A 72,089-nucleotide genomic window follows, 5' to 3' on the forward strand; every position below is an offset into this window, starting at 1 on the left:
TATGCCTAGCCAGCCCGTCGTCATAAGCTTTATTCTTTATATTAGGGCGCTCGGGTACTGATCCGAAGTTCCCGGGTTTGAACCCGACCAGGGCGGCCACGTTTCAATGGCGGCAAAACGCCAAGGCGCCCGTGTGCTGTGCGATGCAAGTGCACGTTGAGGATCCCCAGGTGGTTGAAATTATTCCGGAGTTCTTCACTACGGCACCTCATTCTTCCTTTCTTCTTTCACTCCCTCCTTTATCCCTTCCCTTAAGGCGCGGTTCAAGTGTCCGCCGATATATGAGACAGATACTGCGTCATTTCCTTTCCCAAAAACCAGTTACTATTGTTATGAATATTTTAATAATAATTAATATTATTATTGTTATTATAATTATTACATTTATGAACTCTTTCGAAACTTGGGAACACTTAAGTTCACCTTGCAAATATGGCGCGATAATTTTAAAGTGTCTGTACGGTCGCTTGGGTATTCCTTGGGGCACCATTACGCAGATATCGGCAGCTTCTCACGTAACATCACATAGGTAGATGGATGGAAAAAAATTGGCAGTGCATTAGCTCGGCTGTGCCAGGATATAGAGAGCGAGAGCTACGTTTCCCTGGCTGAGCTTGTTGTGGTCACTGTTTGTTTAGCAATGAGAGGCTTTGGTATACACATCTTTTATTCATTTTGTTTGACAGAGAAAAACACTGCCCGATTGTTTTTGAAGTAGCATGCAGCGATCTAAATTTTTTGTTACAGTATGTGGATTTGGTAGGGCCTTTTTAGTATACAAGCTATATAGTAGTTCCCCATTGTGTAGTCTGGATGTGATGGTCCGAAGCTAAATTAAACTCAAAATTTTCTTTCATACACTGACTAAGTGTCTTCTTTGAGTTAAAATAACCCAAAGTAACACACAACTGTGAAACATTACCGTAGTCTGGTATACACGTGGCAACCACATCAATCATCTGCTTGACAGATGTTCCCGGTGCCACGTAGACTCCTTGGATAAATGCCGCTTTTCAGAAGCCAAACACAGATGGCTTCACCATTATTCACTGCGTTCGAAGGGAGATGTCTGACAGCGGTGATACATTGTTTAACGTACACCCAGATTCCAGCCTACATATTTGGTTCAAGCCAACTGCCAGGCAGCAACCTTTGTATAGAAAGAGTTAATCTTCTCTTATCTATACCACCGTTTAGCAGCGGCTGGACTCTCCTTCTCTGCATGCATGTCAAACGTTGTGATACGGACGCCCACTACGTCTCCGCCTTTTAAACGCAATGCTGTGTATGTGGGGCGGGGTTCGGGTGATAGAGAGGCGTGCGGCGAGGTGGCAACGAAGAACGCGGCGCATCTGTGGTGTCTCTGGTTACCATGGTATCAGCGCATGCGCTCAACTGCTCATCCATGTGACGTCACGTTCGGCTTGGACGCTGGAGCGGGCGCGTGGCCGCGGCGACGGCGAAGTGCACGGCGCACTTTGCTCCTCTTCGGTTCCCATGGTTAGGGCGCATGCGCACAACATGCCTATCCCATGAACCGCGAAATGCTCGACTGGTAACCCACTGTATATAGCTCTCACTACAAAACTTTATTGGCGAACGATTTAATGTGCTCTTGACCCTTACGGGTCACGGCGCCATGGTCGATATTCGGTCCAGGATTGCGCACTTGACAGCTGCCAGCGTGGCTCGGCGTACAAGAAATCATTGCGCTTCCTTGTCCTGGCTGGCCAGCAAGTGCTCCCACTGCAGCATGCGTCACACTCGGATGGTCTATTCTTGGCTCTAAGTCTGCCTTAGGGCAGGTGACTTGCTCTAGTGTAGCTTTACCCTGGCACCATGGACATTTGTCTGTATATTGTGTAGGAAAGATATTTTTTAGTTTGTGCAGGTGCTCGCAGGTACCGGTTTTTAGTCTGCGCCAGCGTGCGCCTCGTCTTTGGTTAGCATTTTGTGTAGGTTCGATAGCGTTTCCGCCGACCATTGTAATGATCGAGTATGTCCGAGTACGTGGGGTAACAGGGTCAAAGGTGCCCGTGGTGCAAAGTGTTTAGTCTGCTCGGTTGACGTACCCTCCATTTAACTCGTCTGCAGCCCCGTTGCCCCTCTTCCCCTCATGTCCTGGAACCCATACTATATTATTTTTAGTGTTTATGTGTCTTTTCGTCGTGTGAAGAATGTGATTGGCGATGCTGTCTATCCTGCCTCTTGTGTTGTTTCTGCATGCTTGTGTAGAGTCGGTCACTATAGTGATGTTTTGTCCTGTTCCGTTGGCGTGCAATATTCCTGGAGCAATGGCGGCCTCTTCAGCTGCCTCTATGTTTGGGTTGTTTATGGCAGCTCTGGTTATTTCTTTCCCTTCTTCGCCTCTTACTACGGCGATGGTTTTGCGTTTATATCGGTACTTTGCTGCGTCCGTGTAATCTACGCTGGGATTGTCGCTGAATTCTCTGCTCAGGGCTCGGGCTCTCGCTTGTCCTTTTTTATTATGCATATTGGGGTCCATGTGTCCATGCGTAATGGGTCCATGTGTAATACATTCTGTTGTATTACACGTCATCACACATAATAATCTATAGCGCTAATTAATGGCCCTTAAAACTCAGTTTTCCTTGAATGTCATCTGCGCACACTGCTGTGTGACGTGCTTGTACAAATCCTCTGTTTATCCTCCTGAACGAACATCCTGATTTGTGAAGAAGTAGAGGGCTCCTCTCCCGACCGAAAGAATTTCGGTTCACTTCCGCTTGACAACCTTTTAGAGCAAAAGCTTTACTAGCCTAGTGGTGCCCATTTCGCTGCGTCTGCACGAGTGACCTTGAAAAGGATTAGCGGAGTTACGTAGATAGATAGATTAAGAGGAGGAGTGAAAGGCAGGGATGTTAACCAGAAAGGGGTTCCGGTTGGCTACCCTGCACTAGGGAAGAGGGATTAGGGGACTAAAAAGAGGAAGAGAGAAGGGAAAAAAGGCATAACACACACACGTACAACGCTGTCACAATTTGTCGCTCAATCCAGTTGCTCTCAAGTAGGCAAAGAGGGCCTTGTATGCCTTGAGGGCAGTCGACTGCTGTGGCCACGGACCGAGGATCTTATGCTCTGTTAATGGGCGAGGATCGAGGCGGTCCAGGGCACAACAAAGTGTATTTCTTGCACTCGCAAATGCAGGGCACTCACAGAGAAGATGAGCGATGGTCTCCTCGCAACCACAGCTCTCACAGGCAAGGCTGTCGGCCATCCCCATCCGGAAAGCATAGTAATTGGTAAATGCAACACCGATCCATAAACGGCATAACAGTGTTGCGTCGCGACGTTCTAAGTTACGTGGAAGACGAAGGCGCAGTTCAGGGACCAGTGCCTTGAGGCGGAGGTTGCAAAACTCTCCCGTGTTCCACGCTGAAAGTGTGAGCTCGAGCGCCAAAGGGCGAAGCCCACACGCAGCGTCAGGTCTTGATATTGGGATCCTCACTGGAAGTCCATCGTTGTGAGGAGAACGGGCAGCCGCATCGGCCTGGCGATTACCGTTAATACCGTGTCCTGGCAGCCATTGAAAAATGATGTCATGACCTTTTGAAATGGTGCCGTGGTACAGTAGACGGATCTCAGCAACAAGTTGCTCCTGCGACCCGCGGCGTAGCGCAGCTTCCAGGGCTTGATGGGCTGCTTTAGAGTCGATGAAAACCGTCCAGTCATGTGGAGGTTCTTGACTGATGAACTCTACCGCAGCCCGTAAGGCTGCGAGTTCCGCACCAGTTGAGGATGTTGGATAGGTCGTCTTCACTTTCATGAAGATGGATCTGGCCGGTATCACCACCGACCCCGCAGAACTGGTCGAGTGAACTGATCCAGCTGTGTAAATATGTATGCGGTGATTGTGGTAAGAATGCAGGTGATTCAATGTCAGTTGTTTGAGAGCGGGCAAGTGATACACCAGCTTTTTTTGTAATGCCAGGAATATAGAGGTGAGCCCAAGGTTTATGAAGATTCCGTAGTCGAGAGCACGATCTTGACGCAGGGGTGAACTTCGATGGAAGATATGCGCGATGGGCTTCAATGACTTTGACGAATGTAGTACGCGGCCTAATTATTGGGAGTGTTGCGAAGTGATGACAGGAAACCCGTGTGAGGTGCCGAATATGCGGTCTCATGGTGTCAACAGCAATGTATGTAGTAACAGGATGTTCCCGGGCAACAAGAACAGTTGCTGCTGTTGATGCACATTTAGGCAGTCCAAGACAGATACGGAGAGCCTGTGCTTGCACACTTTGAAGAGTCTTGATATTTGTTTTTCTAATGGAACTGAATATCGGAAGACTGTACCGCATGTACCCAGAAATAGGGAACGGTATAGTTGTAGCATCGAGCGCACTGATGTGCCCCAGGACTTTCCCCCGAGGAAGGAGATGGCGTGGACAATCGAAATTAATCTCTTTCTCATGTCGTAGATATGTGGACTCCACGAGAGGTTCCTGTCGATGACAGCACCAATGAATCTGTGGCTTTTCTCATAGGGAATGGCTTCGCCATTGATGCGAGTGGTGTAACGTGACATTATTTTCCGTGTGAACGCCACAAGTGAACACTTTTCGGTCGAAATGTTCAGGCCCTGCAAGCGAAGATAAGATGTCAATATCGATGCCGCTTTTAGAAGTCTTGCACGAACTTTAGGACGGGTCACCCCTGATGCCCAAATACAGATGTCGTCTGCATATACCGAGGTCTGAGCAGATTGTGGCAATACGTCGACCATTCCGATAAGAGCAAGGTTGAAGAGAACTGGGCTCAGCACTCCACCCTGAGGAACTCCGCGCGAATTTCTGTGTAAGGACGTTGGCACGTCCGCAGTCAGGACAAAAAACTACCTCTCTGATAAATAGCTGCGTATCCAGGTGAACGTGCGGCCTCCGATCTCAGCAGCTTCCACTGCGCCGAAAATGGCCTGATGCGTTACGTTGTCGTACGCGCCCTTGATATCCAAAAACAATGCCACGGTCAATCTTTTCAAACTTTTGCTGTGGTGCACCGACGTTACAAGGTCAACCACGTTGTCGATAGAAGAGCGGCCCCGTCGGAACCCAGACATGATAGTTGGATAAATCTGATATCGCTCCAAGTACCATTCCACGCGTGTGAGCAGCATTCTTTCCATGACTTTGCCGACGAAGCTGGCGAGTGCAATTGGACGGTATGATGAAAGGTCAAGCGGTGATTTCCCCGGCTTAAGAAGTGGAACCATACGACTGGTTTTCCAATCATGAGGAACTATGCCAGCAGTCCATGACTTGTTATAAGCGTCCAAAAGAGCCCGTCGAGTTTCTTGGCCAAGGTTAGCAAGTGTGGAGTACGTCACACCATCGAGCCATGGTGATGATGACTTTCTACAACAAGCCAGCGCAGCATCAAAAGAGAGAGAGAGAATGAAAGGGAAACGCAGGGAGCTTAACCAGATGTGAGTCTCTGGTTTGCTACCCTACACTGGGGATGGGGGATAGGGTTAGAAAGATGACAGAGAGGAAAACGCAAAAAAAGGAACGTGCACACATGGAGACACACACACACACACAAGTTCGTGGTCAAGTTCGTGGCTAAGGCATGCCCTCTGTGGACTGTACTGCGGGCAGGAGCACAATATATGGCCAATTGATTCTTCATGGCCGCAGTGGTCACAGGTTGGGGTGTCGGTCATCCCTATGCGGAAGGCATAGGCTTTAGTAAAGGCAACACCCAACCAAAGTCGATATAAAAGTGTGGCGTCTCTACGGCGAAGCTGGGATGGCGCTCGAAGACTTAATGTTGGATCAGTCGCGTATTTCTTAAATGTGGCTCATTCCATTGCGACTCGGTGCACTGCCAAGCAAGTAGGCGGAGCTTCCGTGCCGCGTCATTTCTAGAAAGAGGAATTGGGACGTGGCGCTCATCAGTATGGGCTGAGCGGGCAGCGTGATCCGCCCGTTCATTGCCGATAATCCCCGCAGTGACTTGGAAGCCACTGGAACGTTATTTTATGCCCGGCATCACTTATATAGTGTAACGTCTCTGTAATATGGAAGATTAGTTGTTCGTGCGGTCCGCGTCGTAGAGGTGACAGTAGAGACTGCTGTGCCGCCTCCGAATCGCAGAATATTGTCATTTGTGTGGCGGTTCATCACCAATGTGATGAAGGGCCGCTAAGAGCGCTGCGAGCTCTGCTGCCGCCGATGTTGTCGCGTGGGTCGTCTTAAATTTGATTGTTGTAGCTTTCGCTGGAATGACGATTGCCGCCGCGGAGCTGCTTGAAAGGACAGATCCATCAGTGTAAATATGCGTTGAGTCACGGTAGTTCTCGTACAAATGTAGTAGCGTGAGCTGTCTAAGGGCTGGCGATGACAGATCAGATTTTTCGAGATACCAGGTATTGCGAGGTTGATTTTTGGCTGAGCGAGGCACCATGGAGGGATCGAAGGTCTCGCAGCCGGAGTGAAACAAGCTGGCAATGATTCATCATGTGCAGTTATCGTTTAGCTGAAAGATGTGTGTGGCCTGTCCGCTGGTAGAGAGGCTAATTGGTGACGAGGATTCCTGGCTAGATGCCTTATATGGGTCCTGAGTACCTCAATTTCAATGTGGGTCTTGACAAGGTGGTCTCTAGCGATTGCTATCGTAGCCACTGTTGAAGCACTCTGAGGCAGGCCTAGACAGATCCGGAGCACTTGACCCTGAAGACTTTGTATTGTGCGTAGATTCGTTTTGCCTTTGTTGTTTATTGCTGGCAAGCAGTATCGCAGAAATCCTAGAAAAAGCACCCTGTACAGTTGTAACAGGGCACTAGGCGACATTACCCACGTCTTGCCAGCGAAAAACTTGAACAGGTGGCAGATGCCTGTCAACCGTTTTTTCACGTATGATATGTGTGGGCTCTGTGACAAGTCCCTGTCGATTATGACACCTAGAAACTTGTACGATCGGACCCGTCGTATTATTTGGCCATTTATCATTACACTGTAGTTTGCCATGGGTTTGCGCGTAAATGGCACTAGTGCGCATTTCTAGGAAATTTCCAGGCCTCGATTACGGAGGTAGATAACAGTTTGTGTGGCGGCTCTCTGAATTCTCGCTCGCAACTGTAGGCGTCTTACTGCCGATGTCCATATGCAGATGTCATCCGCGTACATTGATAGCCTGACTGTGGTTGGCACGTGCTCAAGGAGAGCAATTAGTGTTAGATTAAATAACACGGGGCTAAGTACACCGCCCTGAGGGACGCCGCGGTAGCTATAGTGAAGAGAACTATGGCCTTCCTCAGTGCTTACAAAGAAGGATCGCATGGATAGATAGCTCCGTATTCATTGAAACATCTGACCACCCACTCCTACCTCTGCGAGACCAGAGAGGATGGCTTCATGCGTAACGTTGTCATACGCCCCTTTAACTTCGACGAATAAGGATGCGCAGAGACGCTTACGGCATTACTCATGTTGAATGTAGGTCACCAGGTCGACGACGTTATCGATCGATGATCGACCGCGTCGGAAGCCCGACATGGCATCTGGGTAGGTGTTGTGGTACGCAGCATCAAGTTCTTCAGTGGAGAATAGTACATCCATCCAAGAATCCCGTGAGGGTGGAACATTGTCGCAGTGCAGCGTTGCGCCTGGATTCGGAGGGCCTGTTATTCTTGCGCAAAAATCTTCCGCTACTTCAACCACACTGCGCCTTTGTTGGAGCGCTACGGATTTGAACGGGTAGCGCTGTTGAGGGTGCGTGTGAAGACCCCGAATTACACTCCAAACGCGTGACAAAGGCTTCCGTGGATCAAGTGTTTGGCAAAATGTCCTCCACCGTTGTGTTCGTAGTGCCTGAATTCTGCGCTGAATCTTCTTCTGTATGCGCCTAGCATCTCTTAGGTCTAGGCGCGACTTTGTGCGTCGGTATCTGCGCTCTACCATGCGCCGTTGTGATCGCAGTCGCTCCAATTCGAAGTCAAAATCGGTGTAGTTAGCGACAGGGTTAAAGGGGCAGGAGGCGTGTTCTATGGCCTCCTTAATTTTTTTGTTCAAGACCGGTAGAGAAGCCCTCTGCGCAAGAAGACTCCATAAGTAATTTAAAAACTGTCCAGTCAATGCGCTGCCTACACGTGGCTGGGGAAAATATGGAATGGCCGGTAATAATCAGATAGGTTGGGATATGGTCGCTGCCATGGGTTTCTACATCCGAAAACCACCGGACGCTTTTGTTAAGGCACTTTGAAACGAAAGTCAAGTCCAAGCAGCTGCTATAAGTAACCCCTCGTATATAGGCCGGGCTTCCGTCATTCAGGCACTGGAGGTCATGGTCAGAGGCGAAGGACAAAAGCTGTCTTCCCCTAACGTCCATCCTAACGCCTCCCCACATGTTGTGATGAGCATTGAAGTCACCCATAATAACCCACGGAGCAGGTGTAGCTGCCATCAAACCACTCAGCCTTCTGGCGTGGAAACGACTTGATGGCGCCAAGTACACCGCCAATAGCGTAAACGTCAGGTCTCGGCTCTGCACTGTGAGGTAAACGTACTGATTGTCTTCGTTCGGAGGAACTGAATGTTGCACATATGTAAGTTCACGTCGAATGTAGACGATGACTTTGCTGGATCTGTTGCACGTGGGTGATGAAAATGCCTCGTAACCGGATATTCGCAAAATTGCCGGGGTCTTCGGTTCACAAATCACAAGAATGGGGAAGTGATTCTCTTAGACGTAGTGCCGTAAATCGGAAATCCGGGACTGGAGTCCACGAGCATTCCATTGGAAAATGAAAGCTTGCTTGACTTTCTTTTGAAAAGACAGGGCCGAAGGAGCCATGATGCCGTCTACTGTAGAGCCGCAAGAACTGGATGTAGCGCGTCCAGCACTTGAAGTGCGCTATTTGCTGCTGGCGTGCGTAGGCTGGAAAGCAGAGCACGCATGGCATTCATTAGTGTCGTGAGCATTGCAATCACTTGCATATTTGTGCCATGGCCTTGATCGTGCCTGTTGGCTGGATCAGTCGTAGGCGCTGCACAATGCCCTGAGTGCGCCAACATCCCTGACGTAGTAGGCGTAGAAGGCTTTGGCAGTGGTGGCCAAGTTGCATCTGAGGCAGCAGGTCCAGCCTCACCAAGCGCCGGGCTCCCTTGAATTGGTACGGTTTTTGGTGGAGGCGGACAAGCTGCAGTTGGGTTTGGGGCATTATTGTCAAATGTGATTGCTTCCTTTTACGACTATCGGCGGCGCGAACGACGTCGTCCCACATTTTCGGTGGGTTGTTTGTGCGTAGAATGGTATCGCACCATTTGCTTCAGTACCGCCCGATCAGGAAGGGGGGGGGGGGGAGTGGTTACGCAACTCTGCTGCCATGACTCTTCCTCGAAAGACTGCGGAGTTGCGTAAGTAACCACGAGACGCACCTTGATTCGCAGCAGCTGCAGTCGCGCGCTCCGACGTCGTCGCGGCCTCTGCGCGCTGCCTATCCAGTGTCTCGCTGTGGACGAAGCAAGTGAGCCAGAGCCGACGTCCTCGAGAGTGGGTACCCGCAGACGTCTGGCCGAGTGTGATCATACGGTCGCCGTTGCTAACCGTGCTAGGGATTTAGCAGTCGATAGGGAGCATAAACGCGCGAAACGGCCAGCCGAAAGGAACGAAGGGCGGGAGCTTCGCCTGGCTCGCCGTCGAGCGAAAGTTTTCGAAGGAAGACAGCGACGAGCCTCGTTAGCAGCCGAGGCGGAGACTGGCGATCCGCTGGAAGTGAGTTCTCGCAGTGCGGAGTGCACGACGGCCACGTGGTCCGTCTGTCTGTCACACCGTGCTTCGGCTACGAAAACCTTGGGAAGGCACTTCTAATAGCCAATATAGCCGCTTGAGATGGGAAAATGGGGTACACCACAAGGCGCTGTGTTGTCCCCGCTTTTCGAACATTGCCATGGTGCACCTCCTTGCACAGCTGGCGGGTGTCGGCGGTGTTCAGCATGCACTGTACGCCGATAACATCACGTACCATCTCTGCTACTGCGAGAAACATAGAAGAGATGGAGGAATGCCTGCAAGCAGCGGCTAGCATAGTAGACCACTGTGCTACGCACTGCAGCCTCCAGTGCTCTCCGTCCAAGTCTGAATTTGTGCATATTTGACATTCTCCTAAATGCAAAATCTCCGTTGAGCTTTTTCTCGCCAGCGGCCCCATCCGTGAAGCGCCGGAGCTCCGAACGCTCGGTATCTTCGTTAATCAGCATCGCAAGACAGACACAACCCTTGCCAAAATCCGAAAAGTCGGCGACCAGGTGGGCCGAATGTTTCGCCGCGTTTCCAACAAGCGAGGAGGGTAGCGAGATAAGGATGAGGTGCGGCTCGCCCAATGCCTTCGTAACTAGATGAGTACTTTACTCGACATCTTACCTCCGCTTATGGAAACCTGACGAAGATTTCTTGGAGGTTGTACTCCGCAAAATTTTGAAGAGTCCTCGACCTCCCAATCTCTACTTCCAATTCGCGACTAATCGCGTTGGAGGTGGTGAACACCTATCGGTAACTTCGCGAGGCGCAACTCGTTAACCAATACACGCTTCTCGCTGAGACAGTATCCGGTCGCCGCCTCTTGGACCAGATACGTATCAAACATGACCATCATACGATGGAACGGGTTCTAGTGCCCGAACTGGGGAGACGCGCCCTCTATATTCGACCTTTGCCGACTAAGATGAACAAGGAGGACCATACTGGCCGGCCGCCACTATGGCTCAAAGAAACACGTCTTCTACGTCGACATTGCAGGCCCCTACCAATCGAGGGGGAAATGGTGCACGGCTGCAGTCATACATGAGGAAAAACAAGCAGACGGCCTCTCGTTCAGATCACCCAGCTCAACTCATGCGGAGAAGGTAGCGATCGAACTCGCAGATTTCCATGCCGACTCCAAATTCATCCTCAGAGACTTTCGCGGAGCATATCGAGTTCGGTTGGATCACTACACTTGCTCACCAAATTCTTCCTCAACTCATCGCTCAATCATATCAGTCCCGCCACCAAGGCATGCCAGGTAAGGAAGCCGCCCATGAGGCAGCCCGCGCACTCACTTTCCGGGCACCAGGCTCTTCTTGGGAGGGCCTTAACCCAGATCACAGCCCTCTTATTTCTTTTTAAGATTTTACAGAACACTATCGCGCCGAACACCGGCGCTACCCAGTTCCTATGAAGAGACTGGGTAAAGCTGGCGAACGAACACTCCTTCGGCTCTTTACAAACACCGTGCTGTATCCGGCGGTTCTCAAGCAATTTGACTCTTCTTTTGACTGCCGCTGGTTTTTCTCTGGGAAGGTGGCCAACACTTTCCAAATGGTTTGGTCATGCAAGCAAAATCCTATTCTCCCCCTCCCCCATCACCCGTTCCCCTACCCGAGAGGACTGGGAGGCGGCTCTGCTCGGCTGCCAGCAACTATCAGCCCAATAGGCCCTGGTTGGGCGGACCTGCGCAGCGGTCAGGACCAACGGGGTCCCGGAATGAGGGACTCCGCCTTCTATTGTATGGGGCGAGACCAACTAGGCGCCTCTCCCCAAGCACCTCTCTGTATATATAGATAAAGCAATGTTTATGCCGACATGACTTGGTACCCAGCGAGTTCTGTCCTTGAGCTACGGCTGTTATGTTCTGTATGAGGTGGCCAAGCAGGGGGTTACTGCATTTCAGGAATGAAGGGCTGTGAGCACATTCAGTGAGTCTGTGTAAATAATACTGTTTGCGAAGTTCTGGTTCGCTATTTTTTCTATGGCTGCCCGGATGACGTAACATTGCGCTGTGAAGACGGAAGCGCACCGCGTTAGTATTACTATTTTATTCCAATTTCCCTGTACAAACTTGCTTCCAACGTATGCATCTGTTTTTGAACCATCAGTATGAAAAGCTGCGACAGTACTGTACTTTTCCTCAAGTGTGAAGAATTCTTGTAGTTTATGTTGTTGCGGAATTTGTTTTGTTACGGAACTGTGTATGAGTGAAATCACAGATTTCAGGTAAATTTTTGCCATGGCGGCAGTGGATCTCGCCTTCGGGCAATGTTTGGCAATATGTCTAGTATACCGACGTTCCGCCACATCTCTTCAAATCGCAAGAGGAGTGGCCGAGTAGCTTGCTGCTTTTTGGTGCAGAGTTTTCTAGAAAGGCATTTTGTAGCGATAGGGTAACATAGATGCTTATGCAGTGAACGGATTTTGATAAAGTATGAGCATGTGAGCATGGCTCCTGTATCTGTAAGCTATGTTTAATTTGCTTCTACATTGAGACTATTTATGGGTGATCTCGTGTATGCACAACTGGAGAGACGCAAACTTAAATTATGTACTGGATGTAGCCGCTTAAGGTACAATGGTCTCGCTGACCCATGCACTATACATCCGTAATATAGGGTAGAGCGTACTACTGAGCGGAATATTTGTGATAGACATGTCCTACCGGCTACCCAGTGTTTTCTCGACAGCACTTTAAGTATGTTCAGGGATCAAGAAGCTTTCTTTTTGAACGCATTTATGTGAGGCAGGAAGGTGAGATTTCTGTCGCATGTAATAGCTATATATTTATGTTCTTTTATCACGGGTAAGTCTATTTCGTTCAGGTGTAGGGTGGGATCTATCTGCATGTTTTGTCTGAGTTAGAAAAGTTGGCCACCGGTTTCTGTGGAGAAAAACGGAAGCCATTTGGGTCTGCCCATATTGCCAGTTTATTTATTGTTAGTTGTATCTGTCGTTCGCATGTTGATGTATTCGAGGATGTGCAAGCTATCTGCAGGTGATCTACATAGAATACATAACGCACCTTGAGATGATTTTCTTCATAGAATTCATTTTTACAGTAAAAAGTGTTGTTCTCAAAATACATCCTTGAGGTACTCCGTTTTCTTGGACAAAATTCCTTGAAAAGGTTGAGCCTAGGCGGACATGAAATGTGCGTTTAGACAAAAAATATTTAAGGCAGTTCAACATACTGGCGTGGATGCCCAGTGCAGCCAGGTCCTGAATAACCCCAAACCTCCACGTTGTGTCATATGCCTTCTTAAAATCAAAGAAGACCACTAAACAGTGCTGTCTGTGTATAAAAGCCTCACGAACAGTGTTTTCAAGACAAACTAGGTGGTCGGGGGTGGAGGAAGCCCTTTTAAAACCGCATTGATGGAAATCCAGAAGCTCCCGGTCTTCTAACACGAATGTTAGTATGATATTCAATACACTTTCAAAGGATTTCGCTAGACAGCTAGTCAGAGCTATGGGCCTACAGCTGCAGGGATGGGTAGAGGGCTTTCCGGGTTTCAGTAATGGATCAATATTGACCATCTTCCAGGCTTCGGGAAGTCTCCCCGATACCCAAACTTCGTTAAAAAAAGTAAATGTGCCTCCACAGCAGGTTCAGAGAGAGGCGCTAACATTTGATAATGTATTCCATCTGTGCTAGGTGCAGTTTGCTTACCAGCGGACAGTAGTTTATTAATTTCTTGAATTGTAAATTATTACAGGGTTCATTTGTGCCGCCACTTGTCGGCAGTATTAGTCTTTAAGCTGTGTTTTTGTATTTGAGGAATGATTCTGTGAATTGAAATGAACTGGAAACTGCAGAAAAATGTTCGCCTAAAATATCTGCCTATTTTAAATTTGTCTGTATGCCAGGGTTTGATAGAAACGGAACTGTGATTGGGAAGTAGCTTCTATTTATCTTTTATACCATCTCCCACATTTGTTTTGACGTTATTGAGCTGTTTATTGAGGACACGTAACCTTGCCATGAAGTTTTTTCTGCATTACGGCGAATATATCGAGTATTTGATCTGACCTTTTTGAACTTAGTGAAATTCTCCTGCGTTGGGTACGTACGAAAAATTCCAAAACCTTTGTTTTGTTTCTTTTTTGCGTCTCGGCATTCTTGTGTATACCAAATTTTAAGATTCTGCTTTACTACTCCACATGACCGAGGAATTTCGAGGCATGCAGCGGTAAAAATACAGTTTGTGATATCTTTATTCAGTTCGGCTATGCTGAGATCATCTGAAACTACTATATATAAGCTGGCCCTTTCTCTAAAAAAGTACCCAGTCGGCCAAATGCAACTTCCACCGTCGTGGTGACTTGCGTTGGGTATGTTAGGCTTATTAATACAGAGAGGTGATCGCTGCCGCTTAGGTTATTACATCGCATTTAAAATTACAAAAGAGATAGTGAACTAAAAGACAAAACTATGGAACTCATTTTTCCCGTGCACAGAGAGCAGTATGTATCTTTGCCGGGGTTTAGGAGCAAACTTTATTACTTAAAATAAATCTAAAATACGACCTCTTGCATCAGTGCGTGCACTTCCCCAAAAACCAGAGTTGGCATTAAAATCACCAGCTAGCAGATATGGCTCTGGCAGCTGTTCTAAAAGGGATTGTAAATCATGAAGCGTTACTCTTAGTTTAGGAGGGTAGATGTGTAGGACAGTTGGTGAGACATAAAGGAACTAGACACCGCAGCGGACACGGGACACAGAAAGAAGACGACACAGGGCGGTACTTGCAACTAAAATTTTATTTGAAACTTTATGGCTTTATAAAGACAGAGGCACCTGTGATCCTACAATCGAGAAAAAAGGGGGAATGAAAAGCAACAGATAACAAGACCTAACTCACAACAATGCACATGAAAGATATGCGAGTCACAATGTACAGAAATCAGACTTTAAAACGTTATGCAATGCTCATCATGCGAGTCACAATCTACAGATATCAGAAGTGTTAAAAACCGTCGACCGCATGTGGAAGCATGAAAACCACAAGACAAAGGAAGAAAAAAACGTCAAAAGGAAGCAGCCCAACCTGTTACCTGTCAAGGAAACCTAGTTCTTTTTGGAGGATGGAAACCGGAGGCGAACTAACGCATTCATCATTGGCCAAAAACAGAATGCTGGAGGCAAGTGGGATTCTTCAACGCTTGGCTTCGAAATGTGTGCTTTGAAAGCTTTGGTCTTGGATCGTCTGGTTGGAGGCCATGGCAGGACTTTCGGCGCACAACGCAGCAGTCGACAGATTTCCTTTGGAACCGCTTGCGCCACCAGCTCCCAAGGAAAGGCAAAGGGATAGAAGTGGGCGTTGTTCCAGATACCTTCCTCGGCAACGTGAATGTTCCTGCAGAAGTGGAGGCCGTAATACAGCATGGCCCCAAGTACAGCTTGGAACCATCGGTGGACAAGTATGACCTTCTAGCGTCCGTGCAGAGTGGCCAACAAGGCTCTGGCTGAGGAGAGGACACCCTGCCTTTTAGAAAGCGTCGAAAGTTTGCGAAAGAATTTCACCAAGAAGTCTGGTAGCTCAAAAGTTCTACGTGAAGTTGCCTGCTACTTCCGGGAGAATGACCTCGCTCTTGTCCAGCCTGACAAGGAAGGTGGCTTCACCGTACTTCCGCAGCGCCCATTTCAAGAAAAAGCCATGAGTGCCGTCAGTAAGAACTTTAAGCCTGTTTCTCAAAAACCTTCCAAAGTTAAGAGCAGGGCTGTGGCTCTTTTAGATAAACTCAACCTACAGAAGCTTTCAAAACAGGTGCTGGGATGTGATTTGAACGTTCTGAGCATCTTCTTCACGGCAAAGACGCATAAAGATCTGTGCCCATTCAGGGCTATTGTTACAGAAAGAAGAAGCTGGCAGGCCCAAGGCAGCAAGTTCCTTAAAACACATTTGGGACAACTAAAGCCTGAAGATCCTTTCAAGATAGCTGGGTCTGACACCTTGGTTGCAGCATTGACTTCTGGTGTTCCAAGTGCCAACTGTGCGTTGTCCGTCGACGTGGAAGAGTTGTTTTACTTGATTCCGCACGATGAACTTTTCAGTGCAGTAAGAGAACTGATTGACGTTGCCGGCGTGGTTGGATTCCAGGATACCTGTGGTGTTTCGCCTGATTATTTTATGGAGCTGCTCGGTTTTTATCTTGATTCTACTTTTGTTCCCTTTGGCGAGAAATTCTATGTCAGAAAAAAGGAATTTGTATAGGTTCCAGTGTCGCGCCAGTGCTGTGTGAAATCTTTCTTGCGCGTCTAGGTCGAGTGCTCGAGCTCAAGCTAACCCAACCTTTCATAGCAAAGATCTTCAGATATGTAGACGACTTTTTAATTATTTTGAAACTTTCTTCTCATGACTCTTTGACAGAACTAGCTAGCAAGATCTTAAGTGTATTCTCAAACTGTTCACAATTTCTCAAATTCACTCTAGAACTTCCACAAAACGGATCCATTCAGTTCCTGGATTTAAAGTTATCTTTTAACAGAATTGATCATGTGTGCTGGGACTTCCAACCTAGGTCAAAGAAAGCATTGCTGCCTTTTGATTCCTCCCACTCCAAGGTGGTAAAGCGGGGTATTGCCTCCCCCTGTTTTAGATCCGGAGTTTTAAAATCATGCACTCATATGTTGAAGTCCAGTTTTTCCGTTCAAGTAGAGCGGCTGGAAAAGGCAGGGTACCCGAGGTTTTTGTTAACCACGGTGGCTGAAACAGTGGCCAATAAGCTCCGTAAAAAGAAAAAAAGGAGTTGCTTCCCAAGAACCAGCCGGCCAGAGAAAAGTGGAAGTCATTCCCTACCTGCACAGGGTTTCACATAATCTCAAAGATTTCAGGCAAATATGGCATCGACATTGTATTTTCGGCACTCTGTAAGCTCTCTAGATTATGCAATCTAGTTTGAAAGGGGGACTCGATTCGAGGAACTTGCGTCAAGAAACATTTGGAAGAAAATAAGCGTGTCGCATGTGTAAGAGGGGTAATCTACAAGATCCCCCTCAGTTGTGGGCGTTTTTGTATTCGACAAACCGGTAGGTGCTTAAATGATCGCTTGAGAGAACATGCGCGTTCATTGGGTGAGGCTGGGGGTTCGAATCTGCCTGTTCATTGCCGCAAGTGTCGGGGTTGTTGGCCTCAGTTTAGCCAGACCCCGATTGTTGGAAGAAGGAAAGGGCAGCTTGAGAGAGAGATTATGGAGGCCATTGCCATCTTGCGCTCGAAACCGGATGAATGCGTTAGTTCGCCTTCGGTTTCCATCCTCCAAAAAGAACTGGGTTTCCTTGACAGGTAACAGGTTGGGCTGCTTCCTTTTGACGTTCTCTTCTTCCTTTGTCTTGTGGTTTTCATGCTTCCACATGCGGTCGACGGTTTTGAACACTTCTGATATCTGTAGATTGTGACTCGCATGATGAGCATTGCATAACGTTTTAAACTTTGATTTCTGTAGATTGTGACTCGCATATCTTTCATGTGCATTGTTGTCAGTTAGGTCTTGTTATCTGTTGCTTTTTTTCCCCCTTTTTTCTTGATTGTAGGATTGTTCATAAAGCCATGAAGTTTCAAATAAAATTTTACTTGCAAGTACCGCCCTGTGTCGTCTTCTTTCTCTGTCCCATGTCCGCTGCGGTGTCTAGTTCCTTCGTTACTATTAGGTGTGGCTGAAGATATATGATACATATTGTGAGTATTTTAAAATGAAGGATGGTGACTGCGACGGCTTCGTATTTGGTTTTATGTTTGTTCTCGCGGGTTGCTACACAATTCTGGATGACAGTAGCAACATCTCCAGACAGCTAGCTTGCTTGCTTTCGGTCACACCGAAAGACATTATACTTGTTTAAAATATTTTTTTTTGTTTTGGACTTAAGTTGGTACCCTGTAAGCATAAAGCGAGCAGGGACATTGGGTTTAAAAGCTCTTTTATGTCACCGTAGTTATTCATTATTCCTCGGCAGTTCCACTGTATAAGGAACGGCATGTTTGACGGGCGTAGTTAAAACTTAGGATACCGGTTTTGGGGGTGCCATTACTGGGGTCTTTTTTCTTTTCCGCTCCAGGGAGCTGTGCCTCTGCTGCAGCAAAGGCGAGTTCTGAGTTATGTCCATCGCCTCACTAGAGGCTGTGGACTTCCGCGGTGAACCCGCGGGCGTACGGTTTGTGGACTTCTCCCGACTGGGGGAAGCCTTGCGGGCGGCCGACTGAGAGGCCGGCAGCCCCTTGTTCAGAGGTGGCAGGGCAGCCATCGCTGCGTCTGCCGGGGGCGGGGGTGGCCCTGCCTCAGGCTTTGCCTGGGCAGTGGCCGAAGCCTTGTGTGGTGTGCCGCCCCTGCGCACCACATCGGCGAAATTTGCTTTTTATTTTGCTGTGAACTTGAATGCTGAGGGGAGTATTTTTCGTGCTACTTCATAAGTTATGTTTTCCTTTGACTTTATTATTTTTCCTTCTCTCTCTTGCAGGTCGGACACGATCTCGGGTACGCGGGGTGATCTCCTTCGCAGTTCGCTCACAGTGGTGAGACATTGCAGTCTACAGATTCATGATTGTTTGACGAACATTTGGCACATTTTTGGCGGCCACGACAGGTCTGTGAGCCATGGCGAAATCTTTGACATTTGAAGCAGCGTCTGGGATTTTTGATGTATAGACTTATATTCTTTTTAAGATATCCTGCTTCTATGGTTTAGGGAAGTTGGCTGGAGGCAAAGGTCAGGACTATGTATTTTGTAGGTATTTCCTTGTCGTTTTTTCGGATTTTGATACGATGGAATTCGGTGGCGTTCTGGTCTTTCAGACCCTCCAACATCTCTTCTTCAGAAAGGTTCAGGAAATAATGCTCAGATATCACCCCTTTTACTCAGTTTGGTGATCGCTGGGTAGTTACGGTTACACGGATGTCTCCGAAGGACACTTAGGTTGGGAGTTTTGAGTAATGTGCTTTTTTCGGATTTGGAGCAGGAGGTCGCCACTGGCTAAATTCGTCACCTTGAAGCCAAGGCCCAGCACGTCTGTGAGTGATTTGGAAACAGCGAATGGAGACATTTTTCTGGCTGTTTACTCTGCATCTTCACTATGCACAACGTGATACATAGAGAAATGTTATTTTGTTTTTGGAAACACTAGGCAGTTATGTCTTCTGTACGCACTCTCTTCAGAATGCGATCATTTTGTGAGGAAGGTGGAGCCATAAAGTGCGTTTAATGTTCGGTCATGATGTCAGCCGCCCATGGAGCCCAACGAGGGGACGGGACAGGAACTTGCAAGCAAGTCCTGCTAACGCCAGCTGTGCACCTCAAGTATAACCAAATATGGCACAACTCAGGGTAGTTGGTACTTAATCCTTTCCACCAGGAAGAAGGAAAAAATAAATAAGAGAGGAGAAGACAGGCAAGTTTTGAGAAGGAAGATAGAAAAGTGAAAAATTAAGGGGAAGATAGGAAAAGGCGACTGCCGATTTCCCCCGGTCGGGTCAGCCGGAGGTGCTGTCTACAGGAAGCTGGGGCCAAAGTGGTGTGTTACCCCTCCGCCGAGGGGCCTTAAAGGTTCAAACGCTCGGCATCGGCTCAACCACCAGGAGCCCCTTTTACCTGGACAAGGCAATGCCACGCACGGCTAGGCGCAGGTGCTCGGTTCCGTGGTGATGCACTGTTCATCATCATCCCCTTGCGGGGATGTCCCTGGGGATGTTCGGGAAGCCGTGGTGTCGCCACTCACCAACACCTGCAAGCTGCAGACACCGCCCTGAGGGGAAATTTTGGCTTCGAGGAACTTCGCTTTTTTGGTCACGTTGTCAGCGCAAAACGTGTTCGTCCGGGTCCTGACAAGACTGCTGCCATCTCAGGTTTTTCACGCCCAACTGACAAGAAAGCCGTTCGGTGGTTTTTGGGTCTGTGCTCGTATTATCGGCGCTTTGTTCAAAATTTCTCACGAATCCCCGAGCCGTTAAACTCACTGACTCGCGACGTCAAGCCCTTTGTGTGGGGAAGCGACCAAGAGGCTGCATTTGTCGAGCTTCGCAGCCGTCTACAGCGTACTCCGATACTCGCCCATTTCGATGAGCACGCTGCCACGGACATCCACACTGATGCCAGCAATGTTGGCCTTGGTGCGGTATTGATCCATTGGCAAGATGGTGCCGAACGGGTCATCAATTATGCCAGCCGGACACTTACGCGCTCCGAGACCAAATATTCTACGACAGAGAAAGTGATATGGACCATCAGCAAGTTCCGACAGTACCTCTATGGGCGACCCTTTCGTGTGGTAAGCGACCGTCCCTCCTTATGCTGGCTGGCGAGCCTCAAAGACCCCTCAGAATGCTTGGCTAGATGGAGCTTACGCTTGAAAGAATACGACTTAACAGTAGTCTGCAAGTCGGGCCCTAAGCATCACGATGCGGACTGTTTGTCGTGCGCGCCTATCACAATCTGTCAAGAAGAACCCGCTGATGATTTTCTTTTCCTGGGCGCTGATAGTACCACCAATACGGCGTAGCTTCAGTGGACGGACTCGGAGTTCACGCCGCTCATCGGTTACCTCGAAGGCGTCGACGCTCGCATCCCACGTGTTTTTCGTCGTGGGCTCCACACCTTCACTTTACAATCTGGTATTATCTACAAGCGCAACTTCGTCAGCAATAAATAAGCGTTCCTACTTGTCGTACCATCGCAGTTGCGGCCAGAGATTTTGAGCGCCTGTCACGATGACCCTCCGCCGGCCATCGCGGAGTAAGTCGTACACTCATGTGGATTAAACAAAAGTATTATTGGCACAGGTTACTCCCATCTGTGCGGGCCTACGTAAAAACATGCCGTGCCTGCCATTGTCGGATGTCTCCTCCGTTGAATCTAGCTTAATTTCTTCACCCCCTCGATCCACCGAAGTCCCCTTTCACCAAGTGGGCATGGGGCTCCGTGGCCCTTTTCCAAAGTCTTCATCTGGAAAGCGTTGGATCGTCGTTGCCACCGACTCTCTGACACAGTACGCTGAGACCACGTCCCTTGTCAAAGGCACTGCTGCTGAAGTGGCGCAGTTCTTCGTTCACAATATTGTCCTACGTCATGGGGCCCCCGTCGTTGTCGTTATTGACCAGGGAACTGCTTTCGCTGCACGCTTAACCGAGTCCGTGATGACTCTAACGCAAACCAGCCATCGACGTGCTACGGCCTATCACACACAGACAAACGGGTTGGTGTAGAGCGACTCAACCGCACACTAGCCGACATGCTTTCTATGTATGTTGACGTCAAGCATCGAACTGGGGGCACCATTCTGCCGTACGTAACGTTTGCGTACAACACCGCCCTACGGGAGACAACGCGCCTGACCTCCTTTCAGCTTCTCATCGGTCGGCAAGTGACCACTCTGTTGGATGCTATGTTGCCCGATGACGCCCACTGCGACTCTAACGCTGACATCGACGTAGATACCTTCATTTCGCTTGCTAAGGAAGGGCGGCAATTGGCACGCCTGCGAATTAACCGTCAACAGGAGACTGATATTTTCCTTTCCAGTGCGCTGTTAGTACCACCCAAATAGCGCAGCTTCAGCGGGCGGACTCCGAGTTCGCGCGGCTCATCGATTACCTCGAAGGCGTCGACGCTCGCATCCCGCGTGCTTTTCGTCGTGGGCTCCACACCTTCACTATACAATCTGGTGTTCTCTAGAAGCGCAACTTTGCCAGCAACAAAGAACCGTTCCTGCTTGTCGTACCATCGCAGTTGTGGCCAGAGTTTGAGTGCCTGTCGTGATGCACCCTCCGCCGGCCATCTCGGAGTAAGTCGGCCCAGGTTACCCGATTGGTGTGGGCCTACAGAAAAACATGCCGTGACTGCTAACGTCGGAAGTCAACTCCGTCGAAACCAGCCGAATTTCTTCACGTCCTCGATACACCGAAGATTCCTTTTCACCAAGTGGGCATGGTCCTCCTTGGCCCTTTTCTGAAATCTTCGTCTGGAAAGCATTGGCTCGTCGTTGCCACTGACAGCCTGTGTTCTGGCTTTTTCTATGTTGTGTAATATGTTTCTCAGTAACGGTTCGCTTGCATATCTGCAATGTATTGCCGTGGTCACGTTAAGCGAATCTGTGTAGATTATGCTGTTTTGAAGGTTATTATTTACTATTCTGCCTACAGCTAGAGAGTTGTGTTGTGTTGGGTTTTATGGCGCATAGGCAACTAAGGCCATCATGCGCCAAGCTGGAGGCATAGGAGAAATCTCTGGATAATTTTATAGAAATGTGAAATTTGTCGGTGGTGCAGAGTGCTTAAATATTTAAAATTACGTCATGATGATGATACTCCCAAAGGCATCTTCTACCTTACCACACTTTCGGTCTAGACGACGTTGTTGTTGTTACCCTCATAGAATGGCACATGCCCACAAAGAGGGATTGGCCAAGAATTGGGGGCTACGTTGTTGGCCCTTGCGGTTTGCATCTCTGGCCTCCTTCTCTGCGGCTGGCACGCAGTTGGCGCCAGCAGCGCGCGCCGTTGATATGACGACCTCGGGTGTAACGCCACCCTCTCCCGTCGCTATATCGACGTCCGGGCTATATCGACGCATTTGATCGTTTTCTGTTTTATAATTGGCTATAATTAATTATCTAATCATTCTACAGTCTTCAAACTTGGCGTGTCCCCTCTATCTGATGCTACCATTGGCGTTATTCGTGGAAGATAGCGTTACACCGGACGCGCGAGTTTAAGCCATTAAAGGTTTTCGCCTTAAAATCCTCTTCAGTGCACATTTAACGCTGTGCCTCACGTCGGGCGGCCAAAATATATCTGAATGTGGCTTCGGATGCGAGCTGGTTTGTGGGCAAGGCTGAATAACGTCACGGCTTTTATTCGCATTTTGTCGAGAGCTCCTTTGTCTGAAGCTTTTGAAAGATGAAAACTTAAAGGGGCAATGAAACGTAGTATTCCAGCATGAACTGTTCACCCCGGTAAATTACCCATATCTGATAACCAAAAATGAACCTCCGTTAAATATAAACTGATACTGTGGGACAACTATTTATTACATGATTTTTTCCCCTTTCAAACAACAGCACTGTGTTCTGGCAACATTTCTGGACGCCCTTATCACAGTTTCGTGAACCAAAGTTTATTTTCGTGAAGATGTGTTTTTTATTAGTCTTTAACGCGATAGCATTAAAGGCCCCATTTCGAAGAAAATCTTGAGTCGGCATTGTCGGCGTTGTGAGCGAAAAATCATGGGCATGGCTCGGGAAGGTTGTCCTCAGAGAGCATCCTTGGAGGCAGATGGGCCGCCTATCTAGGTCACGTAACCTTGCGGCGTCATTAAAACTTGCCCACGGGGTAGGGAGCAAACTGCCCACTGTGTACGTGGAGGTTAATGATTGGTCGTTCGGGAAGAGCAACCTAGGTCGCAGAAGGACCACCGCTGGGAGCACCTGTCATCGCAGGGCAATGGCGCATCACTTAACCGCTGCACCACTGAGCTAGGAGGGGGGTGAGGATTTCCAGGGATTTATGAATGTAAAGTAGAGAATGACTTTCTGCATATATGGAAATTAACCCACGAGGCTATCGCGTCATACCCTTAAGGTGGAGCTTAAGTGCCCCCTCCACTTTTGCTGTGTGCACCTTGTCTTCGTAGCAGCGGCGACCCGGCGCAAAAGGAAGTCCGACATCGATTCGATAAGCTTGCACCCGCTATGCATTGTCTGCAACATGCTGCTGTTTGCTGCGCGTTTATGGCGGCATGTCGTAAAATTCAGCCGCTTCCCAAACCACATTAGTAGCAAAAGAAAAAATTATCTTTGTTCAAAAGCTTTTGCAGCACTGCGTCATATTAAAGATCCCTGGAGACGCGAGGATGTCTCAAAGGGGTGTGTAATGTTTTCGGCGAAGCACAAATCGCTGGCAACATATGTTGCTGGATTATACATTACCTGGCGCACTGTGAGGGTTGTAGGAGAGTGGCCATTTTTCAACCGCGATGTTATCGCGCACGTGTGTTGCAGCGCGTCCCATGCTTGCCAAAGGCAATGTGTGCCGCGAAGATTGCGACGAGGCGCTGAGCTGTGGAAAGACAAGTCCCCACAACTGCGCCATAGGCTCAATATTTTAATTTCAAATTTGCAGTGAGGCGGCACACATGCCAAGGAAACGTGGAAAAATGCCTCTAGTTTGCGCGGCTTCCACAACGCTCTGCGTGGTGCTTAACGCTCATAATCACCGCGGGAATTTCGAGCGTTTGGTACATTCCATTCGTTTCCTACGGCTTTTGGAAGCAGGTGACCTGTACGCAGAGAGAAGCAGAGAGAATTTTAGAAGTCAGCTTTTGCAGCGCCGCAGAAGATGGGGACAAGACAATCACAGCTTTCGCGCAGAATCTCGCCGAAGTATTTAGCTACATGAAAATTACTTGTATGAATGCTTCCTTTCAGTTACGTGTTGATTACCGCCTCTACCAACAGAGGACCCTAGTTACTGATGTGCATCCAAGCTGGGCATACGTGAGTCGCCCTCACAGCATGAAATAAGCTGCGAATAGTAACGGGCGGGGCAAAGTCGTCACTCTATGCATGCTTCCGAAGCCATTAAATGCTTTGATTGAAGGCGCGCAACGCAGATATGTACACGTAAACATGTCTGCCGACTCTCACACTATGCAGCGCGCTACCAAAAAAACCGATTACGTGCGCTAAACGCGTGCGATTCCTCACGTCGGGTTTCTAGTTAGTTCGTAACACTAGTGCGAGCAAACATATGTGTACAGGGAGGACGCCAGGATTACAGTCGGCAGTCGACACTTGCGACTTCACGCCGCCTGTGAATGGCTGCCACTGCTTTTCCGTCTGCCATGACCTTTTTATGCGCAGTAGGTGAGAGTAATTGACGTGAGGCGCCGCGAGAGAGACAAGTATAGTGGGACAAACACGAATGCATATCATTCCTATCTTATAAGCCAATCCCACAACCTTTAACAGTTGTCTCCCCAAAAAGCCGACCGTTGAACGATTGAACCCAAATTGTTGCACAAATAAACAAGAACCTCACAAGGTGTGCACTTTTCCCTAACATATTTTCAGGTGTCGCAGAATGATTCTTCCTTTAGATGTCGCTTTAATGTCACAATGCGAATTTAACGATAACATATAATAAAAAAATAGATATTTTTTTTCTAATATATTGCCTTCGTGCCACTTTGCGTCACCCCGTAGTGACATTGAACCCTGCCGGAAGGCTATCGTTCTTGGCAACGCCAACAGTTGGCCTCGAGGCCTCCACTGTCGGCTGCGGCTGCTCAGACGTGGCAGTCTCTTCTACATCGGGTGGCGCCACGGTGAACTCGTCCGTGTAGCTCGTCACCAAATCGGGATTCCCCGGTGAAAGGTAGAACTGGTCGTCGTCAACGGCCGTGCTCTCTTCGCCTGCGACAGCTGGCACGGGTGGCGGTTCGTGCGCTGGCAGACCCGCGACCACCGCTGCATCCTCGTCCACCGACTGGCCCTGAGCGGGAGCTGTCCTCAAGGCTGGCAGCACGGGAGGAGAGGGTATAGAATCTGTCATTAGCGAAAGCAATAGACGCAGCTATGTTTACATTCATATGATTATGACGATGAATTTTTGCGGCGCAAGGGCATCTCAGGCCAAAAAGCGCCATGCACAAGGTATTCTTCTTTTATACTGAAGGTGGGGTCCAAGACCAATTTCCCTAGCATTACACCCTAAAGAAGCCGAGCACCAGGCAGAAGGAAGCTTGTACCCTTTGTATCACCGGTGGGTGCCCGGGCACGGCTACGACCGCCGCAGAACAAAGGTCTGTACGAATGACGGCCAACTTTAGTTGTATGCGACCTCCGGCCACTCTGCCTTGTCAGAAAGTCCAAGTAATCTACTAACCTTACTATCTTCCGGCCTCTGATGCATTTCAGTCATGTAAGAGTACATAGTGTCAACCTCTCTCAGGCTATCATCATCAGCCTTACTACGCTCACTGCAGGGCAAAAGCCTCTCCCGTGTCTCTACAATCAACCCTGTCCTTTGCCAGCTGCACCCACCCTATGCCTGCAAACTTAATTTGATCCGCCCACCTAACCTTCTGCCACTCCCTGCTTCGCTTGCCTTCTCTTGGAATCCACTCCGTTACCCTTAAGGAGAAGCGATTATCTTGCCTTCCCATTACATGCCCTGCCCAAGCCCATTTCTTCCTCTTAGGATGGTGTATTGACTACTATTCTCCTTAATTATAACAACCTCTGTGCGTGTAAGTTTCTTCGCATATAATACACTCCACGGCCATCAATCGCAGCTGACGCTTTAGAACATATACTTCAACCTAGCAGCAAACGATTCATTTTTCGCTATCAATGTTTTCATGATTTGTTGACTTTCTTAAATTCAACAAGTACCAGAAGGCTTTAATACCCGTGCTATACGGGCGCTTCGAATGCCTTCCAACTGAATGTGATTCGGCTCGACTCCCGAACTTAAGCTGCTACACGAAATTTTTCGACGGCATTCCGCTCAAATGCCATTCGAGTCGACGGAGCTCCGCGGAGATATTCCAGATTTTGGAATGCCTTCAAAATGCGAACACAGCCCGGACCGACCAATAGGCGTTGCTGCCGCCATCGCTTCACCCCGCCCACAGCCGCGTGACGGTTTTCGGCTCTCTGGCTGCTCATTTTGATACCCGCTGCTCGCTTTTTCCGGCTCTTTGCTTAGCAAATAGCTCGTGTTCTGTCTAAGTAAGTTCTTGAAGGTAATAGTACACCAATGAACATTTACCACATGGGCATGAAATTTCTCCAGCAGTGCGCCGAGGAGGACGGCTGCACTCATACTGTTGTTTACATCTCTGCGTACGAACAGCCAGCGCTAGTTTTCATTACATAAAACGCATTGTGATCTTTAGTTCTATTAAATAAGCTCATCTCTTTTGTGCCGGTTGTAGCCGTGCTTGTTAACGCAGTGCGACAATCTGTGGGAGGAAGCGCCGATATCGATCGTTCTCCTGAGAAACACTTGAAAGCCGGGCTGCTGACATCGCGTACGACCGGCGCTTGTCGCTGATTGTCCCGACTTCCTCCTACGCGATCAGTAGTTTATTTTAAACTGCTGTATTCAGAACTATGACTGGTGACCGTTCGCAGTAATATAAATGGCATAAATTGTTATCCACAAAATAGCAACGGCGACGACTGCTGCTGGCCGTAAAGCAGTGCTAGGCGGTCTGGGTCACACCGGCGCTTTCCGTTCATCGTATGCGCGTCCTTAGATGTGAGCAATAGTTGATTTTTGGTCACTGTTGTCAAAACTACACTCGTTGATCTTTTGCATTCGCTAAAACTTGTGAATTCGCTCTTCACAACCGCCGAATTCACAGACGTAACCCTGCGGACTCACTAGGCCTAGTCGTAGCGGAAGGGAAGGTTGTCGCCATCGATTAATATCAATTTGGCAAGCGCTTATAGTTGGTGAGTGTTCGAGTGCGCACGTGTGAAATGTACCCGTTAGTTTCGCTATTTAACAATACGAATAAGGTAGAAGGACGAATATATTCACGCCGTCGCCTCATCAGCGTGTTTTCGCTCAACCACCGGCCTGCCGAGGACATGCAGGCTGACCGTCCGCCGTTCAGATTCGTCGGTGTCGTTGGCCTCAAAAACTTGTCCCACTATACCATCATATATGCAGCGGTTTACCGTGACAGTGTCGTTGTCGCACTATAGTGCGACCACTGCCGCCGTCGTCATCGTACATTGAAAACGAGCTGAGGAAATTTCAAATGCGTTCGGAAAGTGTCGTGTAGCACCGCGGAAGTCCGTCGAGTCTGAATGCCATTCCAAGTCTCGATTGCCAGTCGACTCAGATGTCATTCGAACGTGCCCGTGTAGCACAGGCATAAGACTAAACACACACGTTGAGCCCGTTGCAAAGGAGACCAAGAAAACGTCAATAACAAAGAAAGGTTACCGCATCGTCAGCTTGCTCAGTGAATATTGAAAGGAATGGAAAATATTACAAGGTAACAAGAATTGTAATTAGATTTCTCTTCCTAAAGCGCTAATTAGAAAATTGCCTATGCGTAAGGTATGTGTTTTGCGATCGAAGGCCACAGAAAACAAAATTTGGGGAACACTAGAGGCGAAATTCTACAGGCCCGTGTACTGTGCGATGTCAGTGCACGTTAAAGAACCCCAGGTGGTCGAAATTTCCATAGCCCTTCACTACGGCGTCTCTCATAGCCTGAGCCGCTTTGGGACGTTACACCCCGTAAACCGAACAACTTAAGCTTTTATTTAACGATATGACACGATACTGACCATATATGCAGGAGGCCATTCTCTACTTTAGATTCATAGATCCCCGGGAGTCCTCGTATAACCCTCCTGGCGCAGTGGTGCAGCGGTTTGATGATGCGCCACTTCCCTGCGATGGCAAGTGCTCCCAGTGGTGCACCTTGAGCGACCAATCATTAATTTAACTGCCACCTTCCATGGTGGGCAGCTTGCTCACAATCCGGTGGGCAGGTAGTGATGGTGCCGCAAGGTTACGTGACATAGTTGGCCCACCTGCCTCCTTGGTTGCTCTCTGGGGACCACCCGCTAAAGCTGTTCCCTTGATTTTTCTCTCACAACGACAACGCCGACAACGCCAACACCATATTTTCTGGTGAACTGGAACGAGTGCGGCCTATCTATTTTTCGGGAGTAGGTATACCCATGAAATGCATTGTAGGAGAGGCACAGTGCACCTAGAATGGTTGGTTGATGCTCTTAGCCGCACATCGTTATGAGCCAGCGGCACAGGCTGCAGAGCGTGCCTCTGTCTTTGGCCGCTTCTGATCTTGGGGCTGAACAGCTCGCATGTTCTCCCCGACTGCTTCGCGCATGGAACAGCCTCCGCCATCTGCCACTTCCTTAGCTGCTCTTGTTGCTTTACGTGCTACTGCGTTTAGCCGCTTCTGCTTTCCGTGATGGGCAGCGAGCTCAGTCTTGTCTCGCTGCTTGACGCGCCACAGCACTTTGTTGGCCTTAGCAATGCGTTTCGCCGCCTTGACCACGCTCTGAAATAAGTGTGCGACTAAGTAATGCTGGCATTGGTCTTCCTATCTCTTCACTTAACTGGCTCAATTTTACGGCCATGGAGGGAGCGCTACTGGCGCCTTGCATTTGGATGCGGGGATCGAACGGGTGTGAGATGAAGTCGGGGAAAGAACACCTCGCGTGAAAGGTGACAGGGTACGAGACTGAAAGTAACAGTCAGCGGCGGTGGCTCTGTTACCGTAACCACCGGTAAACGAAGCTGCCCTGCTTACACCTGCGCTGCTTGAATGCGGACTGGGGGAGATAATTTGCAGTTTTTTTTATTGTTGTTGTGACTACTATTCTGAGGGGAAAGTTTGAGTTTTCAGATCTGTTCGCTGTGGTTCAGGGGTGGTGTTCGGCTATATTGCCGGGAGTGGAAGCTACACACATTTGACCGAGAAGAAAACGTATATAGAGCCCAGTGGTTTCCTAGTGACCCACATCGTGTGGTTAGTTGTGCATCCCCAGCGTTCCAAATTTGCAAGTGAAATGAATGCCGGTCCTCCCTGCACTGACATTTCGGACTTCCAACTATGCTACTACAGTGCAACTACACAGCTTCGAAGCAAACTCCCTAGGCTTTAAGCTGTTGGTGATGACTTTATCTCCGTGCGGGTATTAGTCGCGTGCGCGTGCGTCTAAAGGTTATCTAAAACTTCACCACTAAACATAACTTCGTGAAAGACGATGAACTCAAGTAGTACGCTTGGTTTCCTGTCCACAAGATAGCGCCAGTTTACTACAGGTCTAAGCCACATGCGAGGAAGCCACGTATTGCGATTAGCAGATTTTACTCTTCTCTGGCCCCTGCTTGAAGAGGCGAACAATTGCCTCGAACTATCTGGCCGTCCGGTATTAGGTTTTACGATCGACGATTTTCAAAACGAAGAATGCAACGTGAATGTGAATGCTAGCAGATGGATATCAACAGCGAGGTATCATTGAACGACCAAGTTACAGAATGCGGGATGTGCGCGCATATGCTCATTTATATTTTATTATCGCCCTCACCTGATTGCTATGAATGTTTTAAGAGCCAAATTACTGGCTCCTTCCCGACAGTAACGACCGCAAACTGTTCGTGTCGACAGCGTGGACCTGCAAGAATCGCAAAATTCCGCAGTGTTTTCCCTCCGGTTGCATGTAATCTTGAATTACGCCTGGAAGCAGGACATGGCAGTCCACAAACGCGTACCTCTCGTTGCGAAAGATATGTAGTAGGTCAAAAATGTTTAGGGGAACCCCCAAGGCGGAGTATATTTGTATTAAGGGAGTAATTACTCACTGGCATCCACCCAAGCAAAGCCATAAGCCTACAACGAAAAGCATAAAGCTTTCTCAGAAACTTCGTTATTAAAGAAAACTGGTCCCGGTCCGGGGTTCGAACCCGGGACCACCGCTTCACCGGAACAGTCGCTCTACCGACTGAGTTAACCGGGACGGCAAGCTTATGGTAGGGCGAGAGCGAATTGATAAACAACTCGAAGTATGAACGGTGCTGGACAAATGTGTAGGGGAATCACCCAACACGTCCTGCTCCGGGTTATAATAATAATAATAATTGGTTTTTGGGGAAAGGAAGAGGCCAGTAACTGTCTCATATATCGTTGGACACCTGAACCGCACCGAAAGCGAAGGGACAAAGGAGGGAGCGAAAGAAGAAAGAAAGAAATAGGTGCCGTAGTAGAGGCCCCCGGAATAATTTCGACCACCTGGGGATCTTTAACGTGTACGGACATCGCACAGCACACAGGCGCCTTAGCGTTTTTCGAACCCTGGACCAAGGCGAATTTTTCTTTACGTAGTTTCTGAGAAGGCTGTATAGCTTTCCTTTGTATCCGTATGGCTTCGCTCCGGTGGAAGTCAATGAGCAATTACTTCCTTATTAAGATATGCAGTAATGGGGAATGAATGAAAGTCCCTACCAGTCTCCGACACCGTCACCACGAAGAGGACGAAGACGACGACGACGACTGACAGCGCAGCCACGAGGACGTTGAGGCCGGAGATGGCGCGCTGGTGGCTGGTCTGCTCAGCCCTGAGGAAAGAGGTCGTAGTGCAGTCTGTTATGAACGCAGGCTGCTGCTCAAAAAAATTTGCAGTGGCTTAACTTGGCTAACCCTGGCATGCAGCGAAAAGCAAGCAGGCTTGCCAAGAGTCTGAGGCTCGTCCATGGCAGATCCGCTACACGATCGCGACAGCCGTTCTATATATACCCACACGACCACATGGCTATGACGTGGTATCACATGGTCTTACTACACCCCATCGAATGTCATCACGTGGTTTCTCATCACCCCAATAGATGTTCTTAAGGTCAAAGGTCACCCAATGTCAACGGTCAACTAAAGGTCATAGATGAAGGTCAGGAATCAAGCGTTCGACAACAATACTTTTACCACATATGGTCATACACGGCTAACGTGGTTGGGCTGAAGGTTCTTAAAGGTCATTCTCCGGCCTACGCAACGACTGCTTTACCTGGCATGGTGAAGTTTTTCGCTTCAAGAACACTTTTATTGTCAAGTGTGGGCTTAAAGAACTGAGGTCAACGTCATAGTGCCTTAACATGCCAAAAGATATGCTTACCAGTGTTCTGAAAAAAAAAACGGATACGTAGTTGTTTGTTAAGTTTCTCTCTGAAAGCACCGAGACATTGAAGTTCAAGAAACATTCTTCCTGATCTGGGGTAAGCTGCCGTCATTGTTAGCATAGCTCGTAGAGCGACTGCGTCGGACTAGTGGTGGTCCATGATTTGAGCGAATCCTCATGAAAAATTCACGCCTGTGCACTTGCTCCTTGAATCCTTGTATTTTGGGCATTATTACGAACGGAGGTCGAAGTACAGCTTTTTATTGAAAAAAATTTGAAAATACAAAAATTGTAAGACAGTGTTATGGAAATATTTAAGGCAATGGCGAATTGTTTTGATATGTAGGAAAATCTTTCTTTTAAAGTGTTTCCAGTGATCGCATCAAACAGTTATGACTGCCTCAGAAATTTTTTTTTTAATTGGTTCTGGGGGAAAGGAAATGGCGCAGTATCTGTCTCATATATCGTTGGACACCTGAACCGCGCCGTAAGGGAAGGGATAATGGAGGGAGTGAAAGAAGAAAGGAAGAAGGAAATGCCGTAGTGGAGGGCTCCGGAATAATTTCGACCACCTGGGGATCTTTAACGTGCACTGACATCGCACAGCACACGGGCGCCTTAGCGTTTTTCCTCCATAAAGACGCAGCCGCCGCGGTCGGGTTCGAAAATCACTGGGGAGCGCTTTTCACGATAGCAGGAATATCAATGGAAAAAATATTCAAGACTGCTGTTGGGTGATCTGCGGATATCTTAATTGTTATAGTGAAATCTTACATTGTATTGAAAAATTGCGTTCATAAACGGCTTCCAGATGAATAATGCTTTTGTCTGGAATTGCTGGGTATGGCACTCTGGGAAGAATTTCCAGTTAGCAGACGCGCAGGGTCAAAGTGGCCTCGGCGTGACGTCATCCGCCTGAGCGTTAATCAACGGGAGAGCTTTCCTTTGTCGGCGGGGAAACCAGTTCGCCGAGCAGCAGCGTTGGGGAGGCGGTTACTGAGTTGCGCGGTCATCCAGGGCTAATTGCCTTGCTGAAGGAAATTATACCGGAGACCTCAACTACAGCACCTCTTTCTTAATCTCTTCTCTCACTAGGATCGTTTATCCTTTCCCTTACGGCGTGGTTCAGATGTTTGCCGAGATACAACTATGTGAGACAGTTACTGCGACATTTCTTTTCTTCAAAACCAATTTTTTCCCCTGTGAGGCGGAGGCCAACTTTCCCACTGGTAAGGTGGTGTAACCCAAGTCTTCTTCTTCCTGCAGCGACTAACAACAGCGGCTTCCCCTTCCATCTAACAACGGCGCTCAAGAAACACAAAAACACAGGGAGAACAGGACGAACAAGAGCGCATTAGCAACTGATGCGTGGTCGAAGATAGACTTCTCACTGAGTTAGAATGCACCAGAAAATTCAGCACGTGTCACACAATCGGCACACAATCAGCACATGTAATAGCGAAAGCTGCATGACAGCACTACCGGTACGGCCATCAGATACCGAGGAACATGCGTTCTTTTTTCAGCAATAAAACTAATGTAGAACTTACACACAAGTCGTTACCTGCGGTGATTATATTCGAGGCCGCCAATACCTCTCCATCAAGTTTTTTTTCTTCCGTGCCCGATGATACTTGTCGCACCCGAGTTGGGCACCGTTTTTAGATGGATCATTACCAACTAGCCCAACTTTCTATTTTACTGGTCCCTTTCCATTTCCACGAAGCGTCGTGGTCCGAAGATAGTGGCATTATTGGTCACGGTGCGTCCAATTTATTTTTGATCAACGACCGATGCATCACGGGCCCATTATTGATGGTGATGCATCTTCGACTTTAACCGTCATTGCTGGGAGGCAGCAACAAATCGACATGTCTAGAGGAAGAGCGGACCATCTCCACCGAAACACCAGTGAGAGGAGAGCGGTACGGCCTCCTGCGGTGGGTGGCTGCCCAGGTCATCACGAGTGACCATGTGACTGGGCACAGATCAAGTGCACAGATTCCCCAACTTGAAATCTCAGGATCTCTGACTGTTCTTAAGCGGGCTTACGGCCTGTGTAAAGAAATATTCAAAACTTTCAGATGTCTTCTTGCGTCTAAAGTACATTCTAAATATGTGAACTAGCCTCTCCTGGAAGCTGTCCATCATCGTCTCATTTGCAACAGCAGTCCTCCGAGCCGGTGCCCGTGGCCATCGGCCTGGCTGAAAAGATAAACCCAGTAGAACCAAGGGCCCACATCTATCATCGAGCAGTCGGGGAAAGCACTTGTCAAGCCGATCGAGCTGCTCCGTGAGCCATATCGCCTCGGCACTCTGTTGTCTGAAATGTTCTAGGGCCAAGCACGAATCTTTGTTTGTGTAACGCCATTTGGTTTTATACTGAACATGTTCGTTCTGCTGCGTACGTGCTTTGTGAAGTGAAACTGCCAGCAACACAGGATGGGCCGCCGCTGACTGTAGAACTATTCATTGACTGAGTTCAGCATTTGCTGCCTGGACGAGCTTAAGTTTGAATATGTGTTGTTTTGGAAATGTTAGCCAGACTGACTGGAGAACACTGTTGGACAATATTGCCGGTTTGGTGGATCTAATTATCATATTTCGATTCAGCAGATGTTATCGGAATCTGATACAAAACTGAGCCTTCAAGATGAACGTGTACTTACATTAGAGAACTTTCTGGTTGAAGCAGCATCACATGTATACAACGCATGCAAATTGACCGATAAGTATAAAATTGATATTACTTGCGATAGCATAAACTCAAAGCTAGAGCGCTTGTCGGATGTAGTGTACATATTGCCCTGAATCTTTGCAGTATTTGTTCATTCTTCAAAGTTGCCCACACGTCGCTTTATCGCTTTGTTTGTGATTCAAGGTGTGACCAGATTTATCTCGATTGATCGCATCCAGGCAGACTTGATTCTACGTTGTTCCAGAATGTGTTAGTAACTTTGCACGTTTTATCTGGAAATTTCGCCACCAGGTTTAAATTGAGCACGGCCGACAGCGGCGGGTATTCTGTCCGACGACTGCCGAGAACGCTTGTTGCTACGCCGCCGATGGGTCATTCAGTCCATTCTGGACACAAACCAGCGTAATAAAGAGTTTCGTTTAGAAACCCTTATCACTCTCTTCCTGCACGCCGGATTGCCGTCACTACTATGTGGCAATAGCAGGTTTCTGCTCTTACTGCATTGAAGAGACTTCTTTTCTTTCTTTGAGAAACCTCACAAGAGGGCACAGGTATATTCTGCAGGATGCCAACTCCTTAATCGAAGGACTCACTAGAGGAGCGGTCAAGCTTCCGCAGCCAGTTGTTACCACCGGCGTTCTGCACATTGAAATTGTGCGAGAAAAAATGACAGCGAAAGAAACTCTTGCCAGGTTCCGTGCAACGCGCCACCAAGGAGCTGCTCCTGAGCGCAATGGAGCACTTGTCTGTCGACAGCGAAGATTTGGATGTTTGCTCCAACGCACATCACCAGGACACAGTGACCACCAACGTCTTGTGGGCTGCCACAAGCATCTAACCGAAAAACTACGTCCAAATAAACAAAGAGCTGCTGAATACTAAGAACGCCACCGCTCAGGAGAGAAAACTACAAACTCTCAACTAAACCACTAGCCAGATATTAATAACGGTGCTGAAATAAAGGTATTCTCTGGTTTATTCTTCTGTGCCTGCCTCCTCTCTCTGGTGAAAGAAATAAAAGAAAAGCAACGATTGTACCCTTGCTAGTATTAATTATTGCATCGCGAATTAAGGCGCTCTGATCATTATAGAGCAAACGTCGCGAATTCGCCGACGACTGGCATGGTGAACCTGCTTTTATGCGCGACACAAACGAGTGTAGCAAGTACTTCACCCACAGTACTAGGTGAAGGTACGTGACATCACGGATCGAGTGCGGAGGCCTGACGTTATTTACAAAGCTTTGGTTTGGTTTATGGGGTTTAACGTCCCAAATCGACTCAGGCTATGAGGGACGCCGTAGTGAAGGGCTCCGGAAATTTCGACCAACTGGGGTTTTTTAACGTGCACTGACATCGCATGGTACACGACCCTCTAGAATTTCGCCATCGAAATTCGACAACCGCGACCGGGATCGAACCCGCGTCTTTCGGGTCATCAGCTGAGCGACATAACCTCTGAGCCCCCGCGGCGGCTCTAGGAAGCTTTGGTTTGAGCTCCTAATAAGAATTAATTTGTCTTTACGAAATTTCTCTGATGTCTGTATAGCTTTTGTAGCCATATGGGTGTGCTTGGGCAGATGGATTCACTAGCAACTCGGTGAAAGATACCTATTATGTTTTCCCTTCAGATACTACAAGCAGTGGAAAAATTCGTCTGAGAACTTTAACGTAATTGCAACAACCATTTCACATTCAAGCGTAACTCATTACCTTCCAAACTTGTGTCCTCCGAAGGGTGGTTTCCGGCTGGAAGCGGAAATATTTATGCATCATGAGGAATCGCAGTTATTCCCTGAACAGATGAAATCAACAAGCAGAGAAATCCTCAGGAGTAATTCGTTAACCGTGGCACGGTCCAGGAGGGTACGGTTTCTGTCGCTTTCGTAAGCACTGAGTTAATGACAGTTAGGCTTTCGTCGATCTTGAAGAGCAGCCTTGCACTAAATTGTCCGTTTCACTGTGGAGCTATATAGATATGCTTTCCACAGTGTGCATCGGACACGTTACAATGAACTTTTGGCATGCTGGCTAGCGATAAATAAGAGTTCAACAGACTGATGTGCCTTTATATGCGTCGCACCGCACATGTTTGAAAACTTGCAACACAACGGCAGGCATATCTTTATCTTCCTGTTATTTTCGCGATGATTGCTGTGCAAGGAAGTTTCTCAGGAATAAACGCAGGCGGTTTGGCTGCCGAAACTTGACCGTTCGCTTGCTGTTCCACTGAAAATTATCTGCAGCTACACATGAACCTGCAGCGGTACTTGCTCTCGAAGTTGTGCTATGTCGTTATGTGGCAAGCAATTCTATTATGCCCACCACTTGGATATCCCAACGAAAGGTATGTCAGGAGCGATCGGCGAAGGGGGTGGGGATGGCAGAAGGCAGCTGACTGTACAGCTATCCCTTTTTATTGTTTACACCGAGGAAAAGCGGACTATTTTAGTTTTCTTACAATAACGCAAGGTGGGCTACTTTTTGACCTGCAAGAAATGCTGCTGCCTGTGTTCGCAAAATTGCTCCATGCTGGTGTGGTCAAGAGAGCATAACGTACCTGATGACGATGTGCGAATGGCACTCGTGTTCACTGAAATCAAAGAGCAGAAGAATCTGTGGCAGAAATTGAAACGTATCATGCGCCGTTTGAGCGATCTTCTCGTGTGGTCCGCAAACGTAATATCATACATGAAGCCAGCACATTCTTTGCAATTCTTTCCCTTTACTCGCAACTTTTATACAGAGCCTAAAATCTTCAGGCATTAGTAATAATTAATCGAAAAGTTAGAAAATTCGCCCCTGTATCCCCATTGGTATTACAGTTTATCGCAATTTTTGTTTAAAAACGAGGGTTAAAACAGGAGATATATTACTTTACTGATAGGAAACACTGTTGCCAATTTTAAGACAGTCGTGGCAAGCTTTGTGAGATGCGATAGAACCTATTCACTGCACGCATTTGTAGACAATAGAGCACGCTATGGACTATCTACCGGAAATTAGCAGCTTACAAGTCTTGCCTGGTCGTACTCAGACACACAAAAACAGCATTGAGAGCTTACCAGAAGTCATCAGGGTTGTTTGACTTGACTCAGCTAAAGAATATTGAAGGAAAGGAAGGGAAACATTACCAAGAATTGAAGACAGTTTGCAAAAATTCCCCGCGAAAACCAAGTGTACATCTGCTTCAATATACACAGTTCACCAAGCGGTAATTTAGCCGCTTTAGTGCGCTTGAGTCGTTTCAGAACAAGGCATGACCTGAGCAAGCTTTACATTTTTTTTCATTGTAAATTATAATACAGTTCAGACTGCATGAAACTTTATGGTGTCAACAATGCAAAATATTTGTTCGCAAACGTGCTGACAAATCTAGCTAGGATCTTGCTGCTCCTAAATATCAAGATCGCTTGCTAGTCTGTAAAAGCGCGCGACAAGAAAATTTGCTGCGGGGTAGGCGTTATAAAAGCCTACATCTGGAAGCAGCACGAATGATCTCTTTCGCCAAGATGTATTTAGTACTCCGATAACAATGACGTATGTGACTAAGCTTTTTTGTTTACGCCTATTAAGAATACTGATCTTTACGATCATCATAGGTACGCGCTTTCATTGCATATATAGAGGTGGACACAACACAAGATTTTTTTGCGCAGCCATAAGCCTTGTAAGTCTGTACGCTTTATTGACATGACCACTCGGCTGCTGTAAGCAAAATATTCCCCTCAGCATCAAAGACCACAACGGCCACCTCGATATCCGGTTCGTTAATGAAAGGAACGTGAACCGTAAATCGTTGAATACCGGAACCTGCAGCGCTAAACTTCACACTGTGCGAGCTCATTAAAAGTCCAACATGATCTCGACTGACAAGACGCATAACGATTAATACTGACATAGATTATAATAAGTACAGGCTGCAGCATTGCCAGCTTATGGCCTAGCAGTTATCAACAGTACAAACACCTGCGTACTTGCAATGCTATGCACCGATAAGGCCGACCGTGGAAATGCCTTCTCTAGGAAGATACGGCAATGGTGCACGTAATGGGTGCACACTTGGCGAAGGAACGAGAAAACCAAGCGAGACACTCACCCATCGCGGTGCGATTAGTTGATTCTTCTTTTTTTTTCCAATACTTCACCTGCGTTGCATGCTCGTGTCTTTTTACTGAGCCGCGACAAATATTTATATTGATGGACTCAGTTTACAAGCGGTCGCTTTTGGCTTAATCCATTTAACAAATGGCTGTACTGCAGTTCACTTTCACACGTAGGCTGATCATTTTACCGCGGTTCAGCCGGACATTTTGCCTTCAGTCGTCCCTTTTATAGCACAGCAACTAATGCAAAGATTCGTGTGCCATCATCATCATCATCATCATCATCCTGACTACGCCCACTGCAGGGCAAAAGCCCTTTCCTTGTCTCTTCAATTAACCGTGTCTTTTGCCAGCTGTGGCCACCCTATCCTCGCAAACATTTTCATTTCACCCGCCCAGCTAACCTTGTGCCGCCCCCTGCTACGCTTGCCTCTTCTTGGAATCCACTTCTTTACACTTAATGACCAGCGGTTATGTTGCCTTGTTAATTATTATTAATTATGATATTGCCTAATTTAGTATGTCATGCTTGGCCAATGCAATATGCATCGCAATATTGCGTTCAAGTGTACCAGAACCGATATTACAAGGCTCCGACCTATATATCTGCTGAGGCTTCATTTCTGACGACATTTCAAGCTCTGGAAGTGAGAAAACGAAAGTCAGGAGGTCGTGGTCAACTTGTAACAAAAATTGAGCCTTATGATAGACCATCCTTGGGTTGGCACTTTATCTCGTCAAGTGGCCGGCCCTCGGTGACGCTCGGCGACTTTCAAAGCCCAGCCCGCCAGCTGTTTTTGCGCAGCTGAGTAGGAGCTGGACAACGCGACCTCCTATCTCTCGAGGTCAGTGAGTAGGCACTCAGTGATTGAAAATGCTTATTATGGATTTTAGTTAAGGCGAATGGTCGGACCCTCAGCCCAGGGATCCGCTAGGTTCGGCTGTCGTCTTGACCCCACACACCAGCCGTAATTGAATCCCGGGGTTTTTACGTTGTTCAATTTGTTACCCTGTCTAGTGTCGGATTTTTTTGGCATTCCCATACGAAGTGGTAAAGGAAGGCAATCTATCCACCGAATATGCAGTGTCAGCCTATGTCGTCTGTGGTACATATAAGCTAGTTTAGCTGGCCTAGTCTTGTTTCTTGGTTCTTGGTGAGCGAGGGGTCCGGTGGAGAGTACCCCCTTCTAATTAATCTGTGATGCTGGAGAGCATCACTGTACCCTATCAGTGAACGCTATCATTGAGCCTATCCCTGGTTCATATGTGGTATCATTAGAACGTGTCCGGTAAAGTAAGGCGCCAGTTGCGGCCTTGAGCGCCTTCCTTCCCTCCGTCTGAAGTTTCCGGGATGTCATGATAATGAATAGCGGATCAGTGTCCTGAGTTCTTAAAGGACGCTGAAAGCGTGTATGCACAGGAGTCCTCTGGTTTTCTGGAGTCTGCATGCACACTTTTCTGCATAGCCAGATAATGAATCAGGAGGACATATATAGCTTTCTGCGGACTTCGAGAAGCGCCTTCTAATAGACACGAGTTTAGTTTCTGACATAGCTTATCTTCGGCATTCTCTTCAGCATATAGCGTAGCCAAGATTATAAGGGCTCGAAGATAATTTTCGAACTTAAGCTCAGTGGCGGTAAGTTAGAGAAGCTCTGATGGTTATAGAATTATGAAAATTTCAGCTTCTTGGCGTCGGGCTCAAAAAGAAAATTTATGTAGACAAGAATCTTCAATCCATCAAAAAGCTTCACAGCGTGCATAGTGGCAGAGCACACAGAAACTCTGCATAACGCATATATTTCGCTTCTTACATCGGTGTGGAATACATTGGCTTTGTCATCGTCATTATATGAAGCCTAAAACGACAAAATCATTTGTTTACATCGCCCGCACAGATCATGCTGCGTCTTTCTAGTTTGTGGCGTTGATACGGCACTGAGAACTGTTAGCAGCATGCATAAACAGGCAGGACACACACTCGTCCTGTACATAGCGCACATATACCGCATCGTTCATTGGTTCTGTTACGTCTCGCCTACGACGCGCGGTATAGCCGGCGCGGATGCAACGGATGCCGCGGCTTCGTTCATCGCTGCCGCAACGCCTCCCGCCAAGCGCGTCCAGGCAGGTTTCAGTGCCACGTGTCGTCGTGCGTGCGTGTGTGTGTGTGTGTGCATGTTTTGCCCACGCTTGTCAAAGCGCGGCAGCCGGGGAGAGGAGCTCCCCAACTGGGAGGCGAGGAGGTCTGACCGGCGCCGGCCTGGCGGACGCGCCCGTCACGTCTGGACATGTTCAAGCGTCGCCGTATCGGACGCCTCTTCCCAAGCCGTTCCTTCTTGCCCTCGACTCCGAGGGTATAAAAGACAGCTGCGCCGGACGCCAAGAGAGACTTCGATTTCGCCCTTTGAGTAACGTGGTCGCCCTGACCGGCTGCTCTTTTGAGATGCCAGAATAAACAAGTTGTTCTGTTGCCAGTCGACTCATCCTTTGCCGGCACCTTCGGATGTTTCCAGCTTTGCCCCAGGCCGCCAGGCCAACGCTACCCTTGGGGCTTGCAACCCTTTTGCAACAACTGGTTGCCAGCGGTGAGATCCCGACAACGGAGGCCAGCAGCGAAGATATGCGGTCAACTGTATGCTGAGCAGCACAACGACCATCCGGGAGCAGTGCAACGAGCCCTGTGTGATGACTGGTTGCCTGCAGCGGAACGACTGCGCTGAATTCTTGGCTGCGAGGTTTGGTGAGTGCGGGACTTTCTTCTTCTGAGTTTTGCCAGGCTTTTGTTAGTGTCAGAAACAGAGCTGGTAATTGTGGTTGTCGTTGCTGCCGGGTTAGTTTGCGGCAAGACAATAGTAGGCAGTAGAGAAAGCAGCATTCGGAGCAGCCATGGATTTGAAGTCGTTGCGCAAACCGAAATTGCTGGAGCTTGCAAGAGAGTTGGGTCTTGATGTCTCAGACAAACTCAGAAAACCAGAACTGCTAAGGGCGATTCTTGAGTTGGAGGCTGAGGATGACGAGCTGTCGGAATGCCTTGAGACCATTGAGGAGAGGGAGCAAAAAGAGAAAGACGAGCGCGAACGTAAAGAACAAAAAGAGAAAGACGAGCGCGAACGTAAAGAGCAAAAAGAGAAAGAAGAGCGCGCTTTGGAAATGAAGCGTCTCGAGGTAGAGATGGAACGCGCTCGTAATGGAAGTCAGGCACACAGTGCAGGAGTACGAGTATCGTTCAAAATGACTGACCTGATGCGGCCGTTTAAGCTTGGAGAGGACATTGGTTTGTTCCTGGTTAACTTTGAGCGAACGTGCGAGAAGCAGGGGTTCTCTCGGGAAACGTGGCCACAGCGCTTGCTCACTTTGTTACCCGCCGAAGCGGCCGACGTAGTCGCTCGCTTGAAGAGAGAGGAGGCAGAGGATTTCGACCAAGTGAAATCAAGTCTGCTAAAAAAGTACAGGCTGTCAGCGGAGGCGTTCCGTCGGAAGTTTCGGGAAAATGAAAAAGGCAGAAATGAGTCATATACAGAGTTTGCCTACAGGCTTATGTCAAACATGCAGGAGTGGCTCAAAGAAGAGAAAGCGTTTGGTGACCACGAAAAAATTCTGCAATGTTTCGGGCTGGAACAGTTTTATAGTCGGTTACCTGAGAACGTGCGGTACTGGGTCTTGGATAGGCCAGACGTTAGTACAGTGGCTAAAGCCGCCGAGCTAGCCGAGGAGTTTGTGACGCGTCGGGCTCGCGGAGCTAAGGACGGTCAAAAGGGTGAATTTGGCTCCAAGTCTGAGAGGCCGAAGTTCACACCCATGAGAGCATGGGGGGACACGCGTAGTGCGGATGCGAGTGAAAGCAGTCCGACCGAACGTAAGGAGACGGCGGCAGCCGAAGCCGAACGCAGAAAGCGGTTCGAGAGGAGGCAAGCGCGCGTGTGTTATACGTGCCAGAAGCCGGGTCACTTTTCGGCGCAGTGTCCAGAAACAAAAAGAAAAGTCGTGTGTTTGTCATTATGTAGCACTGACGAGAACATGAAGCTTCTCGAGCCTTACATGCGAGACTTCCTCGTGAACGGGAAAGAGTGCCGAGTGCTTCGTGATTCCGCAGCTACAATGGATGTAGTTCACCCCTCTTACGTAGAACCCGATATGTTCACGGGCGAGTGCGCATGGATCAAGCAAGCCGTGGAAGCTCATAGCGTGTGTCTGCCCGTAGCAAAAGTGGTTATTGAAGGACCTTTCGGAGCAATTGAGACGGAGGCCGCAGTGTCATCTATGCTGCCCCCCCAGTACCCGTACCTATTTTCGAACCGGTCCGATCACCTCCTGCGCGAGAAGGGTCTTTTGTTTGGTGAGGCTAGCGTTCAGGCCTTAACCAGATCGAGAGTTCGGGAGCTCGCTGCAAAGGCGGTAGTTGCGGGGCCGACGTTGTCGAACAATGAGAAAGGGTCGGAGGCGCAGCAAGCTGATATTCAGAGCACGTCCGAACTGAATAAAATTGAGCCTGTAGCGTTGAAGGCACCAGGTACTGGAGAGGAAATGCCCGACACGGGAAAGTTAGAAGAGCTTCCGGTCGAGCTTCCGGGACTAAGCTCAGTGACGAACAGGGAAGACACTGATCAGGTCATTATTGACTTAATCATTAAAGCACCGCTGTCGGCTGAGCAGAAAACCGAACTACACCAACTCTTACAAGAGTTTCAAGGTCAGTTCTCTGAGAGGCCTGGTAGGACTTCTGTCCTTACGCATGATATAGAACTTACCTCCCCAGAGCCAGTACGATCCAAGGCGTACCGGGTGTCACCCCGCCAGCGCGATATTATGGAGGCGGAGGTAAAGAAAATGCTACAGCCCGGTGTTATTGAGGCGGGTGAGAGTGATTATACCTCCCCTTTGATTTTAGTTGAGGTACCGGGCAAGGAACCTCGTCCTTGCGTCGACTACCGCAGGCTTAATTCCATTACTAAGGATCAAATTTATCCGATCCCTAACATCGAGGAGCGCCTTGAGAAAGTTAGTAGCGCTCAGTTTATTTCCACCCTAGATCTTGTCAGGGGTTATTGGCAGGTTCCACTTACAGAAGAGGCTAGTACGTATGCGGCGTTCATTTCACCAATGGGAACATTCCGTCCTAAAGTTTTGAGTTTTGGTTTGAAGAACGCGCCATACTGCTTTTCAAGCCTCATGGACAAAGTGTTGCGGGGACAGGAAGAATTCGCTTTACCGTATTTAGACGACGTAGCGATATTCTCCGCATCCTGGTCTGAGCATATGGCACACTTGCGGGCAGTGCTAACCCGCCTGCGCGAAGCGGGCTTGACAGTCAAGGCTCCCAAGTGCCAATTAGCACAGGCCGAGGTTGTCTACCTCGGTCACGTGATTGGACAGGGTCGTCGCCGCCCCTCTGAAATAAAGGTGGCCGCTGTGCGAGACTTCCCGCAACCGCGCACGAAGACCGATATTCGTTCGTTCTTAGGTGTCGCCGGCTACTATCAGAGGTACATCCCCAGGTACTCCGATATCGCGGCTCCCCTGACGGATGCTCTAAGAAAAACAGAGCCCCAAACAGTCGTCTGGAGCGAGACAAAGGAAAGAGCTTTTAGCGCCTTAAAGAGCGCCCTAACAAGCCAGCCTGTGCTACGATCGCCAGACTACACAAAAGGGTTCGTTGTTCAGTGCGATGCTAGTGAGCGAGGCATGGGCGTTGTACTGTGCCAACGGGAAAATGGAGAAGTGGAACACCCCGTCCTGTATGCTAGTAGTAAGCTGACCTGTCGTGAGCAGGCGTACAGCGCCACCGAGAAAGAGTGTGCGTGTCTCGTGTGGGCCGTTCAGAAATTGTCATGCTACCTAGCCGGCTCGAGGTTTATCATTGAGACGGATCACTGCCCTCTCCAATGGCTGCAGACCATCTCTCCCAAAAATGGCCGCCTCCTGCGCTGGAGCCTCGGTTTGCAACAATATTCCTTTGAGGTGCGTTACAAAAAGGGGAGTCTCAACGGTAACGCCGATGGCTTAAGTCGAAGCCCCTAACGTGGGAATCCGCCTCAAAGTTGTTGGTTACTGATGTTTTCTTCCTGAGGCAGGATTTTTAACATATTGCTTTTGTTTAGTGTTTCTAAGGGATTATGTGCTTTCTAGTGCAATTTTCCAATTTGTGGACGCGTTCTGAGTGCTGCTTGACTACTGTAAGGAACTAGGCAGTAGTATAAAAGGGGAAAGAGCCTGGCAGAGCTTAGTGAGGGTTGTCTCGTGCTTGCTGACTGAGCGGTTGCGTTTCGGCGTAGTTCTAACGCTTGCTGGGAACGAGCACAAAAATGGCAACTCTCCTGAAGTGACTTTGCAGTGCCCTGTGTGATCCTGAACCTGAGAACGAGGCCTTCTCTGTGCGCTGCGCTCAAGCAACGTCGAGGGACGACCGGTTTCGTTTACGAGCATCATCGAGCGACATCCCTCTGGACAGCGGATGCAGTCCCCTGACCATCGGGATCTCCTTCTCCCGGCGGGGCGGTCTGTTACGTCTCGCCTACGACGCGCGGTATAGCCGGCGCGGATGCAACGGATGCCGCGGCTTCGTTCATCGCTGCCGCAACGCCTCCCGCCAAGCGCGTCCAGGCAGGTTTCAGTGCCACGTGTCGTCGTGCGTGCGTGTGTGTGTGTGTGTGCATGTTTTGCCCACGCTTGTCAAAGCGCGGCAGCCGGGGAGAGGAGCTCCCCAACTGGGAGGCGAGGAGGTCTGACCGGCGCCGGCCTGGCGGACGCGCCCGTCACGTCTGGACATGTTCAAGCGTCGCCGTATCGGACGCCTCTTCCCAAGCCGTTCCTTCTTGCCCTCGACTCCGAGGGTATAAAAGACAGCTGCGCCGGACGCCAAGAGAGACTTCGATTTCGCCCTTTGAGTAACGTGGTCGCCCTGACCGGCTGCTCTTTTGAGATGCCAGAATAAACAAGTTGTTCTGTTGCCAGTCGACTCATCCTTTGCCGGCACCTTCGGATGTTTCCAGCTTTGCCCCAGGCCGCCAGGCCAACGCTACCCTTGGGGCTTGCAACCCTTTTGCAACAGTTCAGAATACATTGGATTTGTCTCTTTGATTCGATTAAGCTTAAAATGGCATTATTATAATGCCGCCCGTTCCCACAGACCGCACTATTTGTGACACACGTAACTGTTATTACTTTTACACTTGCAGCAGTGATGACAATATTCTACCTAAACTTGTACAAACTAAGAGGAAAGGTTCTAAGCGATGCAAACCAGATGCAGCACCGCCACCACCTGTCCCTCTTCAGTCCGGCATTCAAAAGCACAGTTCTTGAAATGAATGCGGGATGACTGAGCACTCCCCACCGTCTACACTTGAGTTCATGTCTGTGCAGAACTGGCCGTCTCTGAGCTGCACGGCAAAATGCAAAACACCGGAGACCCCTTGAAACGTAATTAGTGCATCTGTTTTCAAGAAAATTGTGCCTGGTAAAGCGTTATCTGACAACTGAAAAAATGACAAGGGCCATGGTGTTTTGTGGGCGCTATTTACATCATTTTTTTTCCTAGCTAGAACGAGGAGGCACATTCTGGCCGCGAAAATCATAAAAAAAATTCTCGACATTGTGCATGTTTGATCCAGATCTCAAGAGTTCAACGAAGAGAAACCTGGCCAACCCGGGCAACGAAGTGAAAAATAAGGGTGGGCATTTGATATCCACTCGAGCTTCGGTGGTTGGTGTATACTAACGCAGACGCAATCAGAAAATACAGCCCAGAAGAGATAATATAAAATGCCATCAAAAAGGCGGGCATTATCGCAGGGGCATTTGTCGCAAAATAAGATACGTTCACAAAAGCTTCTTCCAAATCAGGGACTACAGTTTCGTGTAGACGATGAGCTGATGGCGTGATTATTTTCCGTCTCCACCGAGAACGCGCCCGTGACCATCTCCGTAGCGCGCTCTTCTTCCGGAGACGCCTCGTGCTTCACGTCGTCGGCCTCCTTGAATACTTCGTCAGCTCCTCCAAGACCAGAAGCACCCGCCTGCCTCTTGTCCGATCACGGGTGTTCCAGGCGCTCTTCGGCAAGATTGGCGCCGTTTCTCTTCCTGCTGATGCGCCTGACAGTCTTTCACCAGAACTGGGCCACGCAAAGCCAACGGAGGCAGGACGCCTCTCGCAGCAACGACGTCCGGATGCTAACTGCCGGGGATTTGCAATCCGGACTTGCCCTTGCCGATATCGAAGACTTCGGCTGCACTTTCTTCATGCGATTCGTTGTCTTGGTTCGCTGTGATGACCGACGCGGGCTGCTCTGTGCACTTCCGGTCGTTGGTACAGGAGCACTGACGGCCGTGGATTGACCTACGGCTGAGTCGTCCTTGTCGAGTGTAGATGCACCGCAGTCAAGACCAAAGAATAATAATAATAATTGGTTTTGGGGAAAGGAAAAAGGCGCAGTACCAGTCTCGTATATTGTTGGACACCTGAACCGCACCGTAAGAGAAGGGATAAAGGAGGGAGTGAAAGAAGAAAGGAAGAAAGAGGTGCCGTAGTGGAGGGCTCCGGATTATTTTCTAAGCCCTCAGTCGGGTTTTCAGGTACGTGGATGTGGTCAGAAAGACATGACAGGTTGGTGGTCGAAATTGTTTTTTTTAGGAAAGGAAATTGCGCAGCATCTGTCTCACTGCTCGGCGGACAACTGAAACGCGCCGTAAGAGAAGGGATAAAGCAAGGACTGAGAGGAAAGGAATAGGTGCCACAGTGGAAGGGTCCCGACTAATTTCGACCACCTGGGGATCTTTAACGTGCACTGACATCGCACAGCACACGGGCGCCTTAGCGTTTTTCCTCCATAAAGACGTAGCCGCCGCGGTCGGATTCGAACCCGGGAACTCGGGATCAGTAGCCGAGCGCTCTAACCACTGAGCCACCGCGGCGGGTCAAGGCCAAAGAATAAAACATGTTTTCAGGCTTCAGCGTAATCAATCAAGATCACGTGGCTCGGTGCGTCGCTGAGAACCCCTGGAACTCCCTGACGTCCTCCATTCACGTGCTCCATCACAGCAGCGGTGGTGGCCACCTCCCGTGACGGCAGCAGTGCTGACTCGGGCACTGGCCCAATTTGCTCTGGTCCGTGGCTGCAGGAACATCGGTAACATGGCTAGAGGCGGAGCTTTCTTCCTGTTTGAGACCTCCTTGCCAGTGCTGCATCTGCATCCCTGCGCCAGCTTGACATTCTAGAAGAATTGACATTCTAGTTGGAGCAATTTGTCTTCACTGCATACGGCCCCCACATTGAGTGCAAGTAACGAACTGGAAGATTTCTTAAAGATTGGCTGCTATGGGGCAAATGAAATCTGAAAATTTGGTTAATATATGAAGTAATTAAAAGAAGAGAGCAGACCACATATACGAACGTATTGCACAGAAGTAAAAAAATCACCCGGCGCGGTTGCTTAGCGGCTATACGTTCGCTTGCTGAGCTGAATAGCGCGTGGTCTCGGCTGCGGCGTCCGCGTTTACGCAGAGGTGAACTGCAAAAGATGCCCCTTTGCTGCACAATGTCAGCTGATGTTAAAGAGCACCAGGCGGTCGAAATTATTTCGGAGCGCTCAATTGCGCACTTTTTTGTACCTTCCTTATTTCACTCCCTCCTGTCTTATCGACGTGATTGAGGTGTCCACCGTGAAACGACAGCACAAGCAAAGTCAACAAGAAGGGGGGAGCCTGACGGGGCTTAGCCAATGTTTCGACAAGAGTACTTGTCTTCGTCTGGGAGCCCTCTCTCTTCTATAGACTTCTGCCCTCTCTACTATGGACACCACACAGCTACAGCGGCTTTCCTTTCTTCAGAAGAAATTACATTCTTCGTTGAAGGCTAGTGAGCACACGGTGGTCGCCTGTTCTGTTCTGTTGTTGCCAGGAAAAATGCAAAGGAAAGTGCACAGGCCTGCCCACTGGCTCAAGCTGAGCCACAATCGCTGCCACGTGCAGAAAGTCGCCTGGCCGCTTCTGAAGAGGTGTACGTGGTCGGCAGTAAAACTCTCGCGTGCCCACCAGAGGCACCGCAAATTTTTCCTGGGCTTTTCACTGCATGTTCCGTATGGGTTGGCCGTCCTCTGCTGCCCGTGACCACAGAGTAATCTATTATTTAAGGAGAGATTAAAAATAGCGAATGGAAATAGAAGAAGAGGTGCTTTTACAGCGAAAACAGGGACACGCAGTGGCTGGAAAGGGCTTAGAGCACGCAGGGAAGAGAAGGAAAAAATGAAGTTACTTCGACCACAAAACAAAATTCGCAAAAGCGAGAATGTAAATGCAAACAAAAACAAAAAAAATTGCACAATTTCGGTGCTTAAAGGAACGAGCTTCAGACACGAATTATTACTGTAGACGCGGTGACCTCCATTTCTATGCCACACATGAACTACCATACACACTTTACGGGGATTGCAGTGTCTGCAGCTAACACCGCTGCGCCACTTCAAAAGGGCATTTAGCAACCAGCGACACATTCAGAATGGGCGCTTTATTATACATTACACCCATTCAAAATATAGTGTTTTAATGGATAAGCAGTTAAATGAAACAGCATCAAGGATCACTTTCAGAGCTTGCTCGGGTGCATGTACTTCTAATGTGTCATTTAAAATACACAAAGCAGCTCTTCCCACACTTTGGACGAAATGAGCTCGACACGCAGTAATGAGCGGCGAATAACACATAAAACGCCGATTACGTACAAGCGGAATGACAGAATTGCTCGAGCCGTCACAGAAATAAAAAAGCTAATGCTTAACATAGAAAAAAAATGACTCCGGCTCGATTAGAAGCGTATGCAGGAAAATTCATCCAGTCCATGCTATTCATACGAGCTTCGCGTGTGTCCCAGGGGATGCTTTAAAAAAAGAGTGCCCTCTGTAACAATTGGATGGGACACTTAAGGTTCGCTTTAAGAGTATGTCGCGATAGCTTAAGGGGTTATTGTTCATATATGCAAACTTGGTCATTCTCTACTTAACGTTCATAGATTACTGGGAGTCCTCACTCCTCTCCTGGCGTAGTGGCGTATTGGTGCAGAGATTAGGCGATGCGCCACTGCTGCCACCGATGGGGCTTGTGCGACCCCGGCCGTTCTTCTCGGGTAGCCAGTCGCGACCAATCATGAATTTTACTGCCGCCTGCCACGGTGCGCAGTTCGCTCGCAATTGGGTGGACAGGCTGCGATGACGCCACAAGGTCACGTGACCAAAGTGGCCAACCTTCCTCCCAGGTTTCTTCTCTGAAAACTTTTCGTCAATTTTTTGCTCGCGGTCAACGAGGCCGACGACGGATTTTCTGCGACACAAGCTGCTTAACACTGTCACGTTAAAATTTCCTAGCGCTGTGCGGCATGAATGCGAGTTAAATAACCCCAGGTGGGGCATACTCTAAACAGGAACACGCCTATATTGGAGTAAAAAGCAGGTAAGCTAGTCCTCTATCGCACTTCCATTGAGGGATTGCAAGAGGGCAGTTAAATAATCCCAGTCTTTTTTTTGTGGTCCTTATATTCCGACCTTGAAAGTCCTTGAAGACGGATTTGTTGAGAACTGTGTGGAAGTGTTTTGACGTTATTTTGAAGCTGTTGCCTTTTTAAAACATCGCAATTATTTCGTGCGGCCACAGCGAACGCATTCCAACAGGCCTTCAAACCGCTGCACTTTTCCTGAATGGCACAAGCTTTTCTTGGAGTCCCATGTGTGTGTGTGTGTGTGTGAGTGTGCGTGCGTGCGTGTGCGTGCGTGTGCGTGCATGCGTGTGTGTGTGTGTGTGTGTGTGTGTGTGTGTGTGTGTGCGCGCGCGCGTGCGTGCGTGTGTGTGTGTGTGTGTGTGTGTGTGTGTGTGTGTGTGTGTGTGTGTGTGTGTGTGTGTGTGTGTGTGTGTGTGTGTGTGTGTGTGTGTGTGTGTGTGTGTGTGTGTGTGTGTGTGTGTGTGTGTGTGTGTGTGTGTGTGTGTGTGTGTGTGTGTGTGTGTGTGTGTGTGTGTGTGTGTGTGTGTGTGTGTGTGTGTGTGTGCGTGCGCGCGCGCGCGCGCGCGCGGTTCAGATTTCACCGGCCGCACGGCTGCTTTTTCTGCTGCTTTATAATCAATTTACTTTAAGCGACAGATTCATGGATGTATTATTCTCCCACCGTTCAGCGCTACAAATTATAAAATAGAAACATTCGCTTATGATTTCGGTGACTGTTGGTTTCCTTCATGTTTTTCATACGAGCCCCTCCTTTCCCTTTGTTTATATATATATATATATATATATATATATATATATATATATATATATATATATATATATATATATATATATATATATATATATATATGTAATGGGACCGACAGGCGCAGCGCAGCGAAGAAGCGGACGAGTTCAAGCGGGACAACGAAGAAGCAGACGAAGTGCAGTTGGTTTTTCGAACGACGCCTGTGAGTGTGCCCGTCGTGTCGCCGGTCAACCAAGACCAACCGACCTGTGCTTCAAATAAACGCCTTGACACTTGGTGGAGGTGCCTCGGTTCCCGTCCCGGTCCTCATCCTGGAACTTCGAAGTGGAACGCTCCTCGTCGCCGCCACCATGCCGGAAGGTCCGAGTGAACCATCGCAGCCCATCCCTGCCACCGTACTCTGTCACGGGGTGCAGCGCCAGCGTGACCCTTCTCCATTCAGTGGCACCGATGACCAAGACGTCGACGATTGGCTGGCCTCCTATGAGCGCATCAGCACTTACAATCGGTGGGACGATTCCGTGAAACTTAGCAACGTCCTCTTCTACCTAACGGACGTTGCCAACCTATGGTTTCACAACCATGAGGCCGATCTTCCCACCTGGTCGTCCTTTAAAACGAGCTTCGCCGACGTTTTCGGCCGCCCCGCCGTCCGGAAGCTTCGCGCCGAGCAACGTCTTCGTGCTCGATCTCAGCTCCCTTCCGAGACGTTCACAAGCTACATCGAGGACATCGTTGACCTGTGCAAGCGTGTCAACCCCTCCATGTCCGAAGGGGATAAAGTCAACCACATACTTAAAGGCATAGCCGATGACGCTTTCCAGATGCTGCTGGCGAAGAACCCCACCTCCGTCGCTACCGTCATCCAGCTGTGCCAAAGCTTCGACGAACTCCGCAAGCAACGCGCATCTACGCGGCAGTCCGGCGCGCCTGCGGGGGGTCTTGCTGGCTTGGCCCTTGGTGGCTCGTCTGCTGAGCAGTCCCTGTTCATGCAGCAGGTTAAAGACTTCATCCGCGAAGAGATCGCTCGCCAGCTTTCTCTGCTGCATCACATTCCCGACCCCGTCTGCCCTCCGCAAGACCTGGCGCCATCTCTCACGCCCACTATCCGTCGTGCTATTCAGGAGCAGGTCGCTGCAGTTCTGCCATCCAGTCCCCCACCTCCTCCTGTGGCAGCGCCGCTCACCTATGCTGAAGCAGTCACCGGTACACGGCGCTCGCCCACCTCTGCCGCCTACCCTAGCAGCCCGGCCTTTTATGCTCCACCGCCGTCTATACCCCCGCCGCAGGTCCCGGTTCCTCGACCCCGCCGAAACCCTACGAACCCCTGGCGTACCGAGGACAATCGACCGATATGCTATTCCTGCGGTCTTCCGGGCCATGTCGCACGCTTTTGCCGTCAGCGATCTCCTCGTTCTGGCGATTTCATGCGCAATTTCCACTACGATTCCGGGCCGCCCTTGCCTAATGTCTCTTCTGCCTCCTCTACACATCGCTCCCAGTACCCTACTCGCCGCTCGCCTTCCCCTCGTCGACGTTCCATTTCTCCGATGCTCCACCGCCCGGACCCTCTCCCAGAGGAAAACTGACTGCCGCAGTTCAGGAGGCAAGAACTGCGTGTTTTGCCAACTTTTTAAGTCCTCCGTGTTCTCCTGCTAATGTGATTGAGGTGTCTGTTGAAGGCGTCCCCGTTCTCGCGCTCGTCGACACGGGTGCTGCAGTGTCAGTAATTAGTGATGCTCTTCGCCGCAAACTTCGTAAGGTGACAACGCCGCTGTCTGACTTTTCACTACGTACGGCCACCTCTCAGCGCATCCACCCCATCGCAGCCTGCACGGTCCGCGTTTCTATCAACGACGTCGCCTATACCATCGAGTTTGTTGTGCTGACCGCCTGCTCTCACGATGTCATCCTCGGCTGCGATTTCCTCTCGACCCACCGTGCAGTGATTGATTGTGCCCGTGCGGAACTTGAGCTTTCTCCCCTGTGTGATGTTTCGTTGTGTGACCTACCTGTGCGCTCCGCTAAGCTTCTTGTAGCAGCCGACACCGACATACCTCCCTCCTCTTCAGCCCTCGTTCCGCTCCGCCCCGACTCTTTCCTCAGCGGCCCTGTTCTTTTCACACCTACCGCAGCAGCCACTCGCCATCAGCGCCTCCTCATTCCATTCGCCGTTGTCTCGATTTCCGATGGCCACTGCTCCATCTATGTCACCAACCCATTTTCTTGCCCGTCGTATGTTCTTCGCGGTAAATGCCTCGGCTCTATTGAAGAACTGGACCCTGCTCTTGCTTCCGAGTTCTCCGATACCCGTGCCTGCTCCCCAGTTACTGCCTTAGCCTGTTGTGCGACAGCGCCCGATCCGATTTCCATCGACGTCTTTCGTCGTAACATCGCTCCCGACCTTCCGTCCGCTTACCGTGACCAAATCTTGGAACTTCTCTGCCGCTTCCGCAACTCTTTCGACCTTTCCCAGCCCTCCTTGGGGCGCGCATTGGCCGTCTCTCACACAATTGACACTGGTACCCACGCTCCCTTGCGTCAGCGACCGTACCGAGTCTCACCGAGCGAGCGCCGCGTCATCCGTGACAATGTTGACGACATGCTTCGGCGCGGCATAATACAGCCTTCTCACAGCCCTTGGGCCTCTCGTGTTGTCTTGGTGACGAAAAAAGATGGCTCCATCAGGTTCTGTGTGGACTACCGCCGTCACAACAAGATCACACGCAAGGATGTTTATCCTCTACCCCGAATCGACGACGCACTGGATTGCTTGCAGGGAGCGGAGTATTTTTCATCCCTCGACTTACGCTCCGGCTACTGGCAGGTCCCGATGGCAGCGAACGACAGGCCGAAAACCGCTTTCGTCACCCCAGACGGCTTGTATGAGTTCAATGTGATGCCATTCGGCCTCTGCAATGCTCCAGCCACATTTGAAAGGATGATGGACACTATTCTCAGTGGCCTCAAATGGGAACCTTGTTTGTGTTACTTAGATGACATTGTCGTTTTTTCCAAAGATTTTCCTTCCCATCTGCACCGCCTTCAGCGCGTACTCACTAGCCTTACTGACGCCGGCCTCCAACTAAACTTGAAAAAATGTTACTTCGGTGCAACGCAGCTCACAATATTAGGCCATGTCAACTCCAAAGACGGCGTTCTTCCTGACCCTGCCAAACTTCGCGCCGTCGCTGACTTCCCCAAACCAACCACCTTAAAAGAACTTCGGCTTATGCTCATATTTTCGCCGCTTCATCCGAAATTTCGCCAGTATCATCGCCCCTTTAACGCAGCTTCTTGCCGGCAGCCCGAACCTTTCGTCTTGGTCCCCCGCCTGCGATACCGCGTTCAGCACTTTACGCCGCCTGCTGGTCTCTCCCCCCATCCTTCGCCATTTTGATCCCGCCTGTCCGACAGAAGTTCACACTGACGCGAGCGGTGTGGGCTTGGGCGCAGTTCTTGCCCAGCGAAAGCCTGGGTATCCGGAATACGTCGTCGCTTACGCCAGCCGCGCCCTCACCTAGGCGGAATCAAACTATTCTGTCACAGAAAAAGAATGTCTCGCCATCATTTGGGCAATTGCCAAGTTCCGCCCTTACATTTACTGCCGGCCCTTCTATGTCGTCACAGACCACCACGCCTTATGCTGGCTATCCTCCCTCAAAGATCCTTCTGGCCGACTCGCCCGCTGGGCTTTACGTCTCCAGGAGTTTGATATACACGTCATTTATCGCTCCGGCCGCAAGCACTCGGACGCCGACGCCCTTTCTCGTTCACCACTCCCATGCGAGTCAACCTCTGCCCTCGTCTGTGCCTACGAATTCTCTTCGTTCAACATCCCTGATATGCTCTCCGAACAACTGAAGGATCCTCGGATAACCTCGCTGCTAAACTTCCTGAACACTCCCTCGCCGCATCATTCGACCCGCACCCTTCGCCGCCAAGCCCACCACTTCGCCGTTCGTGATGGCCTCTTATACCGCCGTAATTACCTCCCCGACGGCCGGAAGTGGCTGTTGGTCATCCCTCGACACCTCCGTGCTACAATCTGTGCCTCTTTTCACGCCGCCCCACAATGCGGCCACGCCGGTGTACTGAAAACATATGCTCGCCTTCGTCAGCGATTCTACTGGCGAGGTATGTACCGCTACATACGTCAGGACATTCGGTCATGCACCGCCTGCCAACGTCGCAAGAAACCTCCCCACTCCGCCGCCGCTCCTTTGCAGCCGTTACCTTGCCCTGGCCGTCCCTTTGACTGCGTCAGCATTGATCTTTATGGCCCGCTTCCAACTACTTCGGCTAATAATCGGTGGATCATCGTTGCCGTTGACCATCTCACCCGTTACGTCGAAACGGCGGCTCTCACATCTGCTACCGCGAACGATGTCGCACACTTCATTCTACACAGTCTTGTTCTTCGTCACGGCGCCCCAAAAGAACTTCTATGTGACCGCGGCCGTGTTTTTCTCTCGGACGCCGTCGAGGCCCTGCTCAAGCAATGCCAAATCGTTCATCGCTACACCAGCGCCTATCACCTCCAGACCAACGGCATGACTGAGCGGTTCAACCGCACTCTGAGTGACATGCTCGCCATGTACGTTGACACCGCCCACTCCAACTGGGATCAAGTGCTCCCGTTCGTCACGTACGCGTATAACACAGCTACTCAGACAACAACGGGGTTTCCTCCTTTCTTCCTCTTATATGGCCGGGAGCCTACATCCACCATGGACACCATCCTTCCTTATCTCCCTGACCCTTCCGAGACCACCTTACTCTCCGAAGCTCACCTGTATGCCGAAGAATGCCTGCAACTTGCCCGCTCTTTCACCACACAGCAACAATGGGATCAGAAGCACCGTCGGGATTCCCCGGACCCTCCAGCGTCATACCCATCTGGCGCCCTCGTTTGGCTCTGGGTGCCTTCCTCCACTCCCGGCCTCGCCACGAAACTACTGTCTCGCTTTCACGGACCTTACCGGGTTGTCCACCAAACTTCTCCGGTGACTTATATCGTTGAGCCGCTCGTTCCCTCTTCGGACCACCGTCGCCGGGGGCGCGAAACTGTGCACGTTGAGCGCCTCAAGCCTTACTATGACCCGCCCATCCTCTCCTCTCCGTAAGTCGCCAGGATGGCTCCTTTTTCGGAGGGAGAGTAATTGTAATGGGACTGACAGGCGCAGCGCAGCGAAGAAGCGGACGAGTTCAAGCGGGACAACGAAGAAGCAGACGAAGTGCAGTTGGGTTTTTCGAACGACGCCTGTGTGTGTGCCCGTCGTGTCGCCGGTCAACCAAGACCAACCGACCTGTGCTTCAAATAAACGCCTTGACAATATATATATATGCGTGTGTGTGTGTGAGTATGTGTGTATATGTGGGTTAAATAATTATATACAGTTCTACCTATACAGCTTATTTAACAATTCAGACAGAATATATCCATTCCCACTTTTAAGAGCGTTACCTCATACTCATCATGTTTGCTACCACTTGCCTTCGGCGTGAAATTTTCTAAGATCGAAGAATTAAAGATGACGCCTATGTTCGGGTGCCAATGATGACGTCAATACCCTATGTGGCGGACAGGTGTGAAACCACGTGATTATGGCGTCGTATTCAAAGATCTCCGGTGGCAGAGTTTTGGAGTCTCAAATCGAAGATGGTGGTGGTGGTGGTAGTGGTTTTATTAAAAAAATAGTAAAAAGGAAGGAAAAGATTTTTGCTAGCCCCGACATCTGCCATCGATACTGAAGCACCTGAGCTGGGGCAGCGGAAATAAAGGACAGCAGGCAGAATGGAGAAATGAAATGAAAGAGGTGAGGGGACAGGAATAGAGGACAGGGGGAGAAGTAATATGTACAAACTATTTACACAATAAGAAATGTGTCCAGGTTGTGCGCGTGATTAGTTCATTTTAGAGGAATTAAATCACACACGCGCACAGCACTGTGTTGGTTACAACTGGAGTGGGGCGTCCAGTTATTAATCGTTCAAGGTAGAACTCGCGGAGCATTCGGTCACTGCGTGTAACTACCTGACGGAGAACAGACGGGACGTCAAGCCCGTGTGTTCGAGGAATGCACAGAAGCTCACCAAAGTTCGCTCACGAGTGCGCGCACTGCCCTTCGGCCACAATAGCGTCTTGATGGAGTCTTGTAGTATGCCCTGCGCCCTATAGGCCGCGAGCATATCGCGACGAGCATCGGCGAACGCGGAGCAGCGAAGGAGCAGATGTTCTAGTGTTTCCACTGCACCGCATCTGTCACACACATCACTCGTCGCGATTCCGTGACGCACCCGTCGTTCCCCGGGCCACACGCAGCCAATGCGCGCGCGGAGGATCATTGCACGTTGTGATCGTGTAAGTGCGCGACAGCCGGTGACACTGTCGATGCGCTCACCTCCCGCGATGCGTTGGTCGGGGTGCTGCTTTCGGAGATGGTCGTGGATGGCCGCACGCACGTCCTCCAGCGCAAGGGGCAGATCGCTGGCAGGTAGTTGGTGTGCAGCGGTCGCGAGGTCGTCAGTTTCTTCGTTGCCGGCGATGCCGCAGTGACCGGGCACCCACTGTGCACGCACGGCACAACCTCTCTGCGCGAGGCGCTCGATACGCGAGCGAATTTCCCGCACTAGTGGGGTACCGCGGCCGTTAGATTGCAGGCGGCTGAGGGCGGCGCGGGAGTCGCACAGCAGAGCACTCCTTGGCGGCGGAGGGCCGAGGGTGAGCAGCAGGTCCAGCCCGAGCCGGATCCCCATCAACTCCGCCGTGGTGGAGGAGCCCAGGAAGGCTGCGTGTTGCTGGCTGTGCAGTCGCAGGGCGGGGATGGTGGCCGCCGCAGCAAGGGAGCAGCTGTCGCAGGCCACTGAGCCGTCGGTGTACACGAGGAGAAGGTCCTGGAGCTCCTCGTGTATGACGGCTCTGGCCAGCTGCTGCACAGCACAGAGGGGTGTGCTCCGCTTTCCCGCGATGCCGACGATCTGTCGCTGTACCTCCGAGGCAGCAGGCCAGGGCGCGCAGGAGCCGTAGGGGGGTGGGCCTTGGGTCAATTGCTCATACTCGAGCAGCGCCGCGCCCATTCGTGAGCGCGGGAGCGAGCGCATACGCTGCAGCTGCGAGCCGCCGTCCGGTGCGCGGTGAAGCCGGTAGATGTGATTCAGTGCCCTGCGCGCTGCTCGGAGCTCAAGGGGCCACGCTCCTGCCTCGGCCAACGTTGCGGCGCACTGCGAGTTTTTGGGCAGGCCTAGGCACACGCGCAGGGACTTGCGGTGCTGAAGCTCGAGCTTCTTCCAGCACGGCTTGCGCACCGTGACGAGCGGCAGCGCATAGAGCACCGCCCCCAAAGCTGCGGCATTGTATAGACGCAGCGCGGCTTGCTGGGAGATGCCCTGGCGTCGAGCGGTGAGCTTGTGCACGGCGGCGGTGATCCTCTTCATCTGCAGACAGGCCTTGGTCGCCGCGGGGCGGAAGGAAAGGCGCCAGTCGATCTCCAGGCCAAGGTACCGCACCGATTTACGCCAAGGAATCGGAGTTCCGTCCAGTGACAGTGGCGCAAGGTGCGCGAGCGAGCGCGAAACGCAGGCCATGGCCACCGATTTGTCCGCGCTCAGCGACAGATCAAGGCAGCGCAAGCTGGCATCGATTGCGGTGAGGGCTCCCTGAAGGCACCCCCACACGCGGAACGCCTCGCCCGGTGGCCCCCGGCAACACAGAGCTATGTCGTTTGCATTTATGGACATGTACACATGGTGTCGGCCGCTCGTGGGGAGGGAGGCCGGCACCACCGACATGGCCACATTAAACAGAAATGGTGATAGGACACAGCCCTGCTTCACGCCCATGTCCACCGGGCGAGGCTTGGAGAGCTTACCCCCTACTCGTACGCGCATGGTGCGCCCGCTCACACCAGCCCCCTCAAGCACCGCGAGAATTGGTGCGTGGTGAACGTTGTCAAAAGCGCCCGAGACGTCCAGTAGTAGCCGAAACGCAAAGGCTCCCGTGTGTTGTGCGTTGTCATTGTACATTAAAGAAGCCCAGGTGGTCGAAATTATTCCGGAGGCCTCCACTACGGCGCCTCTTTCATTTCATCTCTTTTCTTCAGTATCAGATGCCGGGTTAGCAAAATTATTTTATTTCCTTTTTATTATTGTTTTAATGAAACCAATTACTAGTTAGTACTTCTCAGTTACTCCATTATCCCTTCTCTTACGGCGGGGTTTAGGTGTCCGCCGAGATGTGAGGAAGATACTGCGCCATTTCCTTTCCCCGAAGACCAATTTTCATTCATTATTTCAATGGAGGCCTCAGTCGCGTTTTCAGGTACGTGGATGTGGTGAGAAAGAGGTGGCAGGCTGGTGGTGGAAACTTTTTTTAGGAAAGAAAATTGCGCAGCATCTGCCTCACATCTCGGCGGACAACTGAACCGCGCCGTAAAGGAAGGGATAAAGCAGAGACTGAGAGGAAAGGAAGAGGTGCCACAGAGGAAGGCTCCCGAGTAATTTCGTCCACCTGGGGATCATTAACTTGCCCTGACATCTCACAACTCACGAGCGCCCTTGAGTTTCGCCAGCATCCAGACGTGGCCGCCGCGGTCTGGTTCGAACCCGGTAAGTCCGAATCAGTAGCCGAGCGCGCTAACCACTGGGCCACTACGGCGGGTGGTCCACTGACACAGGAAGCCTGTCATGCGCTCTTCCTTTCCTCAAAATAACCGGCGTCTACGACGTTGTCAACGCCAACGCCAATACACAATAAACGCCAATAGATTTTGATTGGTATCCTGAGTTAGCTGAGATAATTAGCATTCATTTTTTGAAGCGAAAGCTTTACCGGCCGTGAACTTGCGATTTTCCCGTGGCCGCACTCTGAGGAGGCACATGGTGTCACAACGCGCGAATCACATATCTCGATGGACACCCGAACCGTGCCTTCTTTTTCCCCTGCCCCTTTATCTGTTCGTTTACGGCGCGGTTCGGGTGTGCACGGCTACTGTGCATTGTGCGCTCGCCGCGCCATCTGGCATGATGTCACACCGCGCGGCTTGCCGCCGCCACCATTGGGTATGACGTCACACCGCGTTCTTCGTCGTTCCTCTCGCCTCCGCTCGCTTCACCAGCTGTGTCGCATGCCTGACAACATGTCGGAGAATTGAAAAGGAGAGCTCGAATGTGCTGGAACTACAGTTGTGGCGTCTTTAACGCACCGACAACATAGCTAGACAACAAGAGTAACCTGGACTTGCAATCAAGATTAACCAAGGCTAACCATGCTATGCCATAGCTTTCGCTACGTATATCCTGGCATAGCCGAGCTAAGCCACTGCCAATTTTTTTTTCTAAGCGCTGTTATGCCCAAGTTCTAGTCCTACGCAGTAGCCGACGTGCCTGCATTCCACTTTATAATCGCTACCGAGGACCAGTGGGAGATCGTGCTGCGACGCATGGTTCTGGGCCTTCAAGCTCGCCTCGTGTAACGGACAGACTGGGTCTCCGACGCGAGAAAGCTCGTCTACATCCGTCCTACTTGACCTGCAGCGTTAATAAGCTTAGTGTCTGTCTGCTATCAGTGATGGTGACGTCCATTTTTCTTATTGCCACTTGCTACTAGTAATAAGTACCACTACCGCCACCTCCAAATGCACTCCTGATGTAAATTATGGTGACTAAGTAACAAACTCAAGAGGCTATCATCGAGAGGGCGAGCTGTAGGATTAGGGAAAATGAAGAGCCCTGCAACTCATACATTCCGGGAATATAACAGCTGCATCATAAAGGAAAGAATGTTGAAAACAATTGCATTTACGCAGCGCACACAGAGTACATCGTGCCTGCATATTTGCTAATCAACTCGGATTTGGTCTTATAAAGTCACAGCTACAGACTTCAGCAAGATTGCTAAGTCTGTGCCTTACGTTTGGCGCCGAAAGAATAAGCTGGTTTGGTGGGTAACGTCCGTGAAGAGAGCAGTGCTGGTTTACAAGAAAAGCTGAACAGTTTTCAACCCGATGAATTTAATTTGCTGCCAGATCTTGGCACAAGCCTTGTTCTGAAAGTAATCCTCGAAAGATGGTGTGACGAGGGGAGCAGGTTGGCTAAATGACAATTCTCTTACACAGCAGATCTCTCGCTGTCACGTGCAATGACCATCAAATTGACATCAAGGGCAAGGACTTCTTTATTATGAAGCAAGTATCCACACGTCGCTTATCGTATTATGAATACGAAGCGCAAACGCTTAGTTGAGGCATAGCCGGAATTGTACATCAGGTCGTTCATACGTCGCTCTGCACTTGTGATCGAATGATCACCAGACGTATTTTCTTGGTCGCCGACATCGGCATGCTCTTCCTAAAAAGTGGAAAAGGAGATATTCCGACCTAAATATTATATAATTTATATAGTTGTAACTTTTTATAATTTTATACCACACACACATATTTAAGACAAACAATTGGGCTTTGATGCCACAGCAGCCAGTGCCGACCAAGTTGACAAAGCAGACGGAAGACGAAGCTGACGAAGTTCAGTTTGGCGCTGACGAACAGATCCCCGTCCTTGCGTCTTAAAATCTATCAGCTTACATGCTATTCACAATCCTTTTGTCTTCGAAACTTTCCTGTATCCAGCAATTAACCACCTGCGTCTTGGCCACTCCCCTGCAGTGGGTATGTGCCAGCATTGTTTGAGGCCTTCCTACCTACCTACTGAGCGGCGCTGTGCTAACAAAAATTGCAGCCGTACACATTTCCTGTTTGATTTGCGTCTTTTCGCTTGGTGTAATTGCCGCTTGTTCCCACTCTGCAGCTACGGACCTTACGGACTTTACGGACCTACGGACCTGAGGACCTACGCCCCTTCCCGCCGCCATCGTCTGCTACGGTCTCGTGCGTAGGCGCGACCTTGCGATCTTCAGCGGCACGGACGATAACGACGTAGAAGACGGGCTCGCCTCCTACGCACGCGTGAACGCCTACAACAAATGGGATGATGTTGTTAATCCCACGAACGTCATAATTTATCTGACCTACGTCGCCAACCGGTGGTTTCCCCGCCACGAAGCCGGTTTTTCTACCTGGGTGGCCCTCAAAACCAGCCAGACCAATGATGTATTCGGCCGCCACGCTGTCCGAAAACTTCGTGCTGAACAACGGTTGCGCTGTCGGGGCAGCAGAGTGGCGAGAATTTCACAAGCTATATCGAGGATGTCGTCGATTTATGAACGCGACTGAATGCATCCATGAGCGACGCTGACAAAATCAAGCACATTCTTAAAGGGAATGAGGACGACGCATTTCAGCTGATAGTGTCAAAAAATCTTCAAACCGTCTCCGACAAAATCAAGAACATTCTTAAAGGGAATGAGGACGACGCATTTCAGCTGATAGTGTCAAAAAATCTTCAAACCGTCTCCGACGTCGTTTCTTTATGTAAGAGCTATGACGAGCTCCGAAAACAGCGTCTTGTCACCCACCGTACTATTTGCCCGGACGACTCTCTTTCGAGCTTGGCTGTAGGCGGTCCTGCACACTATCAGTCGATCCTTCCTCAGCATATCCAGCAGTTTGTGCGGGAAGAGGTCGCCCGCCAGTTATCGTTGTTTACCTGCCCACCTGGCCTAAAGCCATCGCTGTCGCCTTCCATTCAGCGTGTCATCTAGGAGAAGGCTGCAGAGGTCCTGCCACCCGCTAATCCAACCCATCTGGTCACTGCTCCGGTGACATATGCTGAAGCTGACGCACGGCCACAACTTCAACCGGTTGTTCCTGCTGATGTAACGCCTGGCATCGTCTTCCCTCAGCCGCCGGCCACCCCTACATTGCCACTCACTCACCATCCTCTGCCCCGCCCCTCCACCAAGTGTAAAGACGCAAATCAAACAGGAAATGTGGACGGCCACAATCTTTGTAAGCACAACGGAGCTCAGTAGTGAAGCGTTCGTGAGCGCCAAACTGAACTTCGTCAGCTTTGTCACACTTCGCCACACCGCCAGCACCGCCTCGCCGGTGCCGTCAGCACGTTGAGAAACTTCGCCAGCACCACCAGAAAACCCGCGCCACTCCTATATGTGTCTGCTGCCGACTTCCCTTCCTGAATCCGTGGTTTCGCTTTTTGTGCCCGACTCCAGCTCGGTCCAGTGTACACAGATAGATAGATAGATAAAGAGGAGGAGGGAAAGACAGGGATGTTAACCAGAAAGGGGTTCTGGTTGCCTACCCTGCACTGAGGAAGAGGGATTAGGGGGCTAAAAGGAGGAAGAGAGAAGGGGAAAAAGGCATAAACACACACTCGCACAACGCTGTCGCAATTTGTCACTCAATCCAGTCGCTTTCAAGTAGGTAAAGAGTGCCTTGTATGCCTTGAGGGCAGTCGACTGCTGTGGCCACGGACCGAGGATCTTTTGCTCTGTTAATGGGCGAGGATCGAGGCGGTCCAGAGCACAACACAGTGTATGTCTAGCACTCGCAAATGCAGGGCACTCACAGAGCAGATGAGCGATGGTCTCCTCACAACAGGAGCTTTCACAGGCAGGACTGTCGGCCATCCCCATACGGAAAGCAAAGCGGTTGGTAAAAGCAACGCCGATCCATAAACGGCATAACAATGTTGCGTCGCGACGTGCTAAGTTACGTGGAAGACGAAGGCGCAGTCCAGGGTCCAGTGCCTTGAGGCGGAGGTTGCAAAAATCTCCCTTGTTACACGCTAAAAGTGTGAGCTCCAGCGCCAAGGTGCGAAGACCACACACTGCGTCATTTCTTGATATTGGGATCATCACTGGAAGTCCGTCGTTGTGAGCCGAACGTGCAGCCGCATCGGCCTGGTGATTACCGTTAATACCACAGTGTCCTGGTAGCCATTGAAAAATGATGTCATGACCTTTGAAAACGGTGCAGTACAGTACAGAAGACGGATCTAAGCAACAAGTTGTTCCTGCGACCCGCGGCGTAGCGCAGCTTGCAGAGCTTGAAGGGCTGCTTTAGAGTCTGTGAAAACCGTCCAGTCATGTGGAGGTTCCTGACTGATGAACTCTACCGCAGCCCGTAAGGCTGCGACTTCCGCACCAGTCGAAGATGTTGGATAGGTCGTCTTCACTTTCATGAAGATGGATCTGGCCGGTATCACCACCGACCCCGCAGAACTGGTCGAGTGAACAGATCCATCTGTGTAAACATGTATGCGGTGACTGTGGTAAGAGTGCAGGTGATTCAATGTCAGTTGTTTGAGAGCGGGTAGTGATACACCAGCTTTCTTCGTAATTCCAGGAATATAGAGGTGAACCCGAGGTTCATGAAGACTCCATAAGGGATAGCACGGTCTTGACGCAGGGGTGAACTCCGATGGAAGATATGGGCGATGAGCTTCAATGACTTTGGCGAATGCAGTACGCGGCCTAATTATTGGGAGTGTTGCGAGGTGATGACAGGGAACCCGTGTGAGGTGCCGAATATGTGTTCTCATGTTGTCAACAACAATGTATGTAGTAACAGGATGTTCCCGGGCAACAAGAACAGTTGCTGCTGTTGATGCACATTTAGGCAGTCCAAGGTAGATACGGAGAGCTTGCGCTTGCACACTTTGGAGAGTCTTGATATTTGTCTTTCTAATGGAACTGAATATCGGAAGACTGTACCGCATGTAGCCCAGAAATAGGGAACGGTACAGTTGCAGCATAGAGCTCACTGATGCGCCCCAGGACTTTCCCCCGAGGAAGGAGAGGACGTGGACAATCGCAATTAGTCTCTTTCTCATGTCGTGGACATGCGGAATCCACGAGAGGTTCCTGTCGATGACAACACCAAGGAATCTGTGGCTTCTCTCAATGGCTTCACCATTAATGCGAATGGTGTAGCGTGACATTATTTTGCGTGTGAACGCCACAAGTGAACACTTTTCGGTCGAAATGTTCAGGCCCTGCAAGCGAAGATAAGATGTCAATATCGATGCCGCCTTTTGAAGTCTTGCACGAACTTCAGGACGGGTCACCCCTGATGCCCAAATACAGGTGTCGTCTGCATATACCGAGATCTGAGCAGATTGTGGCAATACGTCGACCAGGCCGATGAGAGCAAGGTTGAAGAGAACGGGGCTCAGCACTCAACCCTGAGGGACTCTGCGCGAATTTAGGTGTAAGGACGCTGGTCCATCCGCAGTCAGGACAAAAAACGACCTCTCTGATAAATATCTGCGTATGCAGCTGAACGTGCGGCCTCCGATCTCAGCAGCTTCCATTGCGTCCAAAATGGCCTGATGCGTTACGTGGTCGTAAGCGCCCTTGATATCCAAAAACAATGCCACGGTCAATCTTTTCATACTTTTGATGTGGTGCACCGACGTTACAAGGTCAACGACGTTGTCGATAGAAGAGCGGCCCCGTCGGAACCCAGACATGAAGGTTGGATAAATCTGATATCGCTCCAAGTACCATTCCACGCGTGTGAGCAGCATTCTTTCCATGACTTTGCCGACGCAGCTGGCGAGTGCAATTGGACGGTATGATGAAAGGTCGAGCGGGGATTTCCCCGGCTTAAGAAGTAGAACCAGACGACTGGTCTTCCAATCATGAGGAACTATGCCAGCAGTCCATGACTTGTTATAAGTGTCCAAAAGAGCCCGTCGAGTTTCTTGGCCAAGGTTGGAAAGTGCGGAGTACGTCACACCATAGGGCCCTGCTGATGATGACCTTCTACAACAAGCCAGCGCAGCATCAAGTTCGTCCATGGAGAATAGTGCATCCATCCAAGAATCCCGTGAGGGTGGAACATTGTTGCAGTGCAGCGTTGCGCCTGGATTCGGAGGGCCTGTTATTCTTGCGCAGAAATCTTAGCTGCCTCAACCACACTGCGCCTTTGGTGGCGCGCTACGGATTTGAACGGGTAGCGCTGTTGAGGGTACGTGCGAAGACCCCGAATTACACTCAAAACGCGTGACAAAGGCTTCCGTGGATCAAGTGTTTGGCAAAATGTCCTTAACCGTTGTGTTTGCTGTGCCTGAATTCTGCGCTGAATCTTCTTCTGTATGCGCCTAGCACCTCTTAGGTGTAGGCGCGACGTTGTGCGTGGTATGTGCTCTCTGCCCTGCGGCGTTGTTATCGCAGCCGCTGCAATTCGAAGTCAAAATCGGTGCAGTTAGCGACAGGGTTAAAGGGGCAGGTGGCGTGTTCTATGGCCTCCTTAATTTTTTGTTCAAGACAGGTAGAGAAGCCCTCTGCGTAAGCAGCCTCCATAAGTAATTTAAAAACTGTCCAGTCAATGCGCTGCCTACATGTGGCTAGGGAAAATGTGGAATGGCCGGTAATAATCAGATAGGTTGTGATATGGTCGCTGCCATGGGCTTCAACATCCGAAAACCACCGGACGCTGTTGTTAAGGCACTTTGAAAGGAAAGACAAGTCCAAGCAGCTGCTATAAGTCACCCCTAGTATATAGGTCGGGCTTCCGTCATTCAGGCACTGGAGGTCATGGTAAGAGGCGAAGGACACAAGCTGTCTTCCCCTAACGTCCATCCTAACGCCTCCCCACATGGTGTGATGAGCATTGAAGTCACCCATAATAACCCACGGAGCAGGTGTAGCTGCCATCAAACCACTCAACCTTCTGGCGTGGAAACGACTTGATGGCGCCAAGTACACCGCCAGTAGCGTAAACGTCAGGTCACGGCTCTTCACTGTCAAGCAAACGTACTGATTGTCTTCGTTCGGAGGAACTGAATGTCGCACATATGTAAGTTCACGTCAAATGTAGACGATGACTTTGCTGGATCTGTTGCACGTGGGTGATGAAAATGCCTCGTAACCGGATATTCGCAAAATTGCCGGGGTCTTCGGTTCACAAATCACAAGAATGGTTCCCTGTCCTCGTAGACGTAGTGCCGTAAATCGGAAATCCGTGATTGGAGCCCACGAGCATTCCATTGAAAAAAGAAAGCTTACTTGACTTTTTTTGGAAAAGACAGGTCCGAAGGAGCCATGATGCCGTCTACTGTAGAGCCGCAAGAACTGGGTGTAGCGCGTCCAGCACTTGAAGTGCGTTATGTGCTGCTGGCGTGCGTAGGCTGGAGAGCAGAGCACGCATGGCATTCTTTAGTGTCATGAGCATTGCAATCACTTGCATATCTGGGCCATGGCCTTGATCGTGCCTGTTGGCTGGATGAGTCGTAGGCGCTGCACACTGCCCTGAGTGCGCCAACATCCCTGACGCAGAAGGCGTAGAAGGCTTTGGCAGTGGTGGCCAAGTTGAATCTGAGGCAGCAGGTCCAGCCTCACCAAGCACCGGGCTCCCTTGATTTGGTACGGTTTTTGGTGGAGGCAGACAGGCTGCAGTTGGCTTTGGGGCATTATTTTCAAATGTGACTGCTTTCTTTGACGACCTTCGGCGGCGCGAACGACGTCGTCGCACCTTTGCGGCGGCTTGTTTGTGCGTAGAATGGTCTCGCACCATTTGCTTCAGTACCGCCCGCTCGGTCTTTAGACGGGGGCAGTCTTTCGAGGAAGAGTCCTGAGGGCCGAGGCAGTTGGCGCACTTCAAGGTAGTTGCGCGGCAAACATCACCGCTGTGTGACTCGGAGCGTCGCGGGCACACGATGGAGTTGATGCAGACGCCGCTCACGTGGCCGATTCTCATGCACTTTCTGCATTGAAGTGGCTTATGCACAAAAGGTCGAACTGGATGACGAAAGTGTCCAACCTTCACGTACGATGGTATGCACTCACCCTTGAAGGTCAGCTTGATGCATGGAGACCTGCCTAACCGCTGAACTTGAATGATGGAAATGCCTTCGGTTGCCGGCTTGATCAACATAGGTAAATCTGCATCACAGATGGCGATATCGACGTTGTAGATTACGCCAGCCGTAGTGCCGCTGTCCTGGAGAATAAGGGGGCGTACATGATGTTGCCGAGTTTTGTGATTGCGGTGAAATTCTCTAGTGAACTTCGCTCCACCACATCAATGGCAATGACGTTTTTGAACGAGCTGATTCTGACATCTTTTATGCCTCCCGGTACAAGGCTCTCCAGATAAATAGAGATGGCTTGCCTGTTCAGTAGGTTCAAGTTGTCCGTTGAGTTAAACGGCACAAACAAGGCTGTATGCGCTGAGGAACTTCGCGCAGTGATGATCGTTGGCGTTCTTGATGAGGACACCGTTGACGTGCTCGATGAGGACGATTCGGCTTGTCTATACGCAGTCTGCGCTTGGCCTTCTTGCCAACAACCGGTATGAAACCGTCGTCGGCCGAGGACGAGGAGTCTTCACTTGGCACCGAGTACACAAGAGTGCCCTGGCTGCTCGAGTCACTCTGGCGGTGCAGGCGCTTCCTCTGGGCGGCTGCTGCCGACCCACCGGGTTCCAATAGAGGCACAGCAGCCTCCACTTCCATCGCCGTGGCAAAAAGGGAGCGGCGCCTCCCTGATTATAGCACAAATTACCAAAAAACTGCAGAGACGTGAAGGCAGCGTTCTGATACAGAACAACTTCGTCTTCGTCCCCAGTGTACAAAACTGCTGAATAAATATCAGGGCCCCGATCGCGTAGTTCAGCAGACACCTCCAGTTAATTATCTCGTCGAGCCCCTCACGCCTTCGCATGATCATCGACGCCGCGGCCGTGGAATTGTCCACTTCGACCGCCTGAAACCCTACAACGAACCCTCTATCATCTCGTGCCCTTATGACGCCAGGATGGCGCCTTTTCACCCCGGGGGTATTGTGCGACAGAGAATTGGGCTTTGATGCCCCAGCGGCAAGGGCCAACCAAGGAGACAAAGAAGATGGAAGACGAAGCTGACGACGTTCAGTTTGGCGCTCACGAACGCTAGACTACTGAGCTGCGCTGTGCTAACAAAGGTTGTGAACGTCCACATTTCTTGTTTGATTTGCATCTTTACACTATATAGATTCTTATATTATACTCTGCACATATTAAAAGTGTAGATCTCGAGTGTTAACCAACTTTTGTCTCGTATTTCTGTCTCCGCTGGAATGTTGTGTTCTATATTCGATATTGCCGAAACATGCCGATTTATGATTTGTGGTTTTTTCGATGCATGGCAACAGTGAACGTTGTTTGGTAGATTTATCGCAGGCTTAAGATAAAGTCCCTTTAAAATAATTCATGGTTATGTCCAACCAATGGGCAAGATATTCCAAAACTATTTCGTCATTTCACAGTTCACCTACGTTGATGCTCAATCATCATACGGCGGATACAGATTTGTTGAAAAGTGTGTGGAAATGTTTTGAAGCTTATTTTGAAGCTGTTGCATTTCTAAAACGTCACAATTGTTGCGTGTAGTGATAGCGAATGCATACCAACAGGCCTTCTAAACTTGCAATTCTCCTGAATGGCACAAGCTTCTCTTGGAGTCCCATTTGAGGGCTCGTGCTCTATGTTATCTCGCTAATCATCTCCCTCTAGTAAATAAGGCTGACTAATTCTCTATGTAATCTCGCTAATCATCTCCCTCTAGTAAATAAGGCTGACTAATTTCAGTTAAGGACATCGGCTTCTCCCATATCCCTCAAATTAAACGTGTCATTTGAAAGGTTCGTCCGCCTTATCCCTGGAAATTACCCAATCTCTTCTACCCATCTGATGTTCTCCCACCAGTTCGCTTGCTTTCTCCTACGATCTATTGCTACCACTTATAATGATCGGTTATCATCCTTCATTTAGCCGAATTTGTACTCTAGCCAATTCTTCCCTCTTGCTGTGTCGTAACGTGACATCTATCATTATTTTCTATGGCCCTCTGTGGTGTCCAAAACCTAATTCAATAGATATATAGATAGATAACCAGGAGGAGGGAAAGGCAGGGTTGTTAACCAGAAAGCGGGTCCGGTTGGCTACAATGCACTGAGGAAGAGGAATTAGGGGACTAAAAGGATGAAGAGAGAAGGGGAAAAGGCATAACACACACACGCACAACACTGTCACAATTTGTCACTCAATCCAGTCGCTCTCAAGTAGGCAAAGAGTGCCTTGCATGCTTTGAGGGCAGTCGACTACTGTGGCCACGGACCGAGGATCTTTTGCTCTGTTAATGGGCGAGGATCGAGGCGGTCCAGGGCACAACACAGTGTATGTCTTGCACTCGCAAATGCAGGGCACTCATAGAGAAGATGAGCGATGGTCTCCTCACAACCACAGCTTTCACAGGCAGGACTGTCGGCCATCCCCATCCGGAAAGCATAGTGGTTGCGAAAAGCAACACCGATTCATAAACGGCATACCAATGTTGCTTCACGACGTGCTAAGTTATGTAGAAGACGAAGGCGCAGTCCAGGGTCCAGTGCCTTGAGGCGGAGGTTGCAAAACTCTCCCGTGTTCCACGCTGAAAGTGTGTGCTCCAGCGCCAAAGGGCGAAGCCCACACGCAGCGTCAGGTCTTGATATTGGGATCCTCACTGGAAGTACGTCCTTTTGAGCAGAACGCGCAGCCGCATCAGCCGGGTGAATAACGTTAATACCAGTGTCCTGGCAGCCATTAAAAAATGATGTCATGACCTTTGGATACGGTGCCGTGGTACAGTAGACGGTCTCAGCAACAAGTTGTTCCTGCGACCCGCGGCGTAGCGCAGCTTTCAGGGCTTGAGGGGCTGCTTTAGAGTCGGTGAAAACCGCCCAGTCATGTGGAGGTTCTTGACTGATGAACTCTACCGCAGCCCGTAAGGCAGCTAGTTCCGCACCAGTTGAAGATGTTGGATAGGTCGTCTTCACTTTCATGAAGATGGATCTGGCCGGTATCACCACCGACCCCACAGAACTGGTCAAGTGAACTGATCCATCTGTGTAAACATGTATGCGGTGACTGGGAAGAATGCAGGTGATTCAATGTCAGTTGTTTAAGAGCGTGCACTGATACACCAGCTTTCTTCGTAATGCCAGGAATATAGAGGTGAACCCGAGGTTCATGAAGACTCCATAGTCGGGAGCACGGTCTTGACGCAGGAGTGAACTCCGAGGGAAGATATGCGCGATGGGCTTCAATGACTTTGGCGAATGCAGTACGCCGCCTAATTATTGGGAGTAACCTAATTCGAAGGCTTTTCGTAAGTGTAGGCAATGTTTCTGCTTCACAGGTAAGTACGGGCAATATAAATGTGCTTAAGGCTTTCGTGTTGAAGGGCATTGAAAATGTGCACTTCATGGCCAGAGTGTGGCTTCTAAGTTGCGTTTATTCTCCTGTAATTTGATCCCATGGTCAGAATCAGCGACTATCTGCCCTAAGTAGATGTATTCATTTTTTGTTTCCAAAAGTAATGTACTCAGCCGATTCGAGGCTATTGAAGAAACTTCATACTTCTTTGAAATATTTTGAAGGACCACCTTCCAATTGGCCGCCGCGGTGGCTCAGTGGTTATGGCGCTCGGCTGCTGACCCGAAAGTCGCGGGTTCGATACGGGCCATGGCGGTCGCATTTGGATGGAGGTGAAATTCTAGGAGCTCGTGTACTGTGCGAAATCAGTGCACGTTAAAGAATCCCACGTGGTCAAAATTTGCGGAGCTCTTCATACGGCGTCCCTCATAGCCTTAGTCGCTTGGGACGTTAAACCTTCATTAACCATAAACCCTAAACCGTAAAATGTGTACTCTAGGCAAAACTGCGTTTGTGATTTTTTTCTACACTTCGGTGACAAACGAATTTCCTTTAGTTATCGCAGGGTAACGCTAATGTCACTTTTGTTTAATTCATGGTTGTGTCAAACCAATCTGTAGGATATTCCAAATCTATTTCATCACTTCGCATTTCGCATATGCAGATAGCCATTTCTTCGCAGGATATCATTTCTTGACAAGAGCGTGGAAGTGCTGCCGACGATATTTTGTTGCCGACGGCGTGCTAACTTCTAGAGTTTTCTTGAATGGCACAAGCTTCGCCGTTAGGAAGGCCAGCCACCTTCTTTGGTCAACAAAAGGGTAAGATTCCTCAAACTTTTCAACGATTGTCTTAGTGAATTCTTTGCATGATCATGGTACGTTTGCTGATGCAAGCTGTACGTCTTTTGTATCGAGAAATCCTGTTGTTGGGCTTATCCCGCTCTCTGTGGTATAGGAAATCCATCGAACTCTTTTGTAACCCGTGGAGTATTTCGAGCGCTCAGCGCTAATTTCGTGCTGCTTAATGCACGGGAGGCGTTGCAATGAATTTTTGAACAAAAAAAAACTGATTATGATGACTACCAGTGCCAAAACCAAGGGCATTATTACGGACGGAATGGTGTTCTTACCCTCGTGGTAGTCGGAATTGTTTTTCGATTCGGCATGGTTTAATCCTTCAGTTGAGTAGAACCACAACCCGGTTAAAAATAATTTGATTCAGATGTGGAAGAATTTTAACATTTGCTTATAAATAAACGCTCGGCTAATGATCGGATACTTTCGGCAGCTCCTCAAAAACTGTCCGCGCCACCCACGCCTGACGTCCGTGAGAAGTTATCGCTCGGAATCATCACGAATATTTGATCTCGTGTGCCATGTGCAACTTTATTTCCTTTTTCTGCCCTTTGTTCATTGCTTTTGCTCGGCTCAAAGTACGGCAACAAATACGCATTTTTTTCTTATCGCATTTCTATCGCGACAAGATCGGACTGATTTCTGGAGCATGAAGAGTGAAACAGGTGAATTTTC

General features: G+C 49.7%; 1 long non-coding RNA gene and 1 other non-coding gene across 2 annotated transcripts; both read right to left on the reverse strand.

Annotated features, from left to right (window-relative positions):
* Window positions 1–30,201: 30,201 nt before the first annotated feature.
* On the reverse strand, window positions 30,202–30,275 carry TRNAT-GGU (transfer RNA threonine (anticodon GGU)). The gene has a single exon. It is a non-coding gene; the product is annotated as a tRNA-Thr (tRNA).
* Window positions 30,276–35,837: 5,562 nt separating this feature from the next.
* Window positions 35,838–37,223, reverse strand: LOC144110238 (uncharacterized). Its single transcript, XR_013309773.1, has 3 exons — window positions 37,190–37,223; window positions 36,685–36,717; window positions 35,838–35,873 (listed from the first exon to the last, which is right to left on the reverse strand). It is a non-coding gene; the product is annotated as an uncharacterized LOC144110238 (long non-coding RNA).
* Between the last annotated feature and the right edge of the window lie 34,866 nt (window positions 37,224–72,089).

This window comes from Amblyomma americanum, chromosome 11 (assembly GCF_052857255.1).
Source record: "Amblyomma americanum isolate KBUSLIRL-KWMA chromosome 11, ASM5285725v1, whole genome shotgun sequence".
NCBI classification, from domain to species: Eukaryota; Metazoa; Arthropoda; class Arachnida; order Ixodida; family Ixodidae; genus Amblyomma; species Amblyomma americanum.